Source organism: Lutra lutra, chromosome 12 (assembly GCF_902655055.1).
Source record: "Lutra lutra chromosome 12, mLutLut1.2, whole genome shotgun sequence".
In the NCBI taxonomy this organism is placed as follows: domain Eukaryota; kingdom Metazoa; phylum Chordata; class Mammalia; order Carnivora; family Mustelidae; genus Lutra; species Lutra lutra.
The window spans coordinates 65,763,260-65,824,207 of NC_062289.1; the positions used below are offsets into that span (position 1 = coordinate 65,763,260).

The window sequence follows — 60,948 nt, forward strand, 5'->3', positions numbered from 1 at the left end:
CTGGGGCCCAACGGCAGGCCCTATCTTTCCAAATGTGAATGGCCTGGCCCCACAGGGCCTCCTGAGAACAGAAATCCACACATACACATGTAATTATAGTGGATAGATGCCTTTTTATTGAGGTGTAACTCACGTAGGGTAAGGTACACAGATTTTTAAGTGTATGCCTTGATGATTTTCTTAATATTTTAATTTATTTATTTTAGAGAGAGAGAATAGGGGAGGAGCAGGGGGAGAAGGAGAAGCTGATTCTATGCTGAGCGTGGAGCCCGATGTGGGGCTCCATCCCATGACCCTGAAACCATCACCTGAGCCTTAACTAAGGGTCAAATACTCGACCGACTGTACTACCCAGGCACCCCTGGCTTGATAATTTTATTTATACTTATACCCTGCAACCTCTACTCAGATGACAATTTAGAATGTTTCCATCTCCACAGAAGGCTCCCTCATGTGCCTTCCCCATCAGTAACAGGCTCTCTAACCCCAAGGGTAACCATCATTCTGATTTCAATCACTTAGATCAATTTTGCTTGCTCTAGAACGCCAACTCTAGGGAATGGCAGTGTGTTCCTGTTGCTCCTCCTTCTTCTGTTCAGCGTTATAAGAGTCACCCATATGTATACTGCGGTGTCTAATTCATTCTCATAGTTGTATGTGGATAGACCACCGCAAAGCCATACCTTTGCCATTCTCCTGTTAATAGACAATTGGGTGCTTTCCAGTCTTTAGCCATTACAAATAAAACTGCTGGTGCACCTGTGTTCTCATTTCTTCTCGTAGACACCCAGGACAGAAGTTGCTGGGTGGAGGGAACATGCGCATTTATCTCTAGTAGATAACTACTAGTGTTCCCAACGGGGTTGTATAGATCTTGCGCCCCTGTCAGAGGGTGGGAGAAGTCCGGAGACATCCTCACTAGCACTTGACATGGTCAGCTCCTTTACTTGCCAGACCAAGGTGCCTGGGTGGCTCAGTCGGTTAAGCATCTGCTTTCGGCTGGAGTCATGATCCCAGGTCCCGGGCTCCCTGCTCCATGGGAAGCCGGCTTCTCCCTCTCCCACTCCCCCTGCTTGTGTTCTCTCTCTCGTTGTGTCTCTGTCAAATAAATAAATAAGATCTTTTAAAAAAAATAAACTACAGGGCTCTCTCTTTTGCCTTCTGCCTGCTGACCCAGTGGGTGCTTCCCTATGTGTCCCTCTGTGGTGCCGCATGCCCCATGCTCTAGAGATCTGCGGGGAACAAACTCTTTTCTCAAAGGCAATCTCCTGGCCTGCTGGCCTTAGTATACCTAAATAATTATAAAAGTATAATTAAAACAGCACGTTCTCATTACCTCAAAGCCTTGAGAGCTCCCTTGGGGGAGGTTATAAAGCCCCACCTCCCCAAACAGGTCCCATTCTGTCTCTAACATCTCCTTAGGACATCTCCAAGACACTCAAGTTCAAAGACTCCTTCATGGCAGCACTGGAAATGAACCCTTGAGACAACAAGGATGGTTGTTGGAGCTTCAGGGTTCTGCATAGACATTCTTCTGGAATTTGGTTGCCACCCCTCCTGACCTGTGGTCTGCCGGACACAGGTCCCCAGGGACAGTGGTGTCCAGTGTTTAAATAAATCTGCAAAATACTATTTGTTGGCACAGTGCTCATTCTGAGCACTTGTGGCATTCTGAGTACTTTTTTTTTTTTAAGATTTTATTTCTTTATTCGACAGAGAGGGAGAGAGCACAGGCAGACAGAGTGGCAGAGGGAGAAGCAGGCTCCCTGCAGAGAAAGGAGCCAATGTGGGACTTGATCCCAGGACGCTGGGATCATGACCTGAGCCGAAGGCTGCCACTTAACCAACTGAGCCACCTGGGCGTCCCCCCTTTTTTAATACATAATTTTTTTAAAGATTTTATTTGTGACAGAGAGGTAGAGAGGGAACACAAGCCACAGGGGAGCTGGAGAGGGAGAAGGGGGCACCCAGGGAGCCTGATGTGGGGCTCAATCCCAGAACGCTGGGGTCATGAACTGGGCTGAAGGCAGACGCTTAACGACTGAGCCACCCAGGCTCCACCCCCCACCCCACCCCCGCCAAGGTAGCATTTTAAAGTGTTACCCTGTTTAAGGGGCGCCTGGCTGGCTCAGTCGGTAGAGCATGCAACTCTTAATCTCAGGGATCAAACCCCACACTGGGTGTGGAGTTTACTATGAAATAAAAGAACAGAAAAGAAAGAAGAAAAGTGGCTCCTGGGTGGCTCAGTGGGTTAAAGCCTCTGCCTTCAGCTCAGGTCATGATCCCAGGCTCCTGAGATCAAGCCCTGCATTGGGCTCTCTGCTCCGCAGGGAGCCTGCTTCCTCCTCTCTCTCTGCCTGCCTCTCTGCCTACTTGTGATCTATGTCTGTCAAATAAATAAATAAAATCTTAAAAAAAAAAAGAATAAAAGAGAAATAAGGAAGGAAGGAAGGGGGGAAGGAAGGAAAAGAGAAAAGAGTTACCACGTTTAATCCTCACGAGGACTCTGCTGAGCCCTGTTCTTACTGCCCATCCCCCACGGGGGCGGAGCACTGAGCTGAGTGCTGGGTGAGCTGCTCCGAGGATCCAGTCCTCCTCCACAATGGCCCAGCGGGTAGGACATATAGCTTAATCACCCTGCTGGGGGGTGAGGGGGGGGGCGGTGCATTTCTAAAACCTTGGGGAAAGGGAGCTGGCAAAGGTCGGAAGCCTGCTCCAGACACCTACCTGGCACTCTGGCTGAAGGGGTCTGGTAGGGGCTCATGGAAGGGGGCAGGAGACAGAAACGGAGAGACAGAGAGGGTGCTAAGGGGGAGGAAGGAAAGAAGATGATGAAGAGAAGAGAAAGGGGGAGAGAAAGTCAAAGAAAGGATGGGCATGGATGGAGAGGCAGAGAAACACAATATACTGTCCGCCAATGTCTATCCTGGCTTTCTGCGTAAATGCAAAAAACTGAGAACTATCCAAACAATAGCAGGTGAATGGATCAACACACAGGCACACCCCGACAATGGGACCCTCCTCAGCAGCAAGAAGGAACGAGCTGTTGAGTGACTTGCATGCTGAGGGAGAGAAACCAGACTCCAAAGGCTCCGTGCTGCATGATTCCCTTTACACAATTCTGGAAAAGGCAGCGACAGGACACAGAGCCGTGGTGGCCAGAGGCTGGCACGGACTACAAGGGGGCATAAAGGAATTTGGGGGCTGGGGATGAGGGAAATGATCTGCCTCCCGATGTGGTCTTGGGCCATCCCAGGACCACAAGCCTTGAACCCCCATTGCAGCCCTGCCTTAGGGAATGCCTGTACTCCTGCACCAGATCCTGTTACCGGGATACTGTGGGGTGGGGGAAGGCATTTCCTGCCTAGATGACTTGGCAGCTCCCACTGCCATGGAGACCAACTTGGAAGCTGGGAGGGCCTTAGTCTCCTCGGGTTGCTCTGAACCAGCGGGCAAGAGGAAGAGGAAGCCAAAGGGACCCCTTTAGACTGGTGGAGTCTAGACCTAAGGGGGGCCAAGCAAGGACCTAAGCCTGGATCCACCCACCCATTCCCACACACACACACATTTCCTGGCAGTGCCATCCTCCCCATTAGATCTCAGCCCTAGATCCTTCCATAGCTGGAAAATCAGATTGGGGGAATCAAAGCCCCCACATCTGTCTCCTCTCTCCTACAGCCATGTTTATCAAAGTGATGTTTGGAGGTAAGTGGGGTCCCCTGTCCCTACAGATGGGTAGAGGGGTGGTACATTCAGAGGCTTGCTTCCCTCTGACCTGGGGGAGATTTGGGAGGCAGTGTGGGGAAGGGGGATGCACTTGTGTAAGAGGATGGGGGAAGATTAGGGAAACAGCTCTATGAGGAGGCAGAGAGAGTGCTTGGAGTCTGTTGTGGGGCAATCCTGATGGCTGGGTCCTGGAAATTCTCATGGCTCCTCTAGAGGACCAATCACCACCTCACCATGGGGTGTTGTTGTTGAACTACACAATCTCTAATTCGGTGGGTGGTCAAGCTTCAGGGTTCATCGGGCACCTAAAGCTCTGGCCACAGTTGCAGATTTCCCGACTTCCAGTGGCAGGTGGGGCTGGGGTGGGAGGTGAGGTCCTGTGCAGAGGCAGCACTGCGTGCAGGAGACAGGAGCTGTGTGCTCTGGTCACTGACACCTCAAGAGATGGATGGAGGAGGGTACAGGCTCAATAATGGAGCCCAATTCTCTGCTCTGGTTAGAGAAGAGATGGAAGAGAGACAGATGGTCCCAGATTGGGGGAGGAAATCGCATTCACTCACCTCTGCCCACCCCTACAGCTGGCTGCTGGGAGCTGGTGAACACCTGGTGCAGCCCCGTGACCCTCAGAGCCCACTTGAGGCAGAGGGGGCAGGTGCCTTCGGATGGTGAGGGGGCAGGGCGGGGTGCTGGGGAGGAGGGGCCAAGGGCCCCCCGGCAGAGATGCCAGCCCTGCCTTGCCTCCCTTTCTGCCTTCCCAGCGATCATTGCCCTCCTGGCTGAGGACGGGCATTTGGTGAGTCTGAATGAGGGACTGGAGGAGGGGACATCCCCGGCCCCTTCCATGGGCAGCCCCCTGCTGCAGGAGCGTGGAACCTATGTCCTCGTGCAGATCTTCAGTAAGTGGGGTCCAAGATCTCCCCCTGGAGTTATGTTGGAATGAGGGAGGGGGGCAGCATTCGAGACCACCCAAGGCCCTGGCCATCCCCCCGAACCTTTGGCCAGGACCTAGCCCTGACCCTTTCCATCCAATGCTTTGTCGGCCCCAGCCAGGCCCAGCAAACAGGTCCAGAGTGAGAGGTGGGGGTGTGGACTAGCAGGCCGGTCAGGAATTGGTCTTCCTCCCTCCACAGAGGGGGAGGGTGGGACCCCCACCCGCTATGAGTCCCTCCTAGAGAACCTGGATGACCAGTATCCAGAGCTCGCAGGTGAGTGTCACGGTTGAGCCCCAGGGGGAGGGCGCACCTTTTCCCCAGCACCCATAGGTAGGGCTTCCTGGGCCTTCCAGAGGAGCTTCGCCACCTGTCAGGCCTACACCCTGCAAGTGATGGCCAGAAGAGGCGCACGAGCACTCGACGTGGGAACCAGGAGCAAGGTCCCCTTTCAAGGCCACGAAGGATGGGCTCCCTGCCATCCAGGACCCGTTAGCTGGGGCCAGAAGCCAGCCAGGTAAGGAGACAAGGACACCTGGGGGGATGCTCACACCCAAAGTCCCAGGGGACAGGCTTATGTGTGCCGATAGACTACAACCACCATCCCCTGCACACAACCCCCCCCCACCGACACACACACACAAATACCAACAAGGTGGAACGCACTGGCCCAAAAGACATCCCCACCACTCCACTGGACTCTGAGTACCCAAGTTCAGGAACATCCTCCGTGGCCTGGAGATATCAAACAGAGCCTAGCACACAGTAGGTGCTCAGGGCAGGGCTGATGCACTCAATGAAGGCAGCAGCCCAGAGCACGTGATTGTGAGGTCTGCCTTGGCTATGCAGGGCCTGCTCGTCTGTTCCAGCAGGTCCTGTGATCTGGCACATCACAGCCAAGTGGCTGAGCTGGACTCTGATCCAAGGGGGTTGGCCGTGACCTCTACTGTGTGATCGGGCCAAAAGAGCCACCCAGGGCCTTCTTCTTGCAGAATCTGGACTTACGAAGAAGTTGCATCAGCCAGAGGGGCATGGTCATGGAGTGGCTGTGAGGGCACCATGGGGGGATGGCCCCCAAAATGTGGGTGCAGAGAAAGGGATCCAGAGGCAGAGACAACAGTGAAGGGAGAGCAAGCAGCCCTGAGAGCAGAAGACAAGAAACAGGCTTGTCCAGGGATTCCAGTCCCCAGAGTCAGATGCCCTTGGGGGTCCAGGCGAATGCCTCACTCCTATCTGGACTGTCCAAGGTCATCAGATTTCAATAGCCCTCCTCCCCAGCCCCCACCCAGGATGTCAGCTTAAGGTAAAGCAATTCAACCGCACAGATGGACATCTGGTGATGCTCTTTGACCCTACCCAGTAGACAGGCTAGTGAGAGGGCACACGGCAGGATACAGTCTAAAATAAACTCTTTTAATTGCACATCTGTGTCTCCGGTCATTTGCGGGGTGAGAAACCCCCTCCTCACTCCCAATCCCAGCTACGTGGGTACAATCTGACGTCATGGTCCAGCTGTCGGTGAAGAGGGGAGGGTGGGTGGGAGGGTGCAGGGCTGGCTCATGGATCTGCACCAGTCTGCACCTATCTCTTCAGGGCAGGGAGCTCAGACCTGCAGAGAGAGAGGGGTGGCACGGGCCAGTGGTCAGCCTGCAGGTACAACACGAGGGACTGTCCTTCCCACTCCGGCCTGGGTCAGGGGCTGCCCGCTCACCGTGGTTGTATTTGCACTGCTTCAAGGCCTCGCTGAAGCCCTCACACAGGGACAGGTCACTCTGAGTGGTGGAGCAGTCCAGGAACTGCTTGATCTCGTAGGCACAGGGCCCCATCTGCAGGGGCTGGGGGCCAGGCCGGGTGGGAGCCTAGAGCATGGCACAGGAGGCAGCAAAGTCGGCTTCAGGTTGGCACCCAGAAGTGGGCTCCAACGCTGGGGGCCGCCAGTCTCTCCCCACACCCCCAGCCCAGGTGCCCCTGGGCTCCCTGGTAGGCTGAGTGACTCAGGGGCCAGCCTACCCTGTCTAGCCCCAGCTGCTCTGTCTGAGAATCAGGAGCCCACAGCCCTTTCAAACCGACTCAGCTGATGCTAGTGCCGGTATGGACAGCATTTTCCAATTCCCTCATAATGGGCTCACTGAGTAGGCAGGGCCTGAGAGATGGGAGAAGGCTCTAGAAAAGCCAAGCGTTGTGCTTGTACTCTTGGCTTATGTATAAGCCCCACCCCCACAAGTATTAGCAGCTTACAGGCTCAGCCAAAGCAATCCTCATGACCCCTGACCCTGCCACTAAGCCACATTTGGCTCAGGACTAATGGGGTGCCCAGTAGGGCATCCGTGAACAGGAAATGGGGCTCAGACCTGCTGCTGGCTACCCCTTGCCCTTGGGATGCGGGGACTGCAGGGCAGAACCTGGGAATGGGGAGAGCCCAGGCTCAGAACTTCAACATCCCTCCACTAGGGTTAGGTTACCTTGAGCCACTCTCTGAATTGCTAAGGGCTTTGGTTTCCCCATTTTTAAAAGGCTGCTTGGTCCCTAGAAGTCTAAGGACCTTGGCCTCAGGAAAGGGGCTACAAGAGCCTGCCTGTGATCAACAGGGGGCTAAAAGCAGAGAGAGGAATAAGACCCTTCTTGGAAAAGTCCTGGGCCTGAGGCAGCTCTGAAGGTGCCAGAGCACTTCTCACTGGACATTCCAGCAGCTTCCTACTAGTGTGAGCCTTATGGGAAGTCGGCCTCAGTTTCTCCTGAGCCCGCTGCTCACCTGCTGGGCGGCAGGCTGGGCGGGCTCTGAGCTCCCCCCGCTGAAGGCTCCAGTCAGGGCACTACCCACGACGTGTCCCACAGCCGAGCCCACGGCCACCCCAGCGGCCGTGGACGCCATCTGCGCCATCAAGCCGGGCTGGCCAGACGAGGCAGGGGTCGGTGCAGGGGCCGAGGGCGGCGGGTGCGCGGGCGGGTGAACAGTGCGGCTGCCGGGTGGGGGATAATTAAGTAGGGTTAATCGCGGCCAGACCCCTGACTGGGGCCCCAGGGGCCCGCAGCTCCTGGACACGAACCCCGTCCTCCCCCTCTTCGCCCCGAGGGTGGGCGACCACCCTCTTAAGACACGCGGTTGCGGCACCCCCGCCCCTCCCCCCACCAAGATGGCGCAGCAGCCGCCAAGGTCAAACTATTGCGCCCTTGCGCGGGAGTGCCCACGTTTCCCTAGCCCCCTCCCCAACCGCTCTGGTCCCGCTCACACCTGGCTGGCCGGGCGGTCGCGCTTCGGCTCCCCCGGGGCATGATGGTGGCGGTGAGAGGCAGCCAAGCGCAATCAGAGACGGCGACAGTGACAGCGGCTCTACCTCGGGGACGAACGCGGCACCGCTAAACACTGCGGGCGCAAGGGGGCGGAGCCTAGGGGATACGCCTCCAGAGGGAGTGGCTGAGAGTGGGGCGGTGCTCACCTTCACGCGGGTCCCTTATAGCGTCACCTCGTCTCAGCACCCTTCTTACCTGGCAGTGTTATCCTGCGCTCTCTGCGCCTGGCCCGAGCTGTGTGGGCACTGGGGACTCGGGCCAATGCTGCAAAGTGCCGAGGGCTGACCCCGCGGTGATGGGCCAAGTCCCTTAAAAAACCACCTCTGAGGGCACCCGGGTGGCTCAGTCCTTAAGCGTCTGCCTTTGGCTGGGGTCATGATCCCAGGGTCCTGGCAACGGGCTTCCTGCTTGGCGGGAAGTCTGCTTCTCCCTTTCCCACTCCCCTCGTTTGTGTTCCCCCTCTCGCTGTCTCTGTCAAATAAATAAATAAAATCTTAAAAAAAAAAAAATCCACCACTTCGGAGCCTAGGGAGTGGAGTTGGTTGCTGTCCGATAGCCAGGGAAGAAATAGACAGGGAGGCGACCGGATGAACCAGCAAGGGAGGGGTACCAGGCGCCAGACCAGGCTTTGGTCCCCCTCCTACGGACAGGGTTTACCCACTACGACTTGACCTCAGGGTCCCCCGCCGGGGAGGAGGGCGGCGGGGATAGAGGTGAACCCAGCTGGGAAGAAATACCCAAAGGAAGGCCCAGCGAGATTCTTTTCCAGAGCTCCCGCCAGGGGGCGCCCGGAGCCCCTCTTCGACTCCCTGGTTCAAGTGCCTAGCAACCCTGCGAAGCCTTTTGCAGTACCCTCCTCGGGTGGGATGACCGCCCCCTCCGTTTCGCCCAGCACCCCGCCTGACACCCTAACCCGCAAAACGGACGCAGCGCGGGACACTGACAGCGTTTACGAGACATACAAGCAGCATGCCCATTCCAAAGGTGCTCAGAGGCGTTTGAATCCTGTGGCCTCGGGATTTTACTACCTTGGTTCCAGGCCAAGGGAAGGGTGGAGGCGCGGATTTAGAACGCTTCCCAGCCCTTCAGAAACTTGAGGTTTATGTTTTTTGTTTTTTGGTTTTTTTCTGAGTGATTTCTCGGTGACCATATTATTACCCTTGAACTGAGAGGAGCTCTGATTTCTATACCCTCCCCTATCACTGTCCCATGTGCCGCGGGGTGGGAGGTGGGTACAGGACTTGTGGCACCAGGATTGTAGGGAGGATGAAATCACCCCAAGCAAAAGTGAGTCACTTTAAAGAAATAGATTGCTAACACTTGAGGTCTGTCTTCTCTTTCCTCTCCTGTCCCTCTAGGGGTCTCTGTGGAACCTTCCTGGAGAGGCTATGAGGACTCCTGGGACGGGGACCAGGAGGGAGGGGTTGAGTGGATCTGATTGCCCCCCTCTCCCTCTTTGACTCTTTCCCTTACTGGGCCCAGACTGGGTGCCCACAGTCTCACCTTGCAGCTTCTCAGGACCCTGCCTGGCAGGATGGGAGCCACTGCCTGGGTCTGGGCTCTACATGGTTGCCCATGGTGGATCAGATTGCCTTAGTGAAGTGACGAGGCCCCAGGTCATGAGAGCAGAGGGTCCTTTCCAGAATATGGACACCACCCTCTCCTTTGATTTTCACCTCCTTTCTCTCAGATCTCAGGGGCCTGACCCCTAGGGCCCCTGTGGAACAGGTTAGTCTCTTGGGCAGCTGGTGCCCCACTCAGACACCGTCCCCCCACCTACCTCAGCCTGCTGATAGCACCCTCCCTCCCCACCCCTTCTCTTGCCTGCTGGTCTGGGAACGCCTGATCTGGTCCTTTCCTCTTGGGCCCTCAGTTTTCCCATTTATAAATTGTAGTTCTGTTCCAAGCTGGGGGGCTGGCCAGCCTCCTCCTTATGCCTCATTTTCCCTTGAGACACATCCTGGTATCAGAAGGGCTGTTGTGGCATCTTCCAGATAGATCAGCTAAGGCTGTAATGGGTAGAACTTGCCAATGGGAACAACCACCTGTCATAGGCTAGAAATAGGTCAGAGGTCAGGCCACCAGGGAGACCAGCTAGGGAAAGCCTTCCAAAGGTGGGGGGTAGGGACCAGAAGGAGTAAAACCCAACTTCTGTCAGACTCCCCATAGCACAGCAGGGAAACTGAGGCCCGGAGTTGCACCAGCTAGCTTGGGTCACCCAGCACTGGGCCTCAGAGACCTCAGGCTCTGCCCGACCCGGGGAAGGACTGGGTCTCCGGCCCCCCGCCCCACCCGGGCCAGCCGCTCCCGGTCCACCTCCCCCACCCTGGCGGCGGCCACCGCGGGGAGAGTTTAGAACAAAAGGCACGAGGGGCGGGGCCGGGGCGGGCCGGAGGCGGGGCAGAGGCTATAAGGGGCGGTGGCCCGGCGCGGCCCAGCAGGCCCAGCAGCCCCAGCAGCCCCGGGGCGGATGGCACGGGCCGCCGGGTTTCGCAGCGCGGTCCTGCGCGCCCTCCTGCTCCCGCTGCTGCTGTTGCTGCTCCTGCCGCCGCCGCTGCTGGCCCGGGCCCCGCGGCCCCTGGTGAGTGCCCGCCGCTGGTCGGCCGCTCCTCTCCGAGGGGGTGCCAGGCACGCGGGCTGGGCCCAGGGGCCGAACTGGACCCTTTAGGAAGGGGGCGTCCGGGGTAGCCTGGAGAGGCCCATTACCCGAAATGCTTTCTGGGTTCCTGTGAACGTGAAAGATAGTGAGCTTTCCGTCCCTGGAGGTGTGCAAGTGGAGCCTGTGCCGGGATCGCTCCGGCTGGTGAGGCGAGACTCTGCGCTAGACTAGCACGCCCGGTCCCAGCGTGGGGACCTGCTCCTCGGTGGCCGCAGCTGCAGATGCTGGGCTGTGTGCTGGGCCAGGTAGCAGAGGGAGTGGTTACAGGGCCTCCTATTCATTGCGGGGACAAAGACTCAGGCTGGTGTCAGCCTCCAGGTGTGTGGCCTCGGTGAGCACACCTACACCCGTGCAATGAGCTGGAGCATTAAGGAAGAGCTGGGAGGGCAGCACTGCCCTATGGCACATGGAGTCTGAGCCCGGAAGAAGTGGCACCACCTGGGCACCTACAAGTTTGGGAGGTGTGAAACCAGGACAGAATGAGCATGAGAGCTCCAGGGAGGGTGTGTGTGTGTGTGTTCGAGCATGCGACAGAGAAAGAAGAGCCGAGAGTGGGCAGCAGAAACCCTCAGAAGGGAATGGGATGGGGAGAGAAAGGGAAGAGAGAAGAACGTTTGATTAGGAGAGAAGATAGTCTGGGTGAGAGGGCAGCAGAGTGACCAGAGGAAGGGCAGTCACGGGATGTTGTGTGAGAGCCTGTGTGCCCAGCTGGAGCCTCAAAGGACCACTCACAAGGGTGGCCAGGCAGAGTGAGGGCAACTGCAGGCCCACAGGCCCCTTGGACCTCAGCTGGGGCATCCTGAGCTGGGACAGCTCAGGCCGGGATGGGAGCATTAGCAGGTGTGACAGGCAGGAGTCGTGGGATGGTCTGGTGAGGCAGGAGATCTGACCAGCCAGGCCCCCTCTGTCCACTCACACCAGTTCTGCCCTGGCCAGCCTTGCCCCATCCTGCTGGGATCAAAAGAGGATAGGATGGGTAGGTTAGGGAGGGTGGGGCCCCTCAGTCCAGAGGCTCTGCCTCTTCCCCAACTCTTCCCAGTCCCCTTGAGCTTGGGGCAGAATCTGGAATCCCTAAGGATAGCCCCTGGGTTCAGGAGTTGGAGATCTGGTTTGAACCATGTGCCCTAGGTGAGTCCTGTTATGTCTTTGGATCCCACCCCTCCATCTTGGTTGAGAGGGGGTGGATAACAGTGCCCACTGCCCGACACCTAGGATTAAATGAGGTCATGGGAGGAGAGGGCACAGCCAGTCATGCTGGACACACACTTGTCACCTGTGGCTGCCACTTTGACGCTCGTGCAGGGTCAGTCGGGGCCGGGTCTGAGCTGGGCTGTTGTCTATCACTCTGCAGATATGCAGGGAGCACTTGGGGTCGCTTTTGCCATGTTTATGCGCAGGCTGCCATGTCGGCAGGGCCAGGAAAGCTCTGTAAATATTTATCCATCCCAGTTCACAGCTTTTAGGCTTGATGAAAGCCCCGCAGCCCTGTGGCTCTGATGCTATGTTCCCTCCTGGAGTCAGTGGGGGAGGCGGGTAGTAGAGGGACCTGTTTGTTGCCTGGTGTACGACTTGGGTGGGCTGCTTGACCTCTCTGAGCCTCACCTTAGAATGGTGTGGTGATGCTCCCCATTCTTTCCCACAGTCTGACCATGTGCCCTTCTATCACGGTCGCCTCCTGCTGACTGTAGAAGGCAGAGCTGTTATTAACAAGACCCCTTGGACCAATAGCAAACTGACACTCAGAGAGGGGCAAAACTAGCCCAGTCTTACCCAGCAGTTTTTTGGTTTAGGGTCCTTTATCTCCCCTCTACGGGGTGCCTCCCATTTTCTAGATTAGAAGTTGACCCAGGTGCTGACCCCAAGCCTCTAGCTCAGCCAGGACAGGGAGTCACCTCAGAAGTTCCTCAAGTATGTTTGAGGCTGTGGTTTGGTGCCCCCAAGAGGAAGGTGGGGGTGAGTGAGCTCAGTGTCCACCACACGTCAAACCCAGGAGAGGCTCCTGATTGAGGAAAAGGAGAAGGGAAGGCATCAGAAAAAGAAATATTTCTCAGGAATGTGGGTTTTGGAGATAGGCCAACAGTTGAAGAGGTGAGAGGAGGGGGCACGAGCTCCAGGTCTAGGCCCAGCTCTTCTCTGACTTGCTGTGTGACCCTGAGCAAAGTCCTTGACCTCTCTGGGCTCTGTTTCTTCCTCTGAGAAATGTGCTGGTGCCTGCTCTACAACCCTCCCAGGGGTGTAGATGAGGCCAGGCATGGTCAGTGCCTACCACCCCACCTCACTGAATCCCAGCAGCCTCAGAAGAACGAAGCACACCAATCTTAGGGATCAGCAAGGGGCTTTGTGCCAGGCCTTGCAGTTAAGGTGCCTGACCCTGGGCCAGAAAAGACTCAGAAAGATGAAGTGTGGGAGGTCTGCAGGTCAGGGAGCATGTGTCCCATTCCAGTAATGGGGAAACTGAAGCCAAGAGCCATTAAATGATGGGCTCCAAACCCCAAATACTGGAAAGGAAACCTTGATTCTAGCACCTCCTGCTCACTCACTCCAAGACCAGTGAGTGTGACATGGACAATGAGCCTGAGCCTCTGGCTTTGGGGGAGATGCTGCACCAGTCCCTCTTCTCTGGGCCTGCAGGCTCCCTGCTGCTAGGTGCAATTCCTGTTTATGATTTGGTCTGAGAACTTTGGGGGAGCTGGCCCCCAGGCGAGTGCTGGGAGCTATAGCACAGCTGGGGAGAGCAGATATCTAAGTGTGGGAGGGGAAGGCCCACAGGGCCAAGGAGCTGGGCCAGGGAAAAGGCTACAGTAGGCAGTATAGAAGAAGGTTATTTAAAGCCCTCTGCTATGGGGCCATCCTCAACGGACAGAGAAGTCACAGCTAAAAGAGGGAAGAGACTTCCCTCCAGGGTGACCGTGACATAGGACTGGGCCTATGTCACTGGGTCTATCTCAGACTGTGGCTCTTTCTGTTGGACTGAGAGTACCATGTTTCAGGGGTCTGGGCACGGATCTAGAGCTTCATGAGGACAAGAGAGGAAGGGATGGTGTGTGTGTCCATTACTCACTCTCACTCCATGGCCCGCTGCTCCAGGCCTCCCGGGAGGGCAGAGAAGATAAGAGAATTCTAAACAGAGGTGTGAAGAGACCTGGTAGGCAGAGGTGTGAAGAGACCTGGTAGGCTGGGCTCTGGGCTCTAGGCTCCCAGGGAATAACCCAGTCTTGCCTGTTCCAGGGTTGGGGGAAGAAATCTGTTTATCCAGAAAGTCAAAGGGGGCAGTATGGGGAAGAGAAGGGGCAGGCTCCAATGGCTAGGCACACAGACCTGGGATCCACATCTGCAGCGTGAGACCTCGTATGTGTATCTTCCCCATCTTACCGGGGGTGTTGGGGTGGAGTTCAGTGAGCTGATGGGGGCCCTGGGAAGTAGCAGGTGCTTAATAATTTTCCCACTCCTTCTCTACTGTCACCAAGGTGAGGCCAGCCTAGATCCCTCCTCCAGGGGAAGGGTGGCTCCAGCTTGAAGAATACAGCTAAGTAGCAGGTAGGGAGTGGGTTATGAGCACAGAGAGCCTACCACCTGCCAGCTATTCCCCAGGCAAATTGCTTAACTGCTCTGGGCTCTGTTTTCTCATCTGAGAAATGGGCGATGAGGACAGTAGGAGTTAGTGAGAGATCCCACCCAGGGATAAGAGCATGTCTGTGAACTGTTGGCGGGGTCCAAGTCTAGATACAGGTGGACTGCAAATGAGAAGTACTTACCTAGCAATAAGTCCAGTAGTGACGGAAACCTACAAGCCAGTGAGGCTGGGCTCTACCAGAGAACTAACCAACCATTCAGGAAGCAAGCTCTGAAATTAGAAAGCTGGTCTGAAATTAGAAAGGCTTCTTCTCATACTCCAGGTAGCTGTGGCCTCTGGGGTCAGAAGACCCCTTCCTAATGGGGTGTTCTTGGGGTTGAGTCTGGGTGGCTCTGGGAGGCTGAATTATTGGTAGCTCTGGAATTGGGAGACTGGGGGTGCTGGGACAATGATCAGAGTCCTGGGACGGCTAGAGCCTGGGAGAGCTGCCAGAGGCTAAGGGCGAGGGTGGAGGCTGGGTGGCCTGGCTACCACCCCAAATATGGCTGTGGGGAGGCCCCAGCCTCCCGCCCAGACCTGTCAGCCCTAACACTTAGTCCCTAACAAACAGCATGGCTCTGTGCTAGCCTCCCCTTTGCCTCCTGCCTGGGACACCAGAGTCTGTACCTGGCCCCACCTGCGCCCTTGCTGGGTGACCTTGAAGGGTCTCCCAACCTCCAGGAGCTTCTGCTGTTTTTAAGGCATGAGAACTGTGACCTCCCCCCTACGCCCGTCCCGACCGACCCTGGAGGTTGCAGATGGTGGGAGCTCCAGGTTAGAATTCAACGCCCATCTGTGGTGCTAGGGCTCCAGCAGGGCAGGGTTGGGTGGGGGCTGGGCAACTGGTAATGGTCTGTTTCCCCCTGCCCACACATGGATTGCCACTGGGGAGGTATTCTCCCCATTTTTCAGGTGAGCACATCAAGTCTGCACTGCAGGGCTACAGCTCTTCCACATTGGGGAGTGGTGGTGGTGGGTGTCAGAGCCCATTCACCTAACTGGAGAGGGCAGAGTTGGTGGGGTTGGCAGGGAGGCTGGAAGAAAGGAAAGAGAAAAAGTGGGGGCCAGTTGGTGGAGCAGGAAGAGCTTTCCTGGCCTTTCCTTGAAAGCTTTGTAAGATCTATTCCTGGGTAAGTGTGGAGAGTCAGGTGCCTTACTGTAGTAGTCAGTAGACCTTACTGGCCCAGCGGCTGGATAGGCAGCCCAGGCCCTCCCGTAGAGGGCAGGAAGGCAGCAGGGTGCCTTGGAACAAATCTCAGCAAATCTGAACCTGTCCATGCCGAAGGACCCTGCTGTGCGATGACTTGTACCCCTCGCCCTCAGTTTGCCCATTCATAAAGTGGGCTGGGGCTGCACATGGGTATGCTGATGGGCTGGGAGGACCCAGGGCCTGATTAAGCCTTGCTGTCCTATCTCCTGCCCAGGATGCACACCGCCGCCACCCTCTGAGGAAGGGGTCACAGCCCTGGCATGAAGCAGCTCCCGGCAGCCTGGCACCTGCCCCTACTGCCCAGGAGAGTCCCCGGCCTGCCAGCAGTCCCAGACCCCCCCGCTGCGGTGTGCCTGACCCGCCTGATGGGTTGAGTGCCCGCAACCGACAAAAGCGGTTCGTGCTGTCAGGCGGGCGCTGGGAAAAAACGGACCTCACCTACAGGTAGGGGCCAGTGGCCATGCAAGCAGATTCTAAATGTCTCCACAAACCTGCGTGTCTGTGTGGGAACAGCCACCCTCTTCTGCTTCTTGACACATGTGCTGGAGCTAGATCTCTGCGGTTAACAGATCTTTGTGTCCACTGACCCCTGAGTCATCCGTGGACCGACTCTCTGAACCCCAACTTAGATTCACACACAGGCAGCACTCTATATGGCCATGCCTGCCCGCGGAGGGGGCCGTAGCTCTGTCAACACTGGAAAAGGCTACAGCTGGTGGCTCCCTTGACATGCAGGGGTGTGGCCTTCCATCACCCAGGCAACCTCTAGTGGAGACCTAGAAAGTGCCAGGCCCTGGGATTTTGCGGTAGTTGGAGGAGACATGGCCTATCCTCTCGGGGAGCTAGGCATTAGCCATGTCATTGTTCAGACCTATGATGAGAGCTTGGAGTCCATGCGGGCGGGAACCGTGGTGAGCGAGCAGGACAGGTAACCTGGACAGTGATGCAGAAGCTGAGGCTTCTCCTACAAGTGACGTGGGGCGTTGCCCTGGGACAGAAGGCACGTGAAGGTTGACGGTGTCACACAGATCAGAGCTCAGAAATGTCCTGGGTGGGGAACTGAAACCAAGAGGGGGGCCAGGGGCTGGGGTCCCCCCCACAGCAAGTGGCACAGTCAGGTCTAGAAAGTGGGTCCTGGGGCTCCTCCTGGTTCTGCGTTCTTTCCACCAAATGCAGACACCTGTGTGCACCAAAGGACATACAAACCCTTACAAAGATGTTGCCCTGTGGAAGAGGGACCGCAGCTGAGGCCCAGAGCACACCTGGCTTGTGTCCCCCCTGCATGCCTCCCCGCTGAGCAACCAGGGGCAACTCCTGGCCCATCAGCCAGCAGGGAGCTGTCCCAAGCGAGGCCCAGGCCCCTCCTCCTCCCCCCAGGATCCTCCGGTTCCCATGGCAGCTGGTGCGGGAGCAGGTGCGGCAGACGGTAGCAGAGGCCCTGCAGGTGTGGAGCGAGGTGACACCACTCACCTTCACCGAGGTGCATGAGGGCCACGCTGACATCACGATCGACTTCACCAGGTGAACCAGTGGCCTGAGAACCCACGGGGAGCTCACCCCACCTATCAGCGGCAGCTGACTCTGCCCCACCCACCCACAGGTACTGGCATGGGGACAACCTGCCATTTGATGGGCCCGGGGGAATCCTGGCTCATGCCTTTTTCCCCAAGACCCACCGAGAAGGAGATGTCCACTTCGACTATGACGAGACCTGGACTATCGGGAGCAACCAGGGTATGGGCTAGGGACCCGCTTTCCAGCTGGGGCAAGTGAAGATCATAGCCAATGGGGACAAGTCCTTGAGCTGGGCTCTGGAGCCTGGGTATCTTGCAGCAGGAAGTTTGGGGATTGCTGGGCTATCTCCCTTTTCCAGGCACAGACCTCCTGCAGGTGGCGGCCCATGAATTTGGCCATGTGCTAGGGCTGCAGCACACGACGGCTGCTAAGGCACTTATGTCCCCTTTCTACACCTTCCGCTACCCGCTGAGCCTCAGTCCAGATGACCGCAGGGGCATCCAGCACCTCTACGGGCGACCACGGCCAGCCCCCACCTCCAGGCCCCCAGCTGTGGGCCCCCAGGCCGGGGTGGACACCAACGAGATTGCCCCGCTGGAGGTAAGGCCCTGTTCCCGGCTCCCTTTGCCCTCCGTGGTTCCGATGCAGGCTCTTTCTCAGCCCTTCTCTCCCACACCAGCCGGAAGCCCCGCCGGATGCCTGCGAGGCCACCTTTGATGCGGTCTCTACCATCCGGGGCGAGCTCTTCTTCTTCAAGGCGGGCTTCGTGTGGCGGCTGCGTGGGGGCCGGCTGCAGCCTGGCTACCCTGCGCTGGCTTCTCGCCACTGGCAGGGACTGCCCAGCCCCGTGGATGCAGCCTTTGAAGATGCCCAGGGCCACATCTGGTTCTTCCAAGGTGAGGGGGACTGAGGTTTCTGCTCAGGAGACTTCTGGGAGCCAGGAGCATCATGGCCAAGGAGAGGGCTGGCCAGCCAGCCAGCCAGCCAGCCGGCCATACAGGGCAGAGTGCCCTGAGGGTGGTTATGGGTGATTAGCATGCCTGCCCTAGAGATGAGGTCCCTGGGGAGTAGATGGGGGGCAGTGTCACCTGAGGGCACAGTGTAGAAAAGGCAGAGCAGGGATTCGATCTGGTTCTGGCAACCCCAGACCCTGTGCTGTAACTTTCACCTGGGAAAGACAGGAGCCTGGAACATTCTAGGTGGCAGGGACTTCAGCCACAGAGGCTCAAGCCTGCTGCAGCAAGGGTGGGGCCCAGTGACTGGTCAGAAGTGCTTGCCACAGGTAGCTAAATGCCAGGGGAAGGAGTGGGAGCTCAGGAGGCCTCCTTCCTGTTTAGAAGGATCTTCCCCATGTGGTACCTCCAGAGCATGCAGCACCTCAGCTTATCCCCACTGGCTCTAACTTCCCTCGGGGGATAAGGGTGTCAAATGGGATTACTGGCCTGAGTGTTCTATGGACAAGGAAACTGAGGCTGGGGAAGGTCTGTGGCGGTGGTGGTGGCCACGTGGGTCCACACTGGCCGGGCACAGCCGGCGGGCAGCTCCATTGCAACCTCCCCTCTCCGGCAGGTGCTCAATACTGGGTGTACAACGGTGAGAAGCCAGTCCTGGGCCCCGCACCCCTCTCTGAGCTGGGCCTGCTGGGGTCCCCCATCCAGGCCGCCTTGGCCTGGGGCCCTGAGAAGAACAAGATCTACTTCTTTGGAGGCGGAGACTACTGGCGCTTCCACCTCAGCACCCGCCGGGTAGACAGCCCTGTGCCCCGCCGGGCCACTGACTGGCGAGGGGTGCCCCCGGAGATCGACGCCGCCTTCCGGGATGCTGATGGTGCGTTGGGGTGGAGTGGCTGGCTGGTATGAGTGGTGCCAGAGCCGCACCTCCCCCACAGCAGTTGGCTGGGCATTCGCTCCTCATCGCAGGTCCTCTGTCCAGGGCTTTCCCCATCCACCCTCCTCCTTGCGCCAGGGCAGTGCTCTGCCCCCATGCTGCAGATGGGCCAGAGTCATAATTTGTAAAATAATAACTGCTGCAAGCTGAGGACTGATGATGTTCTGGGCACGGTGCTAAACTCCTGGTGTGTATCCTGCAGTTCTCAGACCAGCCCTCTGACCTAACATTTCCTTCCTTTCTTTCTTTTCTTTTCTTTTCTTTTCTTTCTTTCTTTCTTTCTTTCTTTCTTTCTTTCTTTCTTTCTTTCTTAGGAGTTTATTTATTTATTTGACACAGAGATCACAAGTAGGCAGAGAGGCAGGCAGATAGAGAGGAAGGGAAGCAGGCTCCCTGCTGAGCAGAGAGCCCGATTCGGGGTTCAATCCCAGGACCCTGGGATCATGACCTGAGCTGAAGGCAGAGGCTTTAACCCACTGAGCCATCCAGGCACCCTGACCTAACACTTTCTACAAAGCCAGTTTTCAGAGGGGCAAACAGAGGTTCAGGTGATGAGGTCCCTAACTGGGCCTCTCAGGTGGATCATGGGGAGCCAAGCCTCCCACCCAGGCAGTCCCTGCCGCTTAGCATGGAACCACCGGGCTGGCTTCCCACAATCTCAAAGGACTAGAGCAGGACTGATGTTCATTCCACTACTTTCTCCCCTGTACTCTCAAGCTTGCTTCTGTGCTGTCCTACCTCGGGACCTGCTGGCAGAGCTATCCTGTGGTGGCTCTGGGGCTCTGGGTCACCAATATGGTACACCTTGCCTCAGGACATCTGCCTATAGTCACTGGCAGGTATAGGAATAGACTGACATGGAAGGGAGGGGGTCGGTGGTATCTGGGGAAGGGAGGGAGACTTGCTTTCCTGAGAAGTAGGGTTTGAGTTTCTGAGACTCCAGGCATCTGTGAAGCTGGACAATAGTCCAGCTCAGACCTGGGGAAAGGTAGGATTCTGAAGGATGGAAGGTTCTGGAATGGCCACGCTGGGACCTGCAGGTTTCAAGGAGTGCAACAGTGGTCAAGCCCTGGCAATCTTGACCTCCCCCTTTGCCTGGACCTGGACACATTCTGACTGGCAGGTGCAGGGCCAGTGTCTACCCATGCCAGCCTGACCCTCCTCTCTCCTCAGGCTATGCCTACTTTCTGCGTGGTCGCCTCTATTGGAAGTTCGACCCTGTGAAGGTGAAGGCCTTGGAGGGCTTCCCCCGCCTCGTGGGCCCTGACTTCTTTGGCTGTACCGAGCCTGCCAACACTTTCCGCTAACCTCGACTTCGATGCTCTCAGGGCTCCTGACCCCTGCCAGACCACTGGTCTGGGGTAGAGACCAGTGGCCATCTTTGTGGCTGTGGGTACAGGCACAAGATGGAATCCGTGTTTCCTCAGGGGGGTTGGGGGTGCAGGTAGGGCCATGCAGGTCATGGTCACCTGTCTCAGACTGGGCAAGGAGACTCTGGTGTTACTTGAGGGTCACAGTGGTCTTGGGCCAGCCCCACCCAACCTGTGCAGGTCACATTCAAACCCTGCTGCCCTCAGTCTCCATCCCTGTCCCTCAGGTTAGCACCTCAGCAGGGCTGGGGAGCTGAAGCCCTCATTCTGTCCCTGCTGTGAGGTCCCTGTGGGGTGCTGTCATGTGGTGGGGGAGCCTTCTGCCTTTTCCTGAGAGGTCAGCTCTGGGTAGGTGTTTGGAACTGGCTGCCTTCTAGCTGATGATCCTAGTGATGTGTTCCTCAGGATCCAGGCGAAAAGGTCCAGAGTCAGCTTGGGGCGGGGGGGGGGGGGGGTGGTTTCCTGCTGGAGACCCTGGGCCCTGGAAGCCCCAACATACCTCAATCCTGGCTTGGGCTAGATCCTTCCCAGCCCTCATTCCAGCACTGGGACCCTCTGAAATCATGTAAATGTGTGTACAGTGTGTACAAAGCCTTTTTTTTTCTACTGAGTACTGTCATTAAATATGGTTATTTTCTACTTGCCTGCCTGAGTCCTTTCTGTAACTATGAGGCCAGGAGGGGAAAAGAGCTGGGGAGGTGGGAGCCTCCTGTCTTAGGAGCCAGGATCACAGCCTACTCCATCCACACACCCACCCAAGCTTCTGCCCTTGGGCACCAAGGCAATGCCTAGGGCTCCTCTTGCTCTATTCCTCCATTTTGTCTGGCTGGACACCTGGAATGGCTTTGCAATTGATTCCAGGCTTCCCCACTGGCCCCTTGGGGCATCCTCCACCAAGTGGTGGTCACTTTATCTGATCCTGTCCCACCCTAGCCCCGCTCCTCTAATACTATGTTTCGCACTGCTGTCTTTGAGAACAAAACTCAATGGTTAGCACAGCCGATCCCACCCAACTCTGAAGGGTCACCTTGCCCGGCCAGCCAGCCTCACCTATCACAGCTGCAATTGTATTAGACCGAACCATGTGAAATTGTCAGTGGTGGGCTGTTCTTGACCTATGGCATTGTGCAGCCAGACACATGGATGCTTTGATGCTTTCAACAGTGTTAGCTCCACTCCCAGCTGTAAGCTCTGCAGGCCAGGGCTATCGAGTTTCGCTCACCACCCCACAGCTGCGCCTGTTGTAGTCACAAAGTGCAGAGTTAAGGAAGGAATGGAGAAGTTTGCCAGCCAAACCAAATACCACCTGGGCCTTGGAATGCTGCCAAGCCTGGGGAAACTTTGCCCATGCCACTCCCCCACCCAGTGTTGTCATTCCACCCATCTCCACAGCCGCAGGAACAGCTGTGGGCCCGGAAATAGGGTATCTGTTCCTAGGATCCTCTTATCTACTCAACTACACTGGGTTTTTCTGGGTGGGGAAACTGAGGCACAGATAGCTCTGGCCTCAGGCCCCATTTCACTCCTCCTCCACTGAACTGAGTCCTACTCCCAGCAGTGAGGCTGGGAAAACCACCGCTTGAGTCAGGGCCTCGGCTGCTATTTCTGTCCCTGAGAAGTTCTGCTGGGTACCTCTACTTGGGAAGCAGCCTGGAGGAAAAACGGGTCATGGTTCCTTTAAAGGGCCCGAGGGGGCGCGCCCCGGCCTTTTGTTTGGGCGGTGGCGGCGGCGCGCGCGTCAGCGTCAACGCCCCGCGCATGCGCACTGAGAGCGGCCTGGTCGTCGTCTGCGGCGGCGGCTGAGGACCCCGGCGGCGGCACGAGCAGCGGATCGGCCCGCTTGTCGCTTCCCGGCCTCGGCTCTCCTCAGCTAGGCACGCCCCGGCTCCTCCTCAGTCCTCCCGATCCCTCGCAGCCCGGCCCTGGCCGCCCGCCTCCGCCGCCGCAATGATGATGATGGCGCTGAGCAAGACCTTCGGGCAGAAGCCTGTCAAGTTCCAGCTGGAGGACGATGGCGAGTTCTACATGATCGGCTCTGAGGTAGCCCGCGGCGCGTCCTCGTCCTCCGGCTCCGGCCCAGCGGGAGCCTCGGGGCGGGTCTGCGCGCCGGGAACGCGCATCTCCATTCATCGCGGTGGGCGGGCGCGCGCGCGGGGGGGGCCCGTAGGAAGGAGCGGGGCGGGGCCTGTTTGACTCCGCCCCGCGCACCTCCTCGTTCGGGGTTTGCTTACTCTGTTAGCTGTGGTGGGGGGCGCGCACCGCGGCCAGGGCTTAGGGCACCACGAGGAGCCACTGGTTCCGCCCTGAGTTGGTACAACTCCAGGCAGCCGCCGAGAAACAGGATGTTTCGGTTAGCCCCTGGGGCGCCTGGGGGAGTGATTTTGAAAGCTTCACATGCATCCCTCCTCCTCTGCTACATCTGGGATCCCGAAATTGCAGGTTGGAAACGGGGCTTACTGATGTCTCATGCCTCATTGTGTTGGTTACTTTTATTCACCAATGAGAAAATAGGGAGGAGGATGCTTGCTTTTGCGTGGATGAGGCCCCAGTCCCTGAGCTAGATCAATCAACAGTTCCGAAGAAATTGACACTTGGACTATCCTGAACTTACTTTGAATTTTCAGGGAGAGATTCTAAATATTTTCAGTTCTTAACCGGAAGTGACAGCATTTTGTTGAAACAGCTGGACAGCTGACTTTAGGAAAACCCTACAATTGGTCTTTCTGTGGGAGTTTGTACTAAAAACTAAGCTTTTTTCTAGATTGCCTCAGACTAGCCCTTTTTGATCCAAAAGTAATCCCCAGCTAGTGTGTAATTGGGGATATGCAGTTCAGATGTGCAAATACCAAGCCATAGAGTCTTTTTTGGGTAATGAGATAAGAGCGAGTCCTGGAGAACTAAAACAGTTACAAGATGCCTGGGGTTGTTGCTCCTTGTGGCAGTGTTAGTATCATATGCCAGCATTTCCTTCCCGTTTTTTAAAATAATGGGGGATTTAAGTCTTTATGATTGAACGTAGCATGAATGAATGGAGCCTCATGATGGTCACACTGAGGCTTTGAGGACACCCTGTGATTTCTGGCTTGTTTTAGTTGTATCAGGTTAGGAGACCAGTGTCGTCAGTAGCATCAGGACTTTAGTGTCCATTTTTCACCAACTTTTATAAAACAAAAAGGGCAGGATTTATCCATCAACTTTTCACGTTATCACATCATTGCTGCTCTTCAGACATAGCGGGGAAGCAAATTCCATGCCTGTCCGTGTGCCACAGCTCAGAATGGTCCTCAGTGACCTGTAGGAAGTGCCCAAATGCAGGATACAGGGCATTTAAGGAGTTTCTCTATGGTACTGGATACATTGTTTAAAGAAGCCCTTACCTGATCTAATGGGCAGGAAAAGCACTCAGTTTGGCCTTGACTCTGGGTGGATGCTACTTTTGAAAAGCAAGCTTTCATTTATTAGGTGGAGTATATTGAGAGATGGGAAGGCGGAGGTCTGGCTCCAGCTCTGCTCTGCCTCCTCACTTTTCTCATGTGTGTGAGAGATGCTTAGACTCAATGGCCTCTAAGATCTTCCCCATAACACCTCTTGGTGTCTCGAAGGCTAATTGTAGCCTTGTCTTGCAGCCCTATTGAGTGAGAATTGTCTTGAGACCCAGTCTGTAGAAACCTAGATGGGAGAGGGGAGAGCCGTCTGCTTTCTTGGGCCAAGCTGAACAGTTGTCAGACCTCTGGAGGTCTGGGAAGGATTCAAGATCAGGAGGCTGACTATTGATAACCAGTAGCTTCTGTGACAACGTTGGGTAGATGGGCTCTGAGCCCTTTACCCTTGGAAGGGTTGCGTTGGCCATAGCAACACCGCTGGGGTTGCCTGGGAGGCAACTGTAGTTGCAGCAAGCCTATGTGTCACTGTTTTCCTGCCATCTTCAGGCAGCTGTGTTCGCCAAGCCAGAGTAACAGAGCTGACGGGACCCTAAGAAGTCCTCAGGTTCACACCTTCTTATTTTATTTAAGATTATTTATTTATTTATTTATTCGGCAGAGGGAGACACGGTGAGAGAAGAAACACAAGCAGGGGGAGCGGGAGATGGAGAAGCAGGCTTCCAACTGAGCAGGGAGCCGCATGCTGGGCTTGATCCCAGGGATCAAGGGATCATGACCCTAGCTGAAGTCAGACGCTTAACTGACTGAGCCACCCAGGCGGTCCTTATTTATTTATTTATTTATTTTTTTAAAGACTTATTTACTTATTTGAGAGAGAAAGAGAGCATGAACAGAGTGGGAGGGGCAGAGGGAGAGGAAGAGAGAATCTTAAGCAGACTCCCTGCTCAGCACAGAGCCTGACTCAGGGCTCCATCTCACAATTCTGAGATCCTGATCTGAGCCAAAACCAGAAGTCAGGCGCTTAAATGACTGTGCCACCTGTGCGCCCCAACCTTCATTTTATGTTTCACCTTCCAGAGAGGGTGAAGGCTGGTGTAGGGGAAAGCCAAGAAGGCAAACCCTAGTCTCCCAAGTTCCAAAGGGGTCTTGGGGGGGGATGTAAGTGTTCTGGAGCCCTACAGGACCTGCAGAGTAATAGTGGAGGTCATTGTTGTCAATTTCTTTCCAAAAACCTAGTGGAAACTATCTGTTTGCCCCTGATTAGTAATGATACTCAGCCAAATAATGCAGAGAGGGGTCTGTGCCTTCTGTATGAAGCATGAGCGACTGACTGCCTGTGGCCACTCCTTTAAAAGGCTGTTCGGCAGCCCTGGTTGTCAATCGTAACAAACTTTGATTCATGAAAATGGGAGAAACCCATTTTAATTTAACAAATATATCGTGTGGGTAGGTAAATGGAAAAAAATAATAGAAATGGCGCTCCGTGGGGCAAAGTTCAGAGTTGCTGCCTGTTTGACAGATGAGTGAGGAGACCCAGGAAAGGGCTGGGCTTCCCACCACTGGTGGAGCCATACATGGCACTCGGTCTACTGACTGTCCCCTGCTAGGGGACCCAAGCAGTCATTTTTGCACTGTCAGTGAAATAATTCAGTTTCTTGATGAAAACTTGGAGACTAGATTTCATTTCATTAAGGAAGTCATATTTTGACTATCTGGGGCAGACAAGCTGAAGCAGTTGTTTGGGGTAGTAATGATTTATATAGCAATCTGGTGATTGCCAGTAAGTGCTTTTTAAACTCCTCGGAAAATTCCTTTGGTGTCCCTGGTTTGAGTTTTGTTACTAAACAAAGCAACAGGGGCTGTGGGGGAAATTATCCTGCATCTGTCAAAAATTAAAAGACCTTTTTGGTGTTTATTAGATCGTAAAAATATCAAAGTCTTGTTCTTAGGATAAAAGAAAGTCAAAGAGGCCTTACATTTCTGGAAAGGGCCCAGGATCCTCAGTCTAAAATCAAAATCCCGCGAGCTCCTCAGTGAGCTCTGGGAGCCTGCATCAGAAGCGTCCTGTTAGGCCTTTCAGAACGTGGTCCTGTCTTCAGGAGGCAGATGTTGTGACCCTTGCCACGAGGGGCAGATGGGGGCCAGATGTGCACTGCTGTTGAACCCTCGATGTCAGCAGAATGTGTTTTTAAGGCTGCATAAAGCCCGGGGCCCAAAGGGTAACTCATGTTCAATTTGTCACTCAGCTGGACAGAGCCTCTGCACCACGACCCTCTCTTTCTGCATTGAAGTGTGACTCTCATAATGAGCCTTCTTGCTTTACTCATAGGTGGGAAACTACCTCCGTATGTTCCGAGGTTCTCTGTACAAGAGATACCCCTCGCTCTGGAGGCGACTAGCCACTGTGGAAGAGAGGAAGAAAATAGTTGCATCGTCACATGGTAAAAAAACAAAACCTAACACTAAGGGTGCGTCTTCACGAGGGTTTGTAAACCTGTTTCAAAACCACTCGCTTATGTCATGAAGATAAAACGTTTTCACTCCAGAGTGTCTTCACTGCAGCCCTGACCTTAGCGGGGCAGGGTCGCCCTGGGGCTCACCACACAGCTCAGGCAAGACAGCCAGCGGTCCCCCTGTCAGGTATTTTTAGCAGGGCCTGTGGGGGCGTGAGGGCGCGGGGCCGGGACTCGAGTGGGTGCTGTGAAGACATGTTGGTCTCAAAACGTTTTAGGAATGCTGTGATGCTCTGCCATCTGCCGTGGGCGTGTCACCATCGTCACCCTCCATGCAGCCCGAGCGGCGGGTGGTGGCCCCAGCTCCCACTCCCCTCTGGGGCTTTCACCGCTTTGCTTCCCAGAGCACATCCATCCCGTAGCACCTCATCCTGGCAGCCGGCGTGCTAGTGCTCTCGTGCATGTCCCTGCTTGGTGTGCCTGAGGTGTGCCTGGGACCTGCTGGCTGAGCTGCCTGACACTCGAGACACGGGTGGGCTTTGGCAGTGGCAGCTCTGCACGGGGCCAGAAGATGCTCTGCAGATGCTCGGAGGGCTCTGGCGGGAGCCTCTCACTGTACCTTCTGGTTTGGATGTGGCGCAACGTGTGAACTTGGCAGTGACGCCTTACACAGAGCTGCCCCGGGCCTGGGTTAAGACTCTGCCTAAAGCCGTGCATGTGTGCGTGTGTGCATGCGTGCGTGCGTGTGTGTGCGTGTGTCCGTGCATGTGCGTGCTTGTCCGTCTGCCCTGTGTCTGTAGGTGCTGCTGTGGTCTTGTCCACTGTGGGCAAAGTAGTGGTTCTTTTAATGCAGGAGCCGGAGCTGCTTTTTTTTATCTGCTGCTGTAACATTGCCACTCACTCGCTTTAAAAAAGTCTCCTTTTTGTCCTCTCATCTGCCCCCTGACCCCCAATGGAGCACCAGTCACTAACGCAGTGAGTTCCTAATTTTGTGTTCACCCTGGCAAGTCTCAAGTGAAAAGTCTCAGTGACTCTTCTGCCTTTTGCTTCGGAGACTCCTTCCCCATAACCGATTTGTTTCTCCAGGAGAAGCCAGTTGGGATGCGCAGACAGCTAGCATCTCTTGACCGAGGTTCCCCGAAGAGCTCTGGGTTGAGTTGTCTAGCTTCTGTCCTGCTTCCCAGACGGCATGCGCTGACTGGCGCGGGGCCAGACATTCATGTTTGGTGTGAAGCAGCTCTTTCTAACTCTCTGGGCTCTTGTCTTAAAAGAAAAATATTTTTCATCTTTCATTCCATCTCTCCACTTTGCTTCGTGTCGTGGATTGCCGTGGTGTCAGACCTCTTCCCACTGGTGGTATTACTCTGGAGCCTCCCTTCCCCACCCCCCGCCCTGGAGAGAACTGGTTGGCTGTGCTACGCTGTAGCTGCTGCTGTCCCGTGCGCTTCCTCTGTGCCGGTGCTCCTGGCACAGATCAGTGCGAGTCATTCCTCTGTAGTGTTGACTCAGTAGGACCCCAAAGCACTCCCATCCAGATCGCCCTTTTGGAAGAGGCCAACATTTAGCAGTAGTAAGGGTGACACCTGCTTGTCCCTCCTCGTGCATGTGAGGACCTTGATGTGCCGCATCGATTGGCTGCTGCTCCCCACTATCCCGCCAGCAGGGTGACCGCAGCAGCGTCTCTGCTTACAGATCATGGCTACACGACCCTGGCCACCAGCGTGACGCTGTTAAAAGCCTCAGAGGTGGAAGAGATTCTCGACGGCAATGACGAGAAGTACAAGGCAGTGTCCATCAGCACGGAGCCCCCCACCTACCTCAGGTAGTGCACCCCCCGCCCAGGGCATGCTCTCGGGACGACACCCACAGGTATTTTTCTCCTACTCCAGAACTGACTATGATTCAGCTGAGCTGAAATACTTTTCAAATATGTATTTATTTGAGAGTGGGAGAAAGAGTGAAGGCACAAGTGTGCACTTGCACATCCAGGGTGTGGGGTCGGGCAGAGGGAGGAGGAGAGAGAGTCTTTTTTAAGCAGACTCCCTGCTGAGCCTGGAGCCAGAGGCAGGGCTCGATCTCAGAACCTGAGATCACAACCTGAGCTGAAACCAAGAGTCAGAAGCTGCACTCATTGCTCCACCCAAGCACTGCTGAACCAAAATACTTTGCAACACTTTACCCACTGTGCTAACAAATTGTCTTAGCCAGGTTTCCAAGTTTCTTCTGTGTCTGTGGAATTTCTGAGAAACATAGGCCAAGTCTTGGCTTCTGGAAAGCCATTAGGAATGCTTTGAAAGTGGGACTAATCTGTTCGAAAAATGAGTGGCCCAGATAAATTCACAAAAGAAACGAACAATAGATTTTAAGATTTATTTATTCTTTTAGAGAGACAGAGTGCGCACACGAACAAGCCTTGGGGTTGGAAGGGAGAGGGAGGGAGAGAATCTCAAGCAGACTCTGCGCTGAGTGCTGGGGGGCTCCAGCCCATGACCCTGCGATCATGACCTGAGCAGAAATCAACTGCTGGATGCTTAACTGACGGAGCCACCCAGGCGCCCATGAACAATAGATTTTAATGTATGAGTTCAGAACCTTTGAGAGTATTTACAGTAAGGATGAGGTAAGTAATTGGACAGTGGTTACATTATAGAGTCTGTTCGTTCAGATTTACTCTTTAATTTTTTATCTTGTTTTTCATTTTCATAGGTAGGGTTTTTTTTTTTTTAATTTATTTATTTGACAGATAGAGATTATAGGTAGGCAGAGAGGCAGGCAGAGACAGAAGGGGAAGCAGGCTCCCCACCGAGCAGAGAGCCTAATACGGTACTTGACCCCGGGTCCCTGGGATCATGACCTGAACCGAAGGCAGAGGCTTAACCCACTGAGCCACCCAGGTGCCCCCCTAGGTAATTTTATTTGGTGTTTATTCATTCAGGTTTATAAGAGAAACCTGGATACTCTAGTATCTAAATAGGTAAAGAGTGGCCGCCCCCCCCACCCAGAAACACAAAGAGTAAACAAATAGAGGAGACGATGTTTGTCCCTGTGTAGTGTTCAGAATTCAGAGTAAAACAACTAAACGACTAGTGACATAAAGAACCAGGGAAGGTAGGCCAGAGCTCGCACACTCAGGCACCCTGCAGAGGCTTTGTACAAGGCCATGGTGATGACACCAAACCTGTTTTCATTCTCTGGCCCATTAATGTCACCGCTGGGAATGTGTCCCAGACAAATAATTTAAAAAACCGCCAGTAGTAAACCATAATATGCACCAGAGGCACTTGATAGCATCAGGAGTAGTAACGGACGATATGGAGCCCCTTGGGTGTCCAGCCTTAGGGAGAGGCCGAGCGAGAAAAGGTGCGGCCAGCTAAGTAGGCTAGGATGTGACATCCTAGGACATAGACCAGGGCAGACTATCCTCAAACCAGATAGATTGGGATATTGGTCACTGTTTAGGTCATAATTAAATAGACCCTGCGGCAACCAGAAACATGGCTTCGTGTGCATGAACTGTGCAGAATACCTCTGTTACCCTCTCAGTTCTCAAGAACACATGCATTTAGATGCACAAAGCCCCCGGGGGCACTGAAAGGGGGTGGGAAGTGTTATTGTTTTGAGTGATGCGTTTATGGAAAAATCCTTTCTTTCCAGATTTTCTTTCAACTTTACCACTGGGTTGTTTTTCTAATCCTCCCCCCCTCACCCTCACCCCCACCTGAAGGTGACACACATCCCACTTGGCCAGTGTTGCATGTGTGCTCTGCAGATTCTTCTTTCCCTCTGGGGATATGGTAAGAGCATAAGGATGGCTAGACTTTCCTAGGGAAGTGGCAGAAGGAAATTATGTACATATGGCTGGGGCTTTCAAGTCCGCACATGTCAGCCAGGAACCTTTTATGGGGCAGTAAACTCTTCTTGATGATCATGTCATATGAGGAACAGCTGAGGGAATAGAGTACTGTAGTTACCCCAGAGCCCAAAACTACTGGGAGGGGGGACTCCTGGGTGGCTTAGTCGGTTAATGGGCGACTGTTGATCTCGGCTCAGGTCTAGCTCTCAGGGTCAGGAGTTCCAGCCCCGCATTGGGCTCCACGCTGGGCATGGCCTACTTCAAAACAAAACAAAACAAAACTGCTGGGAGTGCTGGGGATAGAAGTTGAGTGAAGCTGGTTTCCTTGGGCTCTGTGCTCAGGAAGTGCCTTCCCACTGCCCAGTCACCTCCATAGGAGGACTGAGGCCTTCCTCCTTGTCACTGGATGGGTCGGGCTGAGGCTGGATGTCCCCTCTTGGGCACACCTACGTGTCACAGAGGAAAGGTTGAATCCCTTGAGCCAGATTCTTGGATTCAGTGTCTGGCTTACTCCCTGTGTCTGGGTCAGGATTTGCATGCTCCTCGAGATAGCTACCTGACAGAGGGGCATGGCAGAGTGACCCAGGCCTGGGAATGAATGGGATCTCTACTGAGATAAGGCAGGATTTTTCTGGCGAAGGAGGAACCACAATGCCAGGTCTGAGAGGCTCGGGGAAAGAAGTGGTGGTTTTGACCTGGGGTTCCCAAATACAGGGCCAGCTGCACCAGCATCGCCCAGGGAAGTTGTAAAGAACTTGTATTCCTGGGCCCTCCTCAGAGATGAGTCCCTTAATACGGGTGGGCCTCGGAGATTTCCTACCAGAAATTTTGCCCTTTTTTTTAAAAGATTTTATTTATTTATTTGACAGAGAGAGAGAGACAGCAAGAGAGGGAACACAAGCAGGGGGAGTGGGGGAGGAGAAGCGGGCTTCCCGCAGAGCAGGGAGCTGGATGTGGGACTCAGTCCCAGGCCCCGGGGATCCTGACCTGAACCGAAGGCAGATGCTTAACAACTGGGCCACCCAGGCACCCCAGTTTTGAACCCTTATGTGAATCTGTGCAGCCAGGATTCAAAACCACTGGCCCATATGAACTGTAGGGTACCCCAGTCTTGCTGTCCCAGCTATAAGCTCTGCCCAAATTAGTTGCATGTTCTTCCTTTGCTCAGGCCTCTGGTATGTGGTAAGGCAGGTCATCATACCCAGAGTAAGATGTGGGTATGGGAGACTTGATAAGAGTTCCAGCTGGGAGTTTGGTACTCTACATCTCTCCCTGCCCTCACCCTCAGAAAAGCGGCACTCTGCAATGGCCTCATTGAAGGGGCAAGTGATCCCAGCTTTAGAAAAGGAAAGAGTCAAAGGGCCTGTGGCCCGGCAGGTCATGGCCACTGCTTCTGCCTCCACCATCCCATGGAAAGAAGGGCTGCCAGCCACGTGTCCCTGCCCCTCCTGTGAGGACACTGAGGGGAGGGGAATTGAGCAGTTGCTGTCCCGTTCTCAGAAGTGTAGCACACAGTCATTGAAGGAGACGCGGTGTGGCCGTTGGGGATATAAAAGCAAACGACACACAGTCGCTGCCTTCATGTTGCTCAGACTCACTAGGGAAGGTGGCCTTGAGAATGAAAAAGTGATACACAGGGCACGGTGGGAAAGTACTTGCCTTTCAGACTAACCCAGCCCTGGAGCCTCGGCTTAAAATAGCCTTCTGGTATTTTCCTAGTAGTAAGAGGAGCCTGTAATTTGTCGAGAGGAGTGAGTCCTTTATGGTGGATCACTTAAATTACTTGGAGCCTCACTTTCTAGAAAGTTTTTACTAACACAGCTTCTCATCTGCCCTGCTGGTCTGGAAACCTGGAAGCCAGAAGTGTTGCCTTGTCCATCTCAAGCTGGCCTGTGTATCTAAAAGAACAGCTTGATCTTGTCTCTCCTTTCTTCTGACTCCTCGGGACTCCTAGCCATCCTTGAGTGCAGTCAGTTCTCACAGAGCATGCCGACCCCTGGGATCAGGACTGTCTCCATGTCCCACCTGTTCAGCCCTGCCAAGCCCACAGCCTATCCAAGTTTCCTCTCTTCCGCCACCTGTGCACTTCTGGACATGCCCTCCCCATTCCAGTTACTCCCCTATCCTGACTCCCAGTGAGCCCCAACTCAGTGCACAAGACTCCCCTCCAAGGTCTTTTCTCCTAGAAGCTGCCACCTCATGCATGTTCCCTCCAGAGGGGACAGTGCTTCCCAGGAGTCCTGCCTGGCAGGTACCATGTTACACTGCCACTCGGGCACTGGTCTGGGCGCTGCTCTGCTGTCTGGGGTCCCTGCACCCTTCGTCTAGCCTGGGTACCTCTGAATTGGTGCCAGTTGGAGCCTGAGGAGTAGACATGTGCAGAATTTGGGGTGCTTAGGGGCCCCCACAGGGTCCTGGAGCCCGGCAGGGGTGCAGTAGGTGTCCACTGACCGTGACTTGGAGCCCGATGGGCTCCTAGACTGAGCAGGGGCATTTCTTGCATCTCCCCAGGGAACAGAAAGCCAAGAGGAACAGTCAGTGGGTGCCCACCTTGCCCAATAGCTCCCACCATCTGGATGCTGTGCCCTGCTCCACGACCATCAACAGGAACCGCATGGGCCGGGACAAGAAGAGAACCTTCCCTCTATGGTGAGCATGCCTCAAACCCTTCCCCGCCATGGATTCCACCTCAGTTTTAGCCTTTTCCCTCTGCTTTGACCTTGTGTTCCCTAAATCGCTATGCTGCCTTCTCGAAACTTGTCCCCCTCGGCTTCGAGGACAGCCAGTGTCCAGCTTGCTGCTGCTCCAAGGCTCTGCCTGCTTTAGTCTCACTGCTCTCTCCTGTCCCCAGCACCTGCAGTAGTGCTCCTGAAGGTGCAGCCCTTGGATCTTCCCCTGTGGTTTCAGATGCCATCCCGCTGAGAACCCTCTGGTTTGTTCCCTGGGGCCACCGGAGCAGATCACCACAAGCTGGGTGGCTTAAAACAACGCACGTGTATTTCTCACAGTTCAGGGGCAGGAGATTCAGTGCAGCAAAATCAAGGTGTTGGCTGTACCCTACTCCCTCTGGAGGCTCTCAGGGGAAGCAGTTCCTGTCTGTTTTGGCCCCTGGTGGCTTGTGGTTGCATCACCAGTATGTGCCCCAGTGGGTCACAGGGCCTCCTCATCTGAGTGTGTGAAGTCTCCCTGTCTTCTCTTAATAAGACGCTTGTGAGGTGCTTCAGGGTTACTTGCAGAATCTTCTCCTCTTCAGATCCTTAATTAAATTTGCAAAGTTCCCTCTCCCCCCTTTTGCCATATAATGATCACAGGTTCTAGAGATTAGGACTAGATGTCTTTTGGGAGGCTTTTTTTTTTAAGTATCCACCCCCACTTTCATCTCTGCAGCCCGGCCTCACCCCTACACATTGTCCTCAGGTGTCTGTCACACGCTGTTTGCAGACTGTCCAACCCAGGACATATTAATCCCAGCCTTCCTGTGCTCAGGCCATAACCTCAGACTCTGCCTTCTTCTCATGCCCCAGAGCTAGTCTCAGCAGATTCCTGCCTTCTCAGCCTTCCAAGTGTCCGGAATCGGACCACCCTCGCCAGCCCCCCACTCAGGTGTGGGCTCCCTCGCCCCAGGGCAGATGGCGCCACTCCTGTTGCAGGTCTTCCAGATACCCAGTCACATGTCTGCCAGGGCTGGAGTCCTTATAGCGGCTACTGCTCTCTGGCTCCCTCTCTCACTGCCCTCACTCTGCCTCAGGCATATGAACCTCCATGCTGCCTTCAGACCACCCAGAAGCTTCTGCCCTTGTAGTTCCCTCTGCCAAGAGTTCACCCCTTGCCAGCATCTGCGTCGCTGACCCCTTTTCCCTCTTCCTTCACTTTTCCCTTTCCTTCCTTTTGCTCTTTGACCTCACTTTCTCAGCACTGCTTTCTCCTCTTTAAAACAGCCACTCTTGTCCCTTTCCCTATCCGTGCTTCCCAGAGCCTTGGTGTCTGGCCTTTGTTTGTCTGTCACCTTTGCCCTACCTGAGACAGGTCTCATCCCTCTGTATTCCACAGACTCCCTTAGGGTCCCCTTACCCTCCAGCATCTTCCCCTTCCCCTCTTTGTCTGCCTAAAATACGGTTATGAACACAGAACTGCCTTGCTTTGGGTTCTCCTGGGGCTCCCTCAGGGAAGAGGCTGGATTCCGTAGCCTGAGATGGAGAAGCGTGGGTACTTGTGGACACCTGTAGCTTCCCTGCATCCCCCACACTGCTCCCCCTCTTCCTTCCAGTCTGCACTCCTCCTCCAGTGCTCTGGCTTTTACTCCCCCAACAGCTTCTCACTGCTCCTGCCCCTTGGCTTTTGCTCAAGTATTCTTCTTCTGGAAATATCGTTCCTTTCCTACAGTTTTCTGTGAAAATTCTGCCTGCTCTGGGGCTTAAATCTCCTTTCCTTTGGGGTGCATCAGGGTTATAGCTCACTGCCCAAGGCCGCAACTCCCTCTCCCTTCCCTATATGTCCTTGAAGAGTGAGCTCTGCCCTTGTGGCTGCAGGACCCCTGCTGGCTCGTCTCTGCCAGCTCAGCTCTCAGTCAATGAGTTGCCATAAGAAGTGGGCTTTTCCCCTCTGGCCAGGTTCGCAGTGACCAGCAGTGCAGGGAGGGAAGTCCTGAGCGTGGAGACCCACAGCACCCCTTGCTGAATTTGCTGCCATTTCACTTCCAGCTTTGATGACCATGACCCAGCTGTGATCCATGAGAACGCATCCCAGCCTGAGGTGCTGGTCCCCATCCGGCTGGACATGGAGATCGACGGGCAGAAGCTGCGAGATGCCTTTACCTGGAACATGAATGGTAATGTTGGGCTCTGCGAAGCCCAGGCCCGGCTGTGGTGGAACGGTCCTTTTTCTTACCTACTGCTCATTGGGATCCTGGACTCTGAACACGACATTCAGAGCTTCATGGCATAGATGGGGAGGCTGTGGACTCTGCGTTCAAATCCTGCTTCTGCCCCCCCATAACCTGAGGGTTGGACCCATGAGCTTCAGGTTCCTTCCTCTCCCACTGAGCGTGGGTGGGTCAGGGGCCAGTCACGATGCAGGCTGTCTGTTCACAGAGCTTGATGATGACCTTGATGCTGCTTAGACCAGTTTGGCCGCATGGCCATCCATACACCTCCCATCAGCCTTGTCCACCCCTCTGGTTTTTCATGATCTGTGTGTGTGCTCGTACCTCACTGGGCCCCATAAGGTCTGCCCTTGCTCTGTTCATCCTCTTACCATCCTTGGCTTTGTAAGTCCTGGGTCAGGTTCCTGCTTTTCCCTGGCTCCCAAAGTCTGAGCATGACTCCATGCAAAGGAGCAGACGAAAGCATAGGAGATGTTCGCCGGAGTGTTGTGTTCTTATCCCAGTGAGGAAGGAGGATTGCACCTGTATTTATTTTTTTTTATTGTTTTCCTGAATCTTTCAGACTTTTTGCAATAAACAGATTATTTATATTCAGATCCAAACCAAACAACAACAGTGAAAAACCCCAGTGAGTATCATTTTTTTTTTTAAGATTTTATTTATTTATTTGACAGATAGAGATTACAAGTAGGCAGAGAGGCAGTCAGAGAGAGGAGGAAGCAGGCTCCCTGCTGAGCAGAGAGCCCGATGTGGGGCTCGATCCCAGGACCCTGGGATCATGACCTGAGCCGAAGACAGAGGCTTTAACCCACTGAGCCACCCAGGTGCCCCGGGTATCATTTTTTTTTAAAGATTTTATTTATTTATTTGACAGACAGAGATCACAAGTAGGCAGAGAGGCAGGCAGAGAGAGAGAGAGGAGGAAGCAGGCTCCCTGCTAAGCAGAGAGCCCGATGCGGGGCTCGATCCCATGACCTGAGCTGAAGGCAGAGGCTTTAACCCACTGAGCCACCCAGGCGCCCCATAAGTATCATTTTTAAGTGAAGGAAAGTGGAGACTGTCCAGAATCTCACCGTCCCTGCTAATAGTTTCCCTGCCAGTCATTTGCACGTGCAAGCATACTTAACAGACTTGTAGTTATAGTGCGAGTATAATTTTATTTTAATTCACTTATAAGTATCTCTCTGGTTTCTTTGGTCTTCATAATTAGTGCACGATTTCCTGGTGAGTTGTAGTGCCTCTGTTTGCTCAAACTCCTTCTGCTGTTAGACCTTTCCATGGCAGAGAACATAATTGCTTACAACTTTTTTGTCCCAGAGGGATTTCCTCAAGGAAGAATGTGTGTAGTTGTTGATACACAGTTGTCTTGAGCTTTCTGGAGGAATCAGAGTGCTTCCTGTGGTCATCTCCTGTCACTTGACGTGCCAGGCCTGAGTCCAAGGGCCTCTGCCCAGCTCTGGGAATAAGACCCAAGAGCCAGGTGCCTGTCCTCCAGGGCCCATGGGTTAGTGGGCTAGAGAGAGGATATGGCCAGGGGGAGTTGGGATGAGGGGTTCCAGGAGGTTGTAATGAGCATAGGGCAGGTATGGTGCGTTGGTGATACTCCAACATGGGGACAGGACAGCTGATGAGCCCCAGGCCATGGCCAGTGCTGCACAGCCTCTGTTACACCATTCCCGGCTTATCTTTGCTGGTGTGTGTTAGAGTTCATTGTTAATTCATCTTTCTCTCTCCCTGTTTCAACCCCTTGAGGTCAGAGAGCTGGTTTTTTTTTTTAATCACTGCTCTTCTTACAACATTTAGCATAGAACCTGGCCATAGGCCATGGCATAGGAACTTAGCTATTCAAACTGACTCCGTACACATATTATCATGTTATGCTTCTTCAATAACATGTAGAAATCTCAAACTATTTATCTCTACTCCCACCCTATTTTAGAAGGGAGAAGGCATCTTACATGGGAACGCTGGGTACAAAAGAATAAAGCAAATGCAAAATATGTCATTAGGGAAAATTGGATGAGGCAGAAGATGAAATGAGAAGATGCAAAACAAAGCCAGTGTTCTGGTTCATATTCTCAGTTCAGTAGGCATACGGGGTGAGGGGAGGGCATGCCACTCAGCCCTTTAGAACTGGGCAGAAAGCGACCGGATGATTGGTTCTGCAGTTCCTGGTGTGGTCAAGATGAGCAGCCACTCGAGGCTCAGAAGCAACAGAATCACAACGTACTGCTTGCATCCAAAAGCACCTTTCCCCCTGGCTCCCAGAAAGAGGACACTGTATAACGCAGTGAAGACCTGTATCTTCTGGGAACACTGCCAGGAGTTTCTCTGGGCTATTCCTCAAAGGAATCCTCTGGTAACATATCCTATCCCCCACTAAGTGTAATTTGGTACAAACCCTTGGAGAACCAAAATAATTTTGTTCTGCAAGCTCTTCATCAGCCCACAGTGGTACTTAGCCTGTCTAAGAGCTGTAATTCTTAACTGGTGATTAGGAAGCTGTGCCCCTGGCATGGGAGTTAAAATTGCATGTTCAGAATCACTGGTGTTCTTTGTGATCATATCTCATTTACTTAGAAATTTCAAGTAACTATGGTGGGTGTGAGATACTTTATCATATCACCAAGGGACTGAAAATGTTGAGCGCCGTGAATGAACTACATGTCCTCCAGAACCAGGACAGTCTTCAGAACCGGGATTTGGCTCCAACAAACTTTTTGGAAGGAAGCTGTTAACAACGAGTTCAAGGTTATTTTCTCTTAGAAGGATATGGAAGAGAGCTTATGTGAGTCACTGGTGAAGTATGACATTATCTGTCTCAATAGCCAGCCTCCTTGGGGTGTGTTAAAATCCTCCAGAAAGGACAAGCTGCTGAACAAGAACATGTGGACGCCAGTGTGGCCCCACCAGGGGCTGAGGGCATCCTGAGGCAGGGCCCTGAGCTGCCCCAGGAGAAGGTGTGGCATCTTCTCCTGCACACGAGCCAGGGGTGACCAGGGCCCTGCAGGTTAACTCTGTGGGGCCTGGCTACAGGAAGCAGGCTCTAGAGATTTGTGTCCATGTGTTCCCTTTGGATGCTTAAAAACCCCAAGTGACAGATTCAGGAAGCCGAGTGGATCCCAGCAACATAAACCCAAAGAAGTCCATGCCAAGGCCTATCTTAGTTAAACTTCTGAAAACTAAAACCAAAGAAAAGATCTTGTAAGCTGAGAAAAAGAACACCTGACTTAGAGGGAAAGACCTAGGCTGACAGCAGATTTCTCATCCGAAACCATGGAGGCTGGAGGAAATGGCACGTGGTTTTTTGAGCGCTGGAAGAAAAGGACTGCCGATCTTGAATCTTACACCCAGTAAAAATATCCTTCAGGAATGAAAGGGAAATCCTCAGATGAAGGAATACTATCGCCTAGAGACCTAACCTAAAAGAAGGGAGACGATAGGGCACCTGGGTGGCTCAGTCGGTTAAGTGTTTGCCTTCAGCTCAGGACATGATCCCAGAGTCCTGGGATCTAGCCCTGCATCGGGCTCCCTGCTCAGTGGGGAGTCTCCTCCTTCTACCTCTGCCCTTCCACCTGCTTGTGCTCTCACTCGCTGACTCCCTCTCAAATAAGTTTTTTTTTTTTTTTTAAAGGAGGGGCACCTGGGTGGCTCAGTCGGTTAAGTGGCTGCGTTTGGCTTGGGTCATGATCTCAGGGTCCTGGGATCAAGCCCTGCATCAGGCTCTGTACTCAGTGGGGAGCCTGCTTCTCCCTCTCACTTCCCCTCTATGTGCGCGTGCTCTATTTCTCTCAAATAAATCTTATCTTAAAAAAGGGTATTATAGGTGCGGAGGCTTCCGGTCAGCGTGCTTCTGAGTGTAGTCGGTGAGTTTCCCGCTTTCCAGGTAAAGTATGGCTAAAAGCTTACGGAGTAAGTGGAAGAGGAAGATGCATGCAGAAAAGAGAAAAAAGAATGCCCCAAAGGAACTCAGCCGACTGAAAAGTATTCTTAAAATAGATAGTGATGTTTTAATGAAAGATGTTCAAGAGATAGCAACTGTGGTGGTACCCAAACATTGTCAAGAGAAAACTCAGTGTGTGGTACAAGATGAAAAAGATGACATGAAAATGGAGACTGAAATTAAGAGAAACAAAAAGAGTCTTCTAGACCAGCATGGACAGTACCCCATATGGATGAACCAGAGACAAAGGAAAAGGCTGAAGGCAAAGCGAGAAAAAGGGAAGGGGAAAAGCAAAGCAAAAGCAGCAAAGGCGGCCAAGGGTTTGGCCTGGTAGACTCTTAAAAACTTGAAAACCCCTACATGGGACAGGTCTTTGATTAGAATGTATACATGGATTTCAGTTTCCACCAAGTGAAAACTTTGTTTCCAGATTTAACTTGACCCTGTTCTTCAATTCAAACCCACCTTAACTCCTCAACTTTGTTTTGGGATCTTGAATAAAATATTCTCATTGATAAATGAGAGCTACGCTGGTACTTTAATTGGATGCCGTCCAGTGTGAAGGGATTCTCAGATATCACAGTAACTATTTGGCTGTAACTATTTGGTCTCAGTAAAGATGAAGAAAAAAAGACCTACTGACAAATTTGAGGTGATTCAGGTTTAAAGAAAACTTTTATACAATTTAATTTTAGTATATGTGCTGCCGAAGCGAGCACAAGTTCTTTTATACAATTTAAAATACAATGTGAGTAGAAGCATTTCTTGTTTGGAGTTTTGCTTTTGTTTAATTCAGAGTAAAAGATATTTTGTCAAGATAAAAAAAAAAAGGGTATTATAAAAGAAACTTCAGAACATCATGAAGGAAGAATAAATATGATAAGCAAAGGTATGGGTAAATATAATAAGCTTGCTTTCTCCTCTTGAGTTTTCTAAATTATGTTCAACAGTTGATGCAAATGTGGTAATGCTGTCTGATGTGGTTCTAAATATACGTAGAGGAAATATATTAAGATACTTATATTATAAATGGGGAAATGTAAAGGGACGTGATGAGAGGTAAGGTTTCTATACTTCACTTGAATTGGTAAAAATGAAGAAACCATAGACTGATAAGTTATGTGTATATGATGTTACATATAGAAGGGCACTTGAAAATTCTCCACAAAGAGATATGCTCAAAAATACTACAGATAAATCAAAATGGAATCCTAAAAAATGTTCCAAGTAACCCACAGGAAGGTAAGAAAAGAAAACAGGAAAAACAAAAACAAAGTGGCAGATGTAAGCCTTAATATGTCAGTAATTACCAGTTTAAAAAAAAAAGAGATTCTCAGAGTGCACTTTTTCCAACACTTCATTTTTAAAAAAAATATTTTATTTATTTATTTAACAGAGAGAGACTCAACGAGAGAGGGAACACGGGGAGTGAGAGAGGGAGAAGCAGGCCTCCCGATGAGCAGGGAGCCCGATGCGGGGCTCAATCCCAGGAGCCCGGGATCATGACCCGAGCCAAAGGCAGATGCCTAATGACTAAGCCACCCAGGCGCCCCTCAACACTTCATTCATTCATTTATTTATTTATTTATTTATTTATTTATTTTAAAGATTTTGTTTATTTATTTTGACCCGAGCCGAAGGCAGAGGCTTTAGCCCACTGAGCCACCCAGGCACCCCAACACTTCATTTTTTAAAGTAACCTCTGCACCCAGCATGGGGCTCGAACTCACGACCCCAAGATCAAGAGTCACATGCTCTACCAACTGAGCAGAGTGCATTTTTTTTTTTTAAAGATTTTATTTATTTATTTGACAGAGAGAAATCACAAGTAGGCAGAGAGGCAGGCAGAGAGAGAGGAGGAAGCAGGCTCCCTGCTGAGCAGAGAGCCCAATGTGGGGCTCGATCCCAGGACTCTGGGATCATGACCTGAGCCGAAGGCAGCGGCTTAACCCACTGAGCCACCCAGGTGCCCCCAGAGTGCATTTTTTAAATGATAGATTATCTACAAGAAACTTATTTCAAATATAATGATATAAGTAAGTTGGATGTAAGAACACAGAAAAGATACATCATTCAGGCATTGATCAGAAGAAAGCAGAAATGGTAGCATTAGTATCAGATGAGGCAGACTTAAGAGCAAAGCAAATGACCATAGGTAGAGAGATGAAGTACAGTCGTACCCCCTTCTCCATAGGGAATATGTTTCAAGGCCCCCAGTGGGTGCATGAAACCTCAGATAGTGCCCAGTCCGATGTATACCATATTTTTTCTTATGCATACGTACTTACAGTAAAGTTTATAAACTAGGTACAGCAAGAGATTAACAACAATAGGACAATTATAACAGTACTGTAATAGAAGTTACGTGAATGTGGTCTCTCAGAATACCTTAGTGTACTGTACTCACCCTTGTTCTTGCTATGATTTGAGACGATAAAATGCCTACGTGATGAGATCAAGTGAGCTGTAGAATTAGCCTACTGTGATCTTCTGATGATACCTCAGAAGGATGGTCATCTGCTTCCAGACCAAACTTGGCAACAGGTAACAGACTGTGGAAAGCAAAGCCACAGATAAGGGTTGGGGGGTCTGTAATGATAAAAAGATCAGTCCACCAACAAGACATAGCAATCCTAAATATGTGCGCACCAAACAGCAGAGCTGGAAAAAATGGGAAGCAAAAACAGAACTGAAAGGAGAAACAGGCCAATCCACAATTACAGTGCAGACTTTGATATCTCTCTCTCTCAACAACTGATAGAGCAACTAGACAGAAAATGAGCAAGATGAGGGGTGCCTGGGTGGCTCAGTGGGTTAAATCCTCTGCCTTCAGCTCAGGTCATGATCCCAGGGTCTTGGCATCGAGCCCCACATTGGGCTCTCTGCTCAGCAGGGAGCTTGCTTCCCACCCACCCACCCCCACCCCTGTCTGTTGCTCTGCCTACTTGTCTCTCTCTCTCTGTCGAATAAATAAATAAAATATTAAAAAAAAAAAAAAAGAAAATGAGCAAGATGATAGAAACCCACCACCACCACCAGCAGCTAGCAGTGTCAAGCATTTGTGGAACACTGCATCTGTCACAGCAAAATGCATACTCTCTTTAACTTCCTATGGGACATACACCATACAAACCATGTCATGGGTCATAAAACAAACCTCAACAAATTTAAAAGAATTGAAATTGTATATTATGTGTTCTTCAACCAGAAGGGACTCAAATGCTTGTAAACTCAGCAACATGTTTCTAACTAATTCATGGTTCAGAGAGGAAACCTAAAGGGAGATAAGTGTATACATGAACCTGAATGAAAATAATCCCATACCAAAATTGTAGGATACAGCTAAAGTAGTCCTGACAGGGTAATCTGTAGCATCAGAGTTTACAGTAGAAAAGTAGAAAGTTTCAGATTTATAATCTAAGCTCCTGCTTCAAGAATTGAGAAAAAGCAGAGCAAAATAAAACCAAAGCAAGCAGAAGGCTGGGCTTAATAGAGCAGAAAGACAATGGAGAAAATTAATGAAATACAGCCGATACTTTGAAAAAGCTCAGTAAAATTGACATACCTAGCAGGACTAACAACAAAAGATGAAAACAAAAATTATCAAGTTCACTATAGACTCGGTAGATATCAGAAGGGAGAACCACAAAAGCTCTACACACATAAGTTTGACAATTTAGACAAAATGGAGCAATTTCTTGTAAAACATATGCTACCATAGTTCACTCATTATCATATAGATAATTTGAATTGACCTATCACTATTAAGAAATATGATTCATAATTTGAAAACCTCTTCAAAAGGAAATTTCCAGGCACAAATAGTGGCTCTGGGGAATTTTACCAAACATTTAAAGAAGACTAACATAAATTCTCTGCAGTCTTTTCCAGAAAATAGAAGAGGGAACAATTCCCAATGAATTTTACTGACCCCCCCATGCATTTCACAAAGCTCATACTACCTTGTTATCAAAACTAAAGACAGTACAGAAATAAATTGTAGACCAGTATCCCTAATGATTATAGACATAAATTGGGTTTTTTTTTTAAAGATTTTATTTATTGGGGCGCCTGGGTGGCTCAGTGGGTTAAGCCGCTGCCTTCGGCTCAGGTCATGATCCCAGGTCCTGGGTTCGAGCCCCACATCGGGCTTTCTGCTCAGCAGGGAGCCTGCTTCCTCCTCTCTCTCTGCCTACTTGTGATTTCTCTCTGTCAAATAAATAAAATCTTAAAAAAAAAGATTTTATTTATTTATTTAACAGAGAAAGAGAGAGATCACAAGTAGGCAGAGAGAGGGGGGAAGCAGGCTCCCCGCTGTGCAAAGAGCCCGATATGCAGCTCAATCCCAGGACCCTGAGATCACGACCTGAGCCGAAGGCAGAGGCTTAACCCACTTAGCCACCCAGGCGCCCCATATAGACATAAATCCTTTTTTTTTTTTTTTTAAGTAGGTTTCAGGGACGCCTGGGTGGCTCAATCAGTTAAGCCACTGCCTTTGGGTCAGGTCATGATCCCAGGGCCCTGGGATCCAGTCTTGGCATCGCTCCTTGCTCAGTGGGGAGCCTGCTTCTCTCTCTGCCTCTTCCTGCCACACTGCCTGCTTGTGTGTGCGCTCTCTGTCTCTGTCTCTCTCTCTCTCTCTGACAAATAAAATCCTTAAAGTAGGTTTCGTGCTCAGCACGGAGCCAGTGCAGGGCTTGAACTCAACCCTGAGATCAGGAACTGAGCTAAGATCAATTGTCAGACACAAATGACTGAGCCACCCAGGCGCTGGGACACATAAATCCTTAATAAAAGAGTAGCAAGCAGAATTCAGCAATATATAAAAAGAATTGTACACCAGTGACCCAAATAGGGTTTGTTATTCTGGGGATGCAAATCTAATTAAATGTTTGAAAATCAGTCAACATAATCTACCGTATTAACAGACTAAAAAAGAAAAACCAGACGATAGCAATTTGTTGCAGAAAAAAAATTAACAAAACAGTCATTCTTGATGAAAACTTAAAGAAAAATGAGAATAGAGGGAAACTACTTCAATATAATAAAGAATATATACAAAATATCTTATAGCTAACATACTTAATGGTGAGAGACTAAATGTTTCCTGCCTGTGATCAGGGACAAAACAAAGATGTCTGCTCTCATCACTCTTGTACCTAGCCAGTGCAGTTGGGCAAGAAAATTAAATTGAAAACTTACAGATCAGAAAGAAACTGTCCCTCTTCGGGGGTGGCTGGGTGGCTCAGTCAGTTGGGTGCCAACTCTTGATTTTGGCTTGGGTCTTAATCTCAGGGTCCTGGGACTGAGCTCCACATTGGACTCTGGACTCACCAGGGATTCTGCTTCAGGATTATCTTTCTACCTCTGCCCCTCCTGCTCACACACTCACTCTCTCTCTAAAATAAATCGTAATAAGTTATTAAGTAAACTCTCCCTATTTGTAGATGACATGATTGCCTACATAGAAAATCCCAAGGTATCGACAAAAAAACCTGTTAACACTAATGATAAGTTCAGCAGGGTCATAGGATACAAGATAAACATGCAAAAATCAATTTTATTTCTATGTACTATTGGTGAACAGTGGGAACTCAAAAATATGTTACCATTTACATTCACTCAGTAAGAAAAGGAATACTTTGGGGGCACCTGGGCAGTGTGGTTGGTTGAGCAACCAACTCTTTGGCTTACGTCATGATCTCAGGGTTGTGGCATCAGGCTCCAGGTTCAGCATGGAGTCTGCTTGGGATTCTCCCTCTACCCCCATGCACACATGAGTTCTCCATCTCTAAAAATCTTTTAAAAAAGAAAAACAGTACTTTGGTGTAAATCTAGCAGATATTTACAGGACTTATATGCCAAAACTACAAAAACACTAATAAAATTAATTAAAGAAGATTGAAATAAATGGACAGGCATACCATGTTCATGGATTAGAATACTCAAGATGTCAGTTCCCCTAAATTGATATGCAAGTTGAATGCAATTCCTGTGAGAATTTCAGCAAGACTTTTTGTATATGTAGACAAAATTATCTAAAATTTGAATGGAAAGGCAAAGGAACTAGAATAACTAAAGCAGTTTTGAAAAAGAATAAAGTAGGAGGAATCAGTCTCCCCAGTCTCAAGTCTTAACATATAGCTACAGTAATCAAGACTGCATGTTAATCTACAGTTATCTCAAACTAAAAAGTTTAGTAATGGAGCGCCTGGGTGGCTCAGTGGGTTAAGCCGCTGCCTTCGGCTCAGGTCATGATCTCAGGGTCCTGGGATCGAGCCCCGCATCGGGTGCTCAGCAGGGAGCCTGCTTCCTCCTCTCTCTCTACCTGCCTCTCTGCCTGCTTGTGATCTCTCTCTGTCAAATAAATAAATAAAATCTTAAAAAAAAAAGTTTAGTAATGTTTTGCACATTGTACTCATAGGGTGCTTCATAGGGCACTTCAGCTCTGTGCTGCATTTTCCAAAATTAACTATGCTTGCTTGCTATATGAGTTACTGATCTTACTGGCTGAGTGTTCTGGGTCTGTCCTGGTGGTACTGTTAGGATGGCTGGTCTCTAGCCCTTCTGGGCTAGTGAGGAAATAGGAGGGTAAGTTGTTGAGCAGACCTGGTTCCTGATGATGGAATCATGCCATGTACCAATAAGGGGATGCATCCTTTCTTATCTGTGGCTCATCCCAGAAGTGGTGCATGGCCATTACAGTTTGGGTTACAACAACAGGGCAGAACAGAGAAAACATTTGATCACATGGTACCTTGCTGTAACTGGCCAGTTGCAGATGGCCCAGTGCAAGTTCTTACCTGGTATGGCTACATTTCCAGCATCGCTGGATGTCCATTTACACGCATATTTGTCACCTTGTTATGTGTATGTCCTGCCCTGAGAGAAGCTGAAGTAAGGTCCCTAAAAAGCCACAAGCAGCCTAATATCTCAGGGATTTCTCTTTTGGGAAGGAAGTGGTGAATGATGGTATGCCAGTGGGATGCCGACCTCAAAGTGACTTACCTGGAAGGAGACTGTTATTTTGGTCAGACTTCCATAACAAAATGCCAGACTGGGTGACTTAAACAATAATTTATTTCCTTTCTATTCAGGAGTCTAGAAGTCCCAGATTAAGGTGTCAAAGGATTATATGTGTGGAATGAGGGCCAGAAGCCGGTGATGCTCTTCCTCCACTTCTTCCCCCAGCCCCATGTCTGAGAGGGTCACCCACCCTCCCAGAGTGGTCATTCCCTTCATCCTCAACTTTGTTGGGGAGGTCTAGTAGAGAAGCAAGGGGATGGGGAGGCTAGGGCCAAACATGGTGAAGTTAGGTCCTGCAATCAGTTGGTAATTCCTGCCCTTTTTCCTGATTTCAGAGAAGCTGATGACCCCTGAGATGTTTTCAGAAATCCTCTGTGATGACCTGGATTTGAACCCGCTGACATTTGTGCCAGCCATCGCCTCTGCCATCAGACAACAGATAGAATCTTATCCCACAGACAGCATCCTGGAGGACCAGTCAGATCAGCGTGTCATCATTAAGGTGGGCAGTTCTTCACCCTGCTCCAGAGCCTGCCTTGTCCTGAGTGGGTCATAGGGTGCTGAGAGTACATTGAGTCCTTGAACCTCCCTGGCTTTAGGGTCCATGCTGTGGAATTGGACTTCTGGAAAGCTCTCCTAAAGGTAGCATGTGACTCTTTACCCCAGGAAGGGTTGTGGGCTGTTTTCTCTGAGTAAGGATGTATTCTGGATGTATTCAGGGCAGTGCCAGGTGTTGAGCAGAGCCCGAGTGGTACAGAGGAGATGAAGCCAGCTGCCAGGCAGAGCAGGGAAGCCCACAGTGAGATGGACAGCAGTGCCACATTCTTCCTGTGAACTGGCTGGGTCAACCACACTTCCCACTATCTAGTAACCCACTTCAGTTCTGGAGGAAGATGTTGCCTTACCCATTGTTTTACAGGTGAAGAGCTTGCCACATGAAGAGGTGAAATCACCTGCCCCATACTGCCCAGCTGATAAGTGGTAGTGCTGAGATTTGGGCCTAGGCCTGCCTGCTATAGAGCCTGTGTGGTGTGAGGTGTTATTTCATTGTGGCTTTGATTTGCATTTCTGTTAATTAGTGACGTTGAATATCTATCATGTCCCTATTGGTCAGTAGTAGATCTTTGGAGAAATGTGTTCAAGTTCTTTGCCTTTTTTTAATCAGGTATTTTGTTCTTTTGTTGTTGAGTTTAACAAGTTCTTTATATATTGTGGATATCAGCACTCTATCAGATATGTGATTTGCAAATATTTCATCTTGTTCTGTAGGTTGCCTTTTTACTCTTTTTTCTTTTTTAATTTTATTTATTTGACAGAGAGAGGGAGAGAGATATCACAAGTAGGCTGAGAGGCAGGCAGAGAGAGGAGGGGAAGCAGGCTCCCTGCTAAGCAGAGAGCCCGATGTGGGGCTGGATCCCAAGACCCCGAGATCATGACCTGAGCCAAAGGCAGAGGCTTAACCCACTGAGCACCCAGGCACTCTGCCTTTTTACTCTTTTGATGGTGTCCTTTGATGCATAAAAGTTTTTATTTTGATGAAGTCCAGTTTGTCCTTTAATTTGTTCCCTGTGCCCTTGGTCTCATATCTAAGAAGTCACTGTCAAATCCAATGCTATGAGGCTTTTTTCTGTTTTCTTTTACATTTGGGTTTTTCATCCATTTTGAGTTAATTTTTATATATGGTGTCAGGTAAGGGTCTAACTTAATTCTTATGTATGTGGATAGCCTGTTTTCCTAGCATCATCTGTGGAAATGACTTTCTTTTCCACATTGAATGGTATTGGCACCATTTGTCAAAAATCATTTGCCTTATATTTGAGAGTTTATTTCTGGGATTTCTTTTTTTTTTCTTTTAGGATTTTATTTATTTACTGAAGAGAGAGAGAGAGATCACAAGTAGGCAGAGAGGCAGGCAGAGAGAGAGGGGGAAGCAGGCTCCTTGCTGAGCAGAGAGCCTGATGCGGGGCTTGATCCCAAGACCCTGAGATCATGACCTGAGCCCAAGGCAGAGGCTTAACCCGCTGAGCCACTCAGGCACCCCTATTTCTGGGATTTCTGTTTTGTTGGTCTATGTGTTTGTTTTTATGTCAGTACCACACTGTTTTGATTACTATGGGGTTTGAAATTAGAATGTGTGAGTCTTTCAGCGTTGGTCTTCTTTTTCAAGATTGTTTTTACTCTTCAGGGTCCCTTAGTTTCAGTTCAAGATGGATTTTTATTCTATTTCTGCAAGAAACATTGTTGAAATTTTGGTAGGGATTGCAATGAATTTGTAAATTGCCTTGGATAGTCTAGACATCTTAATAATACTCTGTCTTCCAGTCCATGAACATGGGATACCTTTTCATTTACTTATGCTCTCTTTAATTTCTTTGAGCAGTTTTTGTAATTTTCATCATACAGGCCTTTCACCTCTTTGGTTAAGTTAAGTCATAAGTATTTTATTCTTTTTGATGCTGTTCTGAAAGAAATTGTTCTCAATTTTTTTTTTCAGATTGTTTATTAGTGTATAGAAATGCAGCTGATAGTTGTATGTTGACTTTGTATCTTGCTGCTTTGTTGCATTTGTTCTAACAGTTTTTTTGTATGTGATCTTTAAGGTTTTCTATGTATAAGATCGTATCATCTATAAATAGAAGTAACCTTCACTTCTTCCTTTTCCAATTGGGATACCTTTTCTTTTTCTTGGCTAGAAATTCCAGTATTCTGTTGACTAGAAATGGCAAGAGCAAGCTTCCTTGGCTAGTTCCTGGTCTTAAAGGAAAATCTTTCTGGTTTTACCATTGAGTATGATGTTCACTGTAGGTTTTTCTTTTTTTTTTTTAAAGATTTTATTTATTTATTTGTCAGAGAGAGAGAGGGAGAGAGAGTGAGCACAGACAGACAGAATGGCAGGCAGAGGCAGAGGGAGAAGCAGGCTCCCCGCCGAGCAAGGAGCCCGATGTGGGACTCGATCCCAGGACGCTGGTATCATGACCTGAGCCGAAGGCAGCTGCTTAACCAACTGAGCCACCCAGGGATCCCCACTGTAGGTTTTTCATATGTGGATTTTATTAAGTTGAAGTTTTTTTCTTTTTGTAGTTTGTTGAGTTTTTTGTATGAAAGTTTGTTAAATTTTGTCAAATGCCTTTTCTGTATTTATTCAGGTGATCCTGTGTTTTTTGTTTTTTCAATCTGTTAATATGGTATGTTACATTGGTCAGTTTTTGTATTGAACCATCTTTACATTGCTAGAATAAATCCCATTTGGTCATGGCATATAATTCTTTTAACATGCCACAAAATTCAGTTTGCTAGTATTTTGTTAAAGATTTTTACATCAGTGTTTTTTTTTTTTGTTTGTTTGTTTGTTTGCTTGTTTTTTTAAGATTTTATTTATTAGAGAGAGAGAGCGCGTGGGAGCACAGGCAGACAGAGTGGCAGGCAGAGGCAGAGGGAGAAGCAGGCTCCCCGCCGAGCCAAGGAGCCCGATGCGGGACTCGATCCCAGGACCCCGGGATCACGACCTGAGCCGAAGGCAGCTGCTCAACCAACTGAGCCACCCAGGTGTCCCTTTGCATCAATGTTTATGAAGAATATTGATCTGTAGTTTTCTTGTAGTATCTGGCTTTGGTATCTGGACAACAAGCTATGAAGTGTGTTCTTTCCTCCAGTTTTTTGACAGAATTTGAAAAGGATTGATGCTAGTTCTTCTTTTAGTGTTTCATAGAATTCACCAGTGAAGCCATTAGGACCCAGGGCTTTTCTTTGTGGGGAAGTTTTTGTTTACTCATTCAGTCTCCTTACTAGTTGATTTATTTATTCCTTCCTTCCTTCCTTCCTTTCCTTCCTTCCTTCCTTCCTTTCTTTCTTTCTTTCTTTCTTTCTTTTTTTCTCTTTTTCTTCCTTCCTTCCTTCCTTCCTTCCTTCCTTTCCTTCCTTTCTTTCTTTCTTCCTTTTTTTTCCTTCCTTCCTTTCTTCCTTCCTTTCTTTCTTTCTTTCTTTCTTTCTTTCTTTCTTTCTTTCTTTCTTTCTTTCTTTCTTTCTTTTTTTCTTTATGTGGGCTTGAACTTTTGACCCAAGATCAAGAATTGCATGTTCTGGGGGGTACCTGGGTGGGTCAGTCAGTTAAACATCTGCCTTCAGTTCAGGTCATGATCCCAGGGTCCTGGAATCAAGCCCTGTGTCAGGCTCCCTGCTCAGCGGAGAACCTGCTTCTCCCTCTTCCTCTTCCTGCTGCTCTGCCTGCTTGGGCTCTCTATCTTTCTGTAAAATAAATAAATAAAATCCTTAAAAAAAAAAAAAAAAAGGAATTACATGTCCTGGGATACCTGGGTGGTTAAGTTGGTTAAGTGTTTACGTTTGGCTCAGGTCATGATCCCAGAGTCCTGGGATAAAGTCCTGTGTCAGGCTCCCTGCTTCTTCCTCTCCCTCTGCCTCTGTGCTCTCCCTCTCTCTCTTTCAAATAAATAAATAAGAAAAATCTTTTTAAAAAATTAAATTAAGTGTAAAAAAATAAAAATAAAAAAACTGCATGTGCTACTGATTGAGGCAGCCAGTTGCCCCACTGGTTAATTTCTTTTGAGAGAAATACGAATCTGTTTTTCTTAACCCATTCTAGTTTCATATTTTGGCTGGCCAAGCAGCAGAAAAAGGGCATGACTGAGAGGGAAGGGGAACTTCACAGAGAAATGGGGGCAGTGGGAGCCTCACCTGCATTCTCATACCTCGTCCGTCATCTCTGAAGGATGGCCCTGAGGACTCTGCCCTGTGCCGAGTCTTCGAATCCTCGCCTGTAACTATAAACGTAGTGGGGAGGTGGCCTTAAGGATTTAGCCACACCCACCGACATTTTCCAAATAGATGGGGTTGGACATGAGTACGGTCTTCATGAGTCTGACCAGCTGGCTTCCTGATATTTTTTTCTCAGGATTTTTTTTGTGTGTTGTTTCAAATCCTCATGGAGCTTATGGGCAGCCATGTAGGAAGTTGTCAGGCGGTTGAAAATCTGCTGAGAGTTGCCACCATCTCTCCTGACCAGAGGCTTTCTTGGCAACTGGGCAGCTGTGGGGCCCATTCAGGCCCTCCATCCCACCTGTCGTCCCCCCCCCACCCCCCTTCTCCGCCTCAGGTTGAGTTTCCTGCCCGGCTCTGACACAAGGGCTCGCTAGCACCAAGGTCGGACATAGCTGGCCCAGGGAAGTTTTGCTGCTCAAAACACTCCACAGGGCTTCCAGATCCCTTTGTGGAAACTGGAGCCCTTAGGAAACTGGAGCCCTCAGGCCCAGCTCTGCCCAGGATCCTTCTCTGCAGGGAGCCCCATGGTCTGCTTTCTATGTCCATTCAGTTCTTCCTAAAATGCTGCCTTCCCCAGGAGGCCTCAGCCTCCATTCACATATTTAACTTGCTTTGGTGTCTCTTCCCCAGCTGGAATGTCAGCCATGAAGACGGTTTTTTGCCGGTCATACTCACCTTTGCGTTCCCTGTGCCTCTCCTTGATGACACACAATCTGTACTTTTTAATAGATGCAAGTGTTAATGACCAGTTATTGGCAGGGGACAGGCCCCCAAGTCTGCGCAGTGCTGCCTGGTGGCCAGAGGACTCCTGCTATTGCAGCTGGGGCAGGGTCTGCTTGGGTTGCGTGGGAACGGGCTATACCCATTGCTCCTGTTTGATGTTTTTCTGTGGGCTGCCTGCTGTTTCCCATCTTTTTGGTCCCAGCATGCCCTCGGGGTTCACTGGGCATTAGGTTCCTGTTAGGGGAAGAGGCAGCTCTTTTGGTTTCATTCTGCAGACCATCATCATACAGGTCAGTCGCCCAGTATGAGCAGAACATGGAAATGGGAAAAGATGGGGCTTGTTTGCAGTGAGGGAAAAGTGGTGTGCGGGGTACAGAGGTGCAAGGCTTTGTGAATGGGGAGAGGGAGTGGGGTCCCACGCTGCTCTGAGGGCAGCAGGTGGTCCCCGAGCAGTGGCCACCCTGATCTTTGTCTTAAAAAGCTGAGTACGCAGGGATAGTAGCATGGATGGGCAGGTGCATGGTGGCCTGCTTAGCTAGAGAGCAGTGAGGGGTGGTTCCAACCCCACAGAGCCATAGGAGGAGCCTCGTGGGCACAGTGCCCAGAGAACACAGCCACATCCTGATGAGTCCTTCCTGTTTCAGAGCAGGCCTGCTCATCTGTGGCGTGATGAGAAAAGGTAGGGGTTCTGAGTGCAGGTGTTGGTGGGATGCTCCTGTGGCTCAGGCTGTGTCCCATCTCGGTCTGGGGGCTGCACAGCCACGGCCCGGACCCTCTCCTGGCACCAGATTGCATGTCAGGATGTTTGCTGGGAGTATGGCGGGCTGGGCTGGCCATGGGCCTCTGCTACCTGCCCCCAGGCTTTGCGCTATGGGCTGTTCGAGTGGGATGTGGGTCTGTGATCACACTTACTAAGCAAGATGGGTGACTCTGCCAGGTCTTCGCCACAACCCCTCATCAGGTACACGGTGTCAACTCCATTAACAAGATGGGAACCTGTCGCCAGAAGGACAAGGGCCAGCCCCGGTTCTCAGCTAGCAAGCTGTGGGCAAGGTCCAGCTCGGCCTGGCGGCTCCCCAGTCAGCTGTCTCACCTCTTCGAGGCCTCCCGAGGTTGGGTGCGGTTCTGACTCCTCTTCCTTGTGTTCTTTGGTTCTTGCCCCAGCTGAACATCCACGTGGGAAACATTTCACTGGTGGACCAGTTTGAGTGGGACATGTCAGAGAAGGAGAACTCACCAGAGAAATTTGCCCTGAAGCTATGCTCAGAGCTGGGGCTGGGCGGGGAGTTCGTCACCACCATTGCCTACAGCATCCGGGGTCAGCTGAGCTGGCATCAGAAGACCTATGCCTTCAGGTAGGAGACCAGATGTGGCCCGCCCTCATTCCTTTGCAAACCTGTTTTGGGGAAAGAACGTCTCCCTATGTGCAGTGATGCTTTTGGGTCTCTCTGGAGCCTTGGCCAGCTCAGCAGCCCTTTGGTGGCTCACTTCTCCTGCCTCTTGTGTGTCAGCGGCAGGGCTCCCCATCCTCATCACGGTGGGGGGTGATTCTATCCCCTCTGTACCCAGTAGTGCCCCCCCCCAGCTGCCTAAGGCCACACTCTGCTGCCCCGCCACCTCTGTGCTTTTGCCCAGACTCTTCCCTCCGTCAGGGGTGGACTGCCCACCCCACGAGCTGTCATCTGGTGGACTTGCTTTCTGTCTCAAATAAGGGCTGCTCCTCGGGAGAATCAGGGATCTCCAGCAGTTTATTTTTACTGTTATATCTCACCATTGTTAAGTCAGAGGCTAGTCGAGTGCCCACATCAGCAGGACCCCATACTGGGGGTTGTGAAAGATAAAGAGCCACATCCAGGCTGCCTATGAAGGTGGAAGTGTAAACAGAACATTCCAGTCCTGTGTCCTTTGTGGCAGTGTCAGGGTGGACCAGGGGATGGCGGCCTCTGGAGAGGCAGATGTGGCTTTCCCATTGATGGTGGCCCCGGAGTGCAGAGTACAGGCCTGGTAGGGGGTGGGGTTGACGAGTGATCATGGGGAGTAGAGATTGCCCGCTGCGGAACTGTTCCCTGAGCTCCTTTTCCCCTTGGGAAAGTGCAGTCTGGGGGTAGCGATGAGTATCCTGCATCAAAACAGGATGTTAGCATTTATTCTGCTCATAACTGTCATCGTCTACATTTGGCGATCATTACTCAGGGATGGCAGCTTAAAATGGCCCATGAGGAGCCAGTGCGAAGGTCTTTCGGCAAAGATATGACAGTTAACGGAGCTCGTGAGTATGTTTGTGTCTCAGCTGATTTTCCCAGAAATCCCAGGGGACTGACTGCTTTCTGACTGGTTCCTCTAAATCTGAGCAAGAGAGAAGGAATGACCATACACTTTCTGGGCTTGAGGATCCTGGCCCTGGGAAACCACTGAGCTCCTGGGGGGTGTCCAAGCGCCGCCTGCACTCCCAGCATCTGGGCTGAGAGCACACGTTCCCCTCTCGTAACCTCCCAGCAGCCCTGCCGTCCAGGTGGTCCTGCTGCACAGACAGGGTCCAGGCTCTGCCTGGGAGGAGGCATCCATGAGCTGCGATGCGGCAGTGTCTGGCCCTTGTGAGAGTCCAGCTGGAGGTGTGGGCCTACGTGTCCGTTCGTGCTGTACCTGAGCCAAGGCCGATGGGCCTGAAAGACCGATCTGGGGTGGCCTCACTTGCTGGAGTGCCCCTCCCTAGGTCCGGGGAGGTGGTGAGTGGTACAGGTCGTGGGAGTGACAACGACCCCAGATACCTCATCCCCCAGATGCTGATCGGGTCAGAATCCACATTCTGACCAGCAGATGCTGTGGGCTGGGGGTGCTCGTGCTGCTCAGAGCAGAAAGACCCTGCGGGTGGTGGTGTCCTCCTGCTCTTATCTCGGGGCGATCCCAGGTAACCTCCCAAAGCCCCTGCCGAGGTTTCAGGCCATTGGTGGTGTGCCAGACAGCTCCTAGAGCAGGCTACCTTGGGAGTCCCTGGTGGCGGCAGGTCAGGACTTATAGACGGCCCCCACGCCCCCATCTCAGAAGCCACTTAACAAGTTCCAGCCGGCTGGACGGGGAGCATTCCAGAGCCCCAGCCCGCTGCGATCTGCAGGCTGTCATGCTGAGTGTGCAGGTTTCTCGTCCTGGGGATGGAGGGCAGGGCCGCTGACTGGAGACCGGGGTAAGCACATACCCCCTTCCCAGCAGCCCCAGCAGGCCAGGCCGGTGGGACACAGCCTATCTCAATCTGAGAGACACCCCAGTGTCTCTTTTGTATTGGGACGGCTGCTTGTGATTTCCCAGCTGACCAGGCCTCCTGCGCTCCTTATGCTAGGCCTGGCCTGTCTTGTGTGCTGTGTGCAGTGTGGGCAGCTGGACTTTGGAGAGAGTTTGCAAGACAGGAACGGGAGCTTAGGGTCAGAAGCTGGCTTGACATAGGCTTCATCGTCCAGTGAACAACTGTGGCCTTCTAAAGCAATCAAGGGAGGGGACTGCAACTTCTGTCTCTTGCCCCTAACCCACATTGTCACTGCTGCACCACGTCATCCTTTGGGAGCTCTGACCGCTCTTGACTCTCCCCAGGGAGCCTGCTATCAGTCTTTCTGGGGGAAAGGCTGTGTAGTGGGAGTAGAGTGGGCTCACGTCCCCAGGGCCAGGGGCCACTTGGTCTGTGGAGGGTGGGATCAGGAGCCCTGGCCTGGTCTCTGGTACACCCAAAGCTTGGCAACCACTGAGTCACATGACTCCTTCAGAGGGGCTTGAAATCCGGGGCCTCCGTCATCCCGTGTTATAAATGCTCTGAATTCCCGCCAGCTGGTCCTGTCTGTCTGCCCCTGGACCAAGCCCAGCGTCCGGCTGCAGTGCCATCTGCAGTGATGGTGGCACTGAATTGTGTCCACAGTGGAGCAGGGCGTCCACAGTGGAGCAGGGCAGGCTGCTGGTCACGGGGCATGTGTGAGCAGAGGCAGACAAGTCTCAGGAGCTAGGCCAGAGGACAGGCTGCTTCCCTCCTGCCATGGGACGGGCAGGCCTGATATGGGCAAGCGTGAGGAGGGAGCATGGCATGTAACAAATGGATAGGGGGCCCCAGACTCCTAGCAGGAGGGGGACAGGCTCCACCAGGGTAAGGGCCTGGGCTGACTGGCACATGGGAGGCTGTCAGATACCCAAACCTGCAAGCTGCTACCTGTGAGGAAAGTTGTGTCAGTGTAGTTGCTGGCCAGTCCCGTGGCTGCAGCTGGGTGCAGAGAAGAAATAGCACCCTGTCCAGCACAGGAGACTTGTGTGTGGCCACTGAAAGTACTGGAGGCTGCAGGCCCGGGGTAGGGAACATGAGACCCCAGGGTGGGGAGGGAGGACAGAGTGCCAGCCAGGAGGAAGCCAGGGACAGGGGGAGGGGCCAGAGAACTTGGGAGCTGGGCCTGATGGGGGACAGAGAGGCAGTGTCCCTGGTGCACATCAGGGTTAGGAGACGCCAGGGGCATTTTGGATTTGTTGACCAGGAGCCACACAGGTTCCTCCTGGAACTCTGCCCACCTGCCGGTGGCAGCATTTACTTGCCTGCTTATCTGCTTTGAGAACCACTTCCTGGAAGTACAATGCATGTACAGTGCGGTCCAGCCACCTAGCATGGGCTCTGTAGGATCCGCAGAGCCCCAGCTGTCACAGCTGGCAGGGCTTTCATCACCCCCAGCAAGCCTTGCCCCCTTTCGCCATTGCCCTGCCCCCATGGCTCTCAGCCCCAGGCGACTACTGATCTGCTTTCCATCAGCTTGCCTCTTCTGGGTACTCAGTATAAATAGAATCCCAGATCACGTGGTCTTTTGTGGCTGACTTCTCAGTGTCGCTTCTCCCTGTGGCAGCCTGTATCAGAGCTTCGTTCCTTTTGGGGGCTGAGTGATATCTTATCATACAGATGGACCATATTTTATCTACCCAGTCAGCCGTCGAGGGACAGTTGGGCTATTGTCCCTTTGGGGCTGTTGTTAAGGGTAGTGGGGTGAGCGTTCATTTTTGTTTCAGTGCCTCTTTTCAGCCCTTGGGTAGGTGCTAGGAGGGGAATTGCTGGGTCACGTGATAGTTGTGTTGAGCACTTGGAGGGAGGGCCCGACTGCTTTCCAGAGGCACCCCTCTCCCATTTTACTTCCCGGCCAGCAGAGCCAGACTTCTGGTATCTCACTTTTGAATCTAGCCCTCCTAGGGCAGTGGGGCAGGGGGAACATGGTGGTTTGGATTTGCATTTCCCTGACCACTGATGACCTTGGGCATTTGTACATTGCCTTTGACAAAATGGCTGCTCAGGTTCCCTGTTTTTTAATGGGGTCATTTGCATTTTTATTACTGAGTTGTAAGTGTTCGTTATATATTCTAGATAGGAGTCCTTATCAGAGATAGGATTTGCAAATATTTTCTCCCACTTTAGGGTTGCCTTTTCACTTTCATGACAGTGTCCTTCAAAACACAAAAGTTTTTTGTCATTTTTTTTTTTTTTTTAAATTTAGTTATTTGTTTTGGTTTGGTTTGGTTTTGGGTTGGTTAGTTTGTTTTGCCCAGTAATCTCCACACCCAACCTGGGGCTTTAACCTACAACCGGGAGACCCAAAATCTCGTGTGGCACCGACTGAGCCAGCCAGGTGCCCTGAAGCACAGAAGTTTTAAGTTTTAATGTAGTCCAGTTTATTTTTTCTTTTGTTGCCTCTGCTTTTTTTTTTTTTTTTTAAGATTTTAAGTCCTCACTACATCCAGTGTGGGGTTCAAACTCACAGCCCCAAGATTAAGAGTTGCATGTTCCACTGACGGAGTCAGCGCAGCGCCCCCAGTCCTTTTTTTTAATGTGACACCTGTGAAACCACTGCCTAACCCAGCACCATATGTTCGAAAGACTGCTCTCTCCCCATTGCGTGGGCTTCCACACCATGTAAAAATCCATTGACCATGAAGAGGAGGGTGGTGTCGGGTTTTGTCCCCTGCCCACTCCCAGCTGAGCAGCCATGGGCAGGTCATTTCCCTCCAAGACTCTGTCTTCCTCAATTGTGAAGTGGGCCTAGTAGTGTTTCCTGGCTTTTGTGTCATGCAAGGGCATAAAAGTGAGATCACAGCAAGACAGCCCTACAAGCTGCGGCCCAGGGCCCTCTGTCACCTCAGCTACGGCCCTCCCCTGCCTGGGCTCTGTGTCCCCACCTGGACTCTGCAAGAAGGTAGGAGCATCTTGGGGTCCCAGGTGACCTTGAAGCCGTGATGTGGAATCCCCTCAGAGGAGGAGTGGGAAGCAAGGTGGCTCTCCCGCCTTTGTGTTTGTCCCAGATCCGAGGCAGGCCTGCTGGCCCAAAGCCCATTCTTACAGGGTTGGATCGAGCAGTTCTTATTTTAGAACAAACCCACAGGAGTGGAATCTTCCCAGAGCCAAGGGGAGGTAAACAAAGGGGCCTCCAGAACCTACTCACGAGCTCTTGTTTAAATTAAGAGGAAAACATGTTTTGCTCCCCTCAGCATGGGCTTGGCGCCTTTCATGTCTGTCCTCCTGAGGAAGGCGGCAGCTGGGAGGCCTTGAGGTGCGGGATGATGTTTGGGTCTGTGGCTGGGTGGTTTAGGATTGCCAAACCACGGCCCTGGCTGCAGAACAGCTGTTAGGAGCTGCTGAGGAGGCTCGGCCTCGGGGAACCTCGGGTGGGGGCTTGGCGCATCCACTGGCCTCTGAGTCACCAGCACAAGCTCAGGCTTCGGGGACTAGCTTCAGCAGCAAGAGGTGAACCCCACTCCTGCAGAGGAGCCGGGGGGAGCCCTGGGTTGTGGTGAGAACCTTAGCCCATGTCTGCTCACGTTCCTTGAGACTCTGGGATGAGGAGAAGAACACGAGGGAGGCCAGAGCTGGCCCTCGGCTGCTCTGTGCCCACTGGACACCCCTCTCCAGTGGGCCACTCACACAACCTTGAGCACCGGTTACAGGGAGACTCTGTGACAAGGCTCCTGGCCCCTGGGGAGCCCCTTCCCAACGCCAACATAGTGGGCATACGTTGGCTGGTTTAAATAACAGCAAAGCTCTGAAAAGTTCCGATAGCCATGATATTGTTCCTGGTTTCCAGATGAAATATCAAAACCAACAATGCCCGACCAGAGCGAACAGTGTTCTGCAGGGGGGGCAGACTTGTGATAGGGCTGCAGTGGAGGGGGCTGGCCTTCTTGGGATGCTGAGCCTCGGGGGACAGGTGCAGGCCACCCAGCTGGAGAAGAGAGAAAAGGGCCTGGTGAGGCGGTGGTGGTCAGGGGGAGGGGCTGGGAGAGGTCACTGTGAGGGCCATGCTCTGAGGCTTGGAAACCAAGGCCTGGAGAGGTGGCAGCTCAGCTGTGTCCTCCCTCCCGTGGTGTCTGCTCCTCCCCCCCTCCCCGTGCCCATGCTGTGTCTCCTTGGCAAGAAGGGGCTTAGGTGGCCATCAGAGTGGTCATTTAGAGGCTACGGAGTGTAGTGATTTGGGGACAAGGGTCCCAGGCCCAACTGTCTACCTTAGGCAAATAGCCCAGTTCTCTGGGGCTTAGTTGGGCCAGTGAAGTGGGCTGAAGGGCAAGTGTGCAGAATATTCAGGAATAGGCCGGCCCAGCAGCCTTCAGTGTTATGAGGCATCGAGGCTGGTGGGTCCTGGCCCTGGACACTGAGTGGGATAGACCGCCCTCCCCTGCCTCCCCAGCAACACTGGTCACAGGGAATGCCCTCTCCAGGCTTAGACAGAGACACCTAGGCAGCAATCAAGAGCCTGTTTGAGAGTGCTTTGAAGAGAGGCTGTTGTTGTTGGGGGCTGGGCTTGGCATCTCCAGTGACTCTGCCTTGAGGTCTGAGTGACAGGTGATGACCGGGCCACTCCTCTCAGGAGTGCTGTTCTGAGGAGCCAGGCATGGAAATGGCCCAGTAGGGAGGAGACAGAGGAGGTAGCAGGAAAGGCATGGGCCTTCCTGCCATGGCCTGGCTCCAGCATTCTGGCAGGGGGTGGACACTGTTTCTGGGGATGTTTCTAGCTGCTACTCTGTGAACTCAGCAGTCACTACCCCCCACCCCACCCCACCCCGGCCCACAGTGAGAACCCCCTACCCACGGTGGAGATTGCCATCCGGAACACAGGGGATGCTGACCAGTGGTGCCCGCTGCTGGAGACTCTGACAGATGCCGAGATGGAAAAGAAGATCCGCGACCAGGACAGGAACACGAGGTATCCACACCCCCACCCCTCCAGGTCCCTTACAGCTGGCTCTGACCAAAGGCACTGTCTTGAAGGCAGGTGAGGGATGACCTGGTTTTGTTGGGAACCAAGTTGCCAAAGGCAGGCCCCTGGGTGGATTTCCCTACAGGGAACAAAAATAAGCCCTCGGGTTGGGTCTGACCACAGTCCAGACAGACCTACACATCTGGAGCCCTGGAGAGGTAGGCGGGACCTGAGCAAGCTGGAGAGAGGGCAGACTCAGGGCCTCCAGCAGCAGACAGGCCCAGGCCGAGTGGGGCTAGGGATCCTCCCTCTTATCATCCATGTCCTATCTCTGTCCCCACTCCCCCGGCTGCACTAGAGATCCCTGGGGGACTCTGGGTCACTCCTTCTCTCCTCCTGCAGGCGTATGAGGCGTCTTGCCAACACTGCCCCAGCCTGGTAACCAGCCTGTCGGTGCATGGCTCCCACGGAGCGTTCAGAAGATCGGACTGCCTCTCCTTCATCTCCTGGCAAGGCAGGAGGCAAAGGGGGCAGGCCGGGGCCATCCTGAGGAGCATGGGGTGTGGGGAGGGCTTCCGGTCACCCTCCCCTGGGCACACATTCCAGTTTCTGAGCCCCAGTCCCCACCCAAGTCCCTGGTCAGAAAGAGGCCTCATTTTTGGATTGTGTTTTGTTTTTGTATAGGAGCCCCAGGTAGGGCTAGCAACACTTTTTAAATAAAGACAACAGGTCATGTTCCATTTTTTCAAAGTGGTAGCATGAAAATAAGAAAGGGGACGAGGAGCAGGGTCTGGCTGGGTGGCGTGTGGCCAAGGCCAGCACACCAGGCTTCTCGCCCTTCTGTGCCTCAGAGCCCCAGGCGGGCTGGTGGGGGCTGAAAAGGCTGCATCCGAGGCCCTCAGGCCCTCAGCCCGCTACCCGCCACCTGTGCCATCCTCCAAGGAACAGAAGTGAGGCCAGAAGTGAGGCCAAGAGGTTCAGAGGGCGGGGGCCGGCTTACCTGTCAGCGACGGCCCCACCCTGTCCCAGCTCCTGAGCCCAGCCAGCAGTTCTCTCAGGTGGGTCTCAAGGAGTAAGACGTGGAGCGGCACGCCGGGCTGGGGTGGGGGGTTGTGGTATGTCAGGAAGGGAGGCACAGCCCTGGGCCTCTCCTCAGCTCTGCATCCTTGTCCCATGGGGAAATGTCCCCAATCTACAGAAGGCACGTGGGCTCCACAAGGGTGGCACGTGCGGGTCTCCTCACGGAGCCAAGCAGTGCTTGGTAAACTGAGCCCATGGCTGCAGTCTTGCCGAAGAGAACAGACCCCAACACCAGGCGGCTGCCATTAGCTGCTGCCGCGTCTTCCCTGTTGGGTCCGGGCAGCTCTGCTCCCCGGGCATTGGCAGGAGCATGGTGCCACCTGGCTCCCAACCTGAGCCCCACACTGGCCAAGGGCAGAGCTCTTGAGTAGGAATTGGGGTCTTGGTTGCCAGGATATAGGGGTAGATGGGCCTGGCTCTCTGGGCTGGGGGTCCTG

The 60,948-nt window shown here is 52.2% G+C and overlaps 5 protein-coding genes and 1 long non-coding RNA gene across 7 annotated transcripts; 4 read left to right on the plus strand and 2 right to left on the minus strand.

The window, feature by feature from the left end:
• Window positions 1–3,381: 3,381 nt before the first annotated feature.
• Window positions 3,382–5,151, plus strand: C12H22orf15 (chromosome 12 C22orf15 homolog). The gene is made up of 5 exons (XM_047698255.1): window positions 3,382–3,705; window positions 4,305–4,391; window positions 4,485–4,622; window positions 4,857–4,931; window positions 5,012–5,151. Exons 1-5 carry the CDS (start codon window positions 3,681–3,683, stop codon window positions 5,149–5,151), a joined length of 465 nt encoding a protein of 154 aa, XP_047554211.1. The 5' UTR covers window positions 3,382–3,680.
• An 896-nt stretch (window positions 5,152–6,047) lies between these two features.
• On the minus strand, window positions 6,048–8,049 carry CHCHD10 (coiled-coil-helix-coiled-coil-helix domain containing 10). The gene is made up of 4 exons (XM_047698256.1): window positions 7,888–8,049; window positions 7,408–7,615; window positions 6,367–6,514; window positions 6,048–6,264 (listed from the first exon to the last, which is right to left on the minus strand). The coding sequence occupies exons 1-4, from the start codon at window positions 7,926–7,928 to the stop codon at window positions 6,245–6,247; spliced, it is 417 nt and encodes a 138-aa protein (XP_047554212.1). The 5' UTR covers window positions 7,929–8,049; the 3' UTR covers window positions 6,048–6,244.
• A 2,345-nt stretch (window positions 8,050–10,394) lies between these two features.
• MMP11 (matrix metallopeptidase 11) lies at window positions 10,395–20,839 on the plus strand. The gene is made up of 8 exons (XM_047696779.1): window positions 10,395–10,527; window positions 15,643–15,872; window positions 16,806–16,949; window positions 17,029–17,162; window positions 17,302–17,543; window positions 17,623–17,839; window positions 18,513–18,770; window positions 20,004–20,839. The coding sequence occupies exons 1-8, from the start codon at window positions 10,417–10,419 to the stop codon at window positions 20,135–20,137; spliced, it is 1,470 nt and encodes a 489-aa protein (XP_047552735.1). The 5' UTR covers window positions 10,395–10,416; the 3' UTR covers window positions 20,138–20,839.
• LOC125081894 (uncharacterized) lies at window positions 11,731–13,703 on the minus strand. The gene is made up of 4 exons (XR_007121814.1): window positions 13,667–13,703; window positions 12,498–12,604; window positions 12,208–12,287; window positions 11,731–12,031 (listed from the first exon to the last, which is right to left on the minus strand). It is a non-coding gene; the product is annotated as an uncharacterized LOC125081894 (long non-coding RNA).
• Window positions 20,840–21,955: 1,116 nt separating the features above from the next.
• Window positions 21,956–60,169, plus strand: SMARCB1 (SWI/SNF related, matrix associated, actin dependent regulator of chromatin, subfamily b, member 1). Of its 2 annotated transcripts, none has more exons than XM_047696781.1 (9): window positions 21,956–22,240; window positions 25,913–26,051; window positions 27,729–27,858; window positions 32,401–32,538; window positions 34,590–34,717; window positions 46,076–46,242; window positions 52,404–52,594; window positions 59,306–59,437; window positions 59,834–60,169. In XM_047696781.1, exons 1-9 carry the CDS (start codon window positions 22,148–22,150, stop codon window positions 59,871–59,873), a joined length of 1,158 nt encoding a protein of 385 aa, XP_047552737.1. In that variant the 5' UTR covers window positions 21,956–22,147; the 3' UTR covers window positions 59,874–60,169. The 2 variants fall into 2 exon arrangements, with proteins under 2 accessions (XP_047552737.1, XP_047552738.1); XM_047696782.1 differs by having other exon boundaries at window positions 25,913–26,024.
• LOC125081893 (uncharacterized protein C12orf31 homolog) lies at window positions 38,650–39,250 on the plus strand. The gene has a single exon (XM_047696788.1). The coding sequence runs from the start codon at window positions 38,665–38,667 to the stop codon at window positions 39,046–39,048; it is 384 nt and encodes a 127-aa protein (XP_047552744.1). The 5' UTR covers window positions 38,650–38,664; the 3' UTR covers window positions 39,049–39,250.
• Window positions 60,170–60,948: the final 779 nt, after the last annotated feature.

Coding starts and splice junctions, on each gene's coding strand:
- C12H22orf15 (XM_047698255.1), top strand. CDS start 3,681: ATGTTTATCAAAGTGATGTTTGGAG. Junction 4,392..4,484: donor GGGGCAGGTGCCTTCGGATG/GTGAGGGGGCAG, acceptor CTGCCTTCCCAG/CGATCATTGCCCTCCTGGCT. Junction 4,932..5,011: donor CCAGTATCCAGAGCTCGCAG/GTGAGTGTCACG, acceptor TGGGCCTTCCAG/AGGAGCTTCGCCACCTGTCA.
- CHCHD10 (XM_047698256.1), bottom strand. CDS start 7,928: ATGCCCCGGGGGAGCCGAAGCGCGACCGCCCGGCCAGCCAG. Junction 7,616..7,887: donor GCGACCGCCCGGCCAGCCAG/GTGTGAGCGGGA, acceptor CCCACCCGGCAG/CCGCACTGTTCACCCGCCCG. Junction 6,515..7,407: donor CCCAGCCTGCCGCCCAGCAG/GTGAGCAGCGGG, acceptor GCCATGCTCTAG/GCTCCCACCCGGCCTGGCCC.
- MMP11 (XM_047696779.1), top strand. CDS start 10,417: ATGGCACGGGCCGCCGGGTTTCGCAGCGCGGTCCTGCGCGCCCTCCTG. Junction 10,528..15,642: donor CCCGGGCCCCGCGGCCCCTG/GTGAGTGCCCGC, acceptor TCTCCTGCCCAG/GATGCACACCGCCGCCACCC. Junction 15,873..16,805: donor AAAACGGACCTCACCTACAG/GTAGGGGCCAGT, acceptor TCCTCCCCCCAG/GATCCTCCGGTTCCCATGGC.
- SMARCB1 (XM_047696781.1), top strand. CDS start 22,148: ATGATGATGATGGCGCTGAGCAAGACCTTCGGGCAGAAGCCTGTCAAG. Junction 32,539..34,589: donor AAGAGAACCTTCCCTCTATG/GTGAGCATGCCT, acceptor TTTCACTTCCAG/CTTTGATGACCATGACCCAG. Junction 46,243..52,403: donor ATCAGCGTGTCATCATTAAG/GTGGGCAGTTCT, acceptor TTCTTGCCCCAG/CTGAACATCCACGTGGGAAA.
- LOC125081893 (XM_047696788.1), top strand. CDS start 38,665: ATGGCTAAAAGCTTACGGAGTAAGTGGAAGAGGAAGATGCATGCAGAA.